Here is a 70,869-nt window from a genome sequence, read left to right as displayed (position 1 = left end):
CGTCTCACATGATGTGAACCATTTTCTTATTGTCTTCATAGGTGGATCCTATTGTGGGATAAACAGAGGTGGATAGTGTTTCTAATTTTTAAGGCCTTGATGGAATCGTTACTTATTAATCATTCAAGGTATATCAGTGCCATATATGCATTACATCATGAGGCTCTTGTGCTGTCCTCATTTGTTTAAAGGATCATGTGTGGAACTGTACCTTTAAGAGGCTCTGACGAGCCATTTGCAACTGGTTGTTATGCTATGCAGAAGGCCAACCATGCTAAGCAATGCCAGTCAGGTAGAATTCAAACACTGAATGAAGCAGGCCTTTGTCAGCCTTCTTGGCTCTGAGTGATTGCTGAACACCACCATAGATCAGATGTCCAGAGTGCTAACTGGTGGTGAGAGTTCTTAGAATGGATTAAACCAGAATCCCAAACCATTCTTGTGACTTTTCATATTTGGCAAGTACTTATACAGATAGGAGGGAGATAAAAAACTGCTTCCCCAGTTACCACAATGGGGGCCAACTACATGACTCTTAAGTTTTGGGTTTAGTCTCACAATTTTCAGAATGAAAGCTACTATATTGCATTGCAAGGTCACATCTAGGTTGCTGTCCACTATCACCTTTAGGTCTCTTAGAGCATTACTGCTTTCCAGGTTTCTTTCTCATGCATGAATATCTGTGTCTCACATTTATCCCGGAATTTCCAACAGCTTTTGGAAGTGGAGTCCTGGATGGCAGACAGGGGGTTCATCCTTGAGACATCTGACTGTGGGAAGAATGAAGAAACCACCCAGGTGTTGCTTCGCAAACTGGAGGCTACCAAGCTGGACGTGGAAGGGTTCAAGCCCCGAATTGAGAAGCTTCAGGAGACTGGCACCAATCTAGTAAACAGCGATAACCCAGAGAGGTAGGAAAATGGAACCGGATTGCTGTTCCACTTCTAACAGAAACCTGCTAGAGAGGTACAAACTGAAAAGAGGAGTAGCCCGTATTAACCATTCAGTGACTCTGTCAGAAACACTGTTGTCAGGAGACATTTTAAAGCTCTTCCTTCCCACTGCAACAAAAACATACCTTTCATTTTCCTGATTTCCTGTTATTCAGCGAATACAATAGAACCACATAACAAGCAACAAAAGGTTATAGATTTTAGCCTAGTTTCTCTGGCTCCTGCCTACTCCCAGCAGTTCTCATCCAGACCTCATTTGTTTAAAGGATCTGAGCTAACCATGTCTGGGAATTAAGCAAATCAGTATTCTTTATAATTCATTACCTTTCTCTTTCCAATATGTTTTTCTGTCGCAGGGGAGGGAGGGAGGAGATGGAAAAAGGATCATTCTCTGAAATAAGATATTTTAATTTCCTGAACCTATTGGTTCTCACACTTCTAACATAATTCACCCTATTACTAGATTCTTCCTTTTTCTTGTATTTGAGCTGCTGCTTTGATAGCACTAGAGGGCAAAAGAGACATTTACAAACATAGTAGCAGAAATAGTTTTTACTGGCTAAGTACTCTACCCAATGACATGGCTGCTGGTTGTTATTCTTTACAGTTCAGCCATGCTTCTGAAACTCCAGGCTGTCCTAGCAAACTACAAGTCTCTTCTACAGAGAGCCGAGACCCAGAGGAGACACCTGCAGGAACAATACCAATTGTACCAGTTTGAGAGAGAGATCCAGTTAGTGGATGCCTGGCTTTCCAGCAGACAGACTGTGGCAGAATCAGATGACTATGGGCAGGATTTGGAAGATGTTGAGGTAAAAAGCTTCCTGTCTGGTAGAACTGGGACGGTATTAGCTTTATTGTATATATAACTGGTGGCACTGAAGCACAATACACAGACAAAAATTAAGCAAAATCAGATTGTCTCTTTTACACACATTGGGTCTAATTTTTGCCTGGTTAACCCATTTGCAGGGCTCTCTGAGGCAGCATCAACCAGAGGAGAAAGTTGGGGCAAAAGAAAGCTGTCACATCCTCTTTTCCTTTGTGGCAGAGGGCTGTAGAAGACCAGCATAGCCCAAAAGGGGGCCCAGCACTGGCTAGAAAGGGGCTGGGAACTGGGGTTCTGGTTATAAATCTGTAGCACCCTCAGCGGAAAAGCCTGAGATGGAGCATCCATACCACTAATTGCTTACCCCAGGGTTAATTTCCTTTGAAGGCACAATGGTGCCAGGCTGGTGCAGAGAGGTGTAATTTATACTTGCTTCATTGAATGTATACTTTCAACAACTATTGCTTGTGGGAAGAGGCTGAATTGTTTGCATTTCCATTCCTGTTCTTGGCTTGTTGTTCTTGGTTTTCATATCAGGCCATCAAGGAGGTAGGTGATCTTCTTTGTGTGACATAAGATGTTGATTCCTCACAGCAAGAGGTGCTTTGTTCTGGGGATGAGTGGAGGAAATCTGACTTTTAAGTGATTTACGCTCCTGGAAAGTTCTGTAGGACATGGCAGAGAAGTGATCAGTTCCCTTTGCCTCCTTCATGGTTGGTGGCATGGGTTTGTAGAAGTTCTTCATATTTGAATCTGCCTCCCCATCCTTTTTCTGCAGGTGCTGGAAAAAAAGTTTGAAGATTTTATAAAGGAGGTGAAACCTCTGGGACATACTAAGGTTTTCTCGATAAATGAATTAGCATCTCACCTGGAGAAAGAGTGCCACAGCCAGATAGGAGATATCCAGAGGAGGACCCATCAGGTCAATGACACATGGGAGAGACTATGCCAAGCCATCCAGACAAGGACAGAGGTATGATGCACACAACTAAATAAAATGCACTTTGAGCACTAAAGCTCCTGAATGTTCCTACTTCCCTTTCTGACTCATCAGGCAGGTGCCACGGCTGTTCTCGGAATGCATTTGTTGTAATAGCAGAAAGGGTGTTGCAGACAGCTCTTTTTTTGTTCAAATATTGTCTTATAGCCTTTGCTGACCTGTGCATTATCCTTGACGAAAATGGATTAGTATTTACCGGTTATGACATATAAAACATCTTTCAGATGAGACTTAAAACTGAAAACTAATCACTTGTGGTCCTTAAAATCCTTTAACACTTTTTGTAAGAAGATAAGTTTCAGGTCCAATCTCCTAGCCAATTCCAATATATTCTGTCTCCCTACGCTTCCTGCAGCTTCAGATCAACACAGATGGTAACACAAAGAACAGGGCCCAGGATTTGACCCAATGTTTGTGTTTGGTATGTGCACAAAGTAAAATATATGATGTCCTTAACTATTAATTTCCTTGTTAAACACATGGGTTTAAATAAGGTGGCAGTTAAGTACATTATTATATCTTAGCGGCTTTAGCTGTTTGTTTAAAAACAGGTTTTTGATCTTGGAATAAAGGTAAATGTGTATTATAGTATTTTTAACCATGTGCCTCTGAACAGCTCAGCAGCTCCAGTGTTACCATACTTTGCATCAGAGTGTCACTTTAGGCTCCTTAGCATCAGAGCAGAGTGGCACCTTGCATAGTGGATGATGCCGCTAGTGAACCATTTCTTTGTTCAGAATCTGAGAGCAGCCCAGCAAGTTCACCAGTATGACCACGATGTGGATGAGCTAAAGGGTTGGATGCAGGAGAAAGAGGCAGTGGTGGACATAGACGATTATGGATATGACCTGCCGGGTGTGCAGACCCTCCTCAGCCAGCATGAAGGAGTGGAGGTAAGTCGGACAGCCTTGAAACACAGGTTGAAAAACATAAATGAATAAAACCAAGAGACCTGCACCTGACTCAGTAGCATCTCAGGCTGCTCTGTTTACAGAGCTATGGAAAACGTGTCTGATCCATTACTGCAGTGTCTATGGTGCCTCATGCAAGAGGCCTTTCATCCTGCTTTTAACATCATGAAACAATATTAGTAAGAACATAAGAACGGCCAAACTGGGTCAGACCAAATGTCCATCTGGCCCAGTAACCAACAGTGGCTAATGCCTGGTTCTGCAACATCTGAAGTGTTGGGGGAGAGGGATAAAACATACAATCAAATAAACAGTATTAACGAGCATTATCAGCTGGAATATTTGTGAAGGCAACCTAGTACGAATGGGTCTTGAGGAGGGATTTGCAGGAGGAGAGCATAGTAGCGTTGCAGATTAGTTCAGGGAAGGTGTCCCATGGATAAGGCATGGCATGGAGGAAAGCACGCAGTCTGTTGTAGGAAAAGTGAACAATTGATCAGGTGTTGCAACCTCTTTTTGCTACTTCAGTGAAGCCAGTAAAAGGTTAGGGCCAAGAGCCCATCTTTAGAACAGAGGCAGGAGGAGAGGTCATCTATGTGTGCAGGAATGATATAAGAACATAAGAACAGCCAGACAGGGTCAGATCAAAGGTCCATCTAGCCCAGTATCCTGTCTTCCAACAGCGGCCAATGCCAGGTGCCCCAGAGGGAATGAACAGAACAGGTTATCATCAAGTGATCCCTCCCCTGTTGCCCATTCCCAGCTTCTAGTAAACAGAGGCTAGGAACACCATCCCTGCCCATCCTGGCTAATAGCCATTGATGGACCTATCCTCTATGACAGTGGTTCCCAAACTTGTTCCGCCGCTTGTGCAGGGAAAGGCCCTGGCAGGCTGGGCCGGTTTGTTTACCTGCCACGTCCACAGGTTCAGCCGATTGCAGCTCCCAGGAGCTGCAGTTCGCTGCTTCAGGCCAATGGGAGCTGCTGGAAGCGGCGCGGGCCAAGGGACGTACTGGCTACCGATTCCCGCAGCTCCCATTGGCCTGGAGCAGCGAACCGCGGCCACTGGGAGCCGCGATCGGCCGAACCTGCAGACGTGGCACGTAAACAAACCAGGCCGGCCCGCCAGGGGTTTTCCCTGCACAAGCGGCGAAACAAGTTTGGGAACCACTGCTCTATGAATTTATGTAGTTCTTTTTTGATCCCTGTTATAGCCTTGACCTTCACAACATCCTCTGGCAAGGAGTTCCACAGTACTACTTACTGTATTTTTCACTTCACTTAATAGGCTTTGAAACTAAATTCCAACCCAAGCTCAAATAAGTTCAAAGCCTTAGTTTGAAGTGGATGTGGAGTCTCTAGCACTGCAATACCAGTGGCTCCTGGGACTGCCAGCCCATTGCTAGAAAAGAGGCCATCGGAGCCTGATATTTTGCCGCCATTCAAAAGGCCCATGTTGAATTCTGGGCTGTGACTTCTTGCTCCCTAGGCCAGCAGGAATTGCTAGTCCTGTGGAAGTAATACTTAGCCTCACAGAGCATGGCGAGCCTAGATTTTGCTGTACCTAAATTCCTTATTTTTCAACTTAAATGGTGTGTCAGGCTCTGGATTGGGAGCAGGCAATCCCTGTGGGCTGGCAGTAGGTGTTTATGATGTTTAGGCCAGATGAGGGAGAGGTGAAAAAAGGAGTTAGAGAGCAGGAGAATTGAGATGATCTCTAAGACTCCAGCTGGGGTGCTGCTGAGGCGGGGAAGGAATATTGGGTGTGTTTTGAACATGCCAGACTTCCTCTAGGTACTTTCTCAAAACAAAAATAAAAGATTAAATTTTGGAAAGCAGAGGTTCTGTTGGGAATTGCTGCACCCTTACTTTCCTGTCTTTTTCTCTCTCCTAATCCTCACCCGATTCCTTCCCACTTCCTTCAAAGCCAGCCCCAGTGTCACTGGTCTGCATTACAGGGTAGTACCTCCTCCCCCAGTTGATGCAGCTGACTCCTCCCTGATCTCCCCCCAAATACATCATTTATATTAGAAACACAGTTTTTGCTGGCTCAGGGAGTGAGACTCCCAAGGTATCGTCTACCTTACTGCAGTGTCCTTCATGACAACTCTGACAAGCTTGTTCAATGGTGAATGTAGATGAATCCCAGAAGGTAACTGGCAGCAGGCAAAGTAATGAGCTAATTTCTCACTCTGTGGGATCAACTGGGTGGAAGGAGCCTAAAGGTCAAGAACAGTCTGAGATCTGCTTTCAGGATTATTTCCCTGCAGTGTCAATGCTGAAGCAGAACCTAATGCTCTCAATTTCGTCTTGTGATCAATCGCTTCTGTGTTCCAGAGAGACCTTGCAGCCATCGCAAAAGAGCTGGAGCGAATCCAAGGGGAGGCTCGGCGTCTCAGTCAGCTCTACCCACAGGCCAGGGAGAACATAATGGAGAGACTCACAGAGGTGGATGAATGCTGGGAGAAACTGAACAAGAAGTCTGTGGAGAGGAAGGAGAGGCTGAGCCAGGCAGAACAGGTCCAGGTCTACTTCAACGACTGCAGGGAGCTGATGTATGTGTTGGGCCTTTTGTCTGGCAATGGGGCCTTATTTTTGTTTTCCTCAATGCAGTCTTCTAAATTAGACACTTGGCATAGGCCATCCCTGCCCCCATCTCTCTGCAGCTTGCTTACAGCTCCCTTTAAATGATAACGCAAAGCATCTTCTCAGCTGCAGTGGCCAGAGTTGACCCCACTGTAGAGAAGAACAGATACTTTGGTTCAAACTAATAGGGTTGTTTCTGGAGCCTGTCACATACTGGATGTGGGACCATACCACTCTATTTCAGCACAGTGTTACAGACCCGCCAAATTTTGGACAATTTAAATAATACCTCTAGTGTCTTGGAAAATCAAGCACTTTGGGTAGTTCAGTACTTTGGGGTTTGGTTTCCAAACATTGCTGATTCTACATGAGGGCATAGTCCTTTCCTCACATCTGAATACTCCAATCCCTGTGCAGCTGTACAGACACCATTGCTCCCATGTGTCAGCAGGGCCGGCTCTAGCGTTTTTGCCGCCCCAAGCAGCAAAAATAAATAAATAAATAAATAAATAAAAAGCTGCAGTCGCAAGCGGCGGCAGCTCTACTGCTGCTTCATTCTACGGCAGGTCCTTCGCTCCAAGACGGAGTGACGGCCCCGCAGCCGGACGTGCCGCCCCCTCTTCATTGGCCTGCTTGCTACGCTGGTGCCTGGAGCCGGCCCTGTGTGTAAGAGTCAGCACAACCATTTCACAGGCAATCCTAGCACAGCTATTTCAGGCATGTACAAAAGTTGAAGTATTTTGTGTGGGAGCAGGGAGAGAGATAATATTGCTTGCATGTGCCTGTTGCTGTTTCCCTTCTGCATAAATAAAAGATCTGTGTGGGTACCAGAATTTCTATTTTGCAGGAAATTCCATTATTTTGAAACTGGGTTTTGTTCCTAATCTTAACAAAACATTGAATTTTGAAATTTCCCATGAACTGACAACAATTCTGTTTTAGGTCACTGGCAACATTTCTTTCAGATTAAATCAAAACATTCCATTTTAATTTCAACTGTTTTAAATTTTTTATATCATAAAATAAATTTCAAAGTCAAAACACTCCATAGTGATTTTTTTTCCAACATCTACACGTTATAAATATATAGAGATATATACCTATCTCATAGAGCTGGAAGAGACCCTGAAAGGTCATCTAGTCCAGCTGCCTGTCTTTACTAGCAGGACCAAGTACTGATTTTTGCCCCAGATCCCTAAGTGGCCCCCTCAAGGATTGAGCTCACAACGCTGGGTTTAGCAGGCCAATGCTCAAACTACTGAGCTATCTCTCCCTCCCTCACTCCCCATTCCTGTAGAATGTTTCTATTTCAGTGAAACGGCATTTTCCATGAAAAAATGTTTCATCAGAAAATGTTTGACCAATTCTATTAAGTATTATGAGCATTGTCCCAGGAATACAAATGTGCTCTTGTTTTAGGAATATTGTCTGTCAGAGTGTGTAGGTGGGGATAGCCTACGGTGAGGTGGTTCCTCAGCTGCTGTAAATCAGCTCCATTGAAGTCAATGGAGCTACCTTGTTTTATACCAGTTGAGGCTGTGGCCTTGTAGGTACATGCTTTTGCCTAACTTTGTGAGTGAATATGATTTCATGTATGTGTGCCCTGTATGTGTGTTAAGTATTCTTGTGCATGACAGAATGTGAAACTTTAAGTATGCATATAAATGCCCAGTGCATAAAAGCACCATGAATATATACAGGAGATATTCTTCAATGCATGTGGTTTCATGATTCCCTTCTCTAACTATCTGAATGTGTATCATGTTTGTCCCATAAGTATAATATAATTATTGATGGGGTAAGGGTATGTCTGAGTGTATGTTTATGCACTGGAATGTGTCCCTTGAGTGTGTAAATGTGCATATGGATGTGGATATCTACCAGAGTGTGTGCATGTGTGTGTCCCTTGTATGTAAATAAGGGCTTGTAAATCTGTGGATGTATAAGCTTGTGGGTGTGTCTGAGTGTTTGTGAATCATTCCATTTTTATCCTCAGCAGCTTTCAGTGTTGACTGACGCCTTTTGATTCCTTTCCGTAGAGTTTGGGCCAATGAGATGCATGCACTGGTGATATCTGAGGAACTAGCAAGCGATGTTCTTGGTGCTGAGCTGCTAATCAAGCACCATGAAGAGTATAAGCGTGAAACAGAGAAGCAGTGGCTAAAATATGAAGATATGCAGCGGGCAGGGAACAACCTGGTGAAAAACGGACACTTCATGTCCATGGAGGTATGCTGATGGCGGGTTAAACATTTTAAAAAATCAGAGTCAGGTAAGGAAACAAACTTAGTGGGCAAACACCTTAATTACAATATTATGAAAGTCTGAGTGAAGCATCGCTGCCAGAAATACTACCGTCTATAACGGACATTTCGTAAGTGTTCAGGAGGGAACTAGACTTCAGCGCCCCCAGAGAGTTCTTTCAGGGGTTTTCACATAAATCTGTCCTTCAAAACAGAGACGCTAGATGGAAAAAACAGGTTTTTTTATATTAAATATGAAGACAAATTTTGCATAGAGACCTGAATAAGTGGAACGCCATTTAGAGTTGTTCCTATCTCCTTCAAAATTGACTCTGAAACTAACCTGTAAAATTACAACAATACCTAGATTGAAATATTGCTGGTGGTTGTTTATGCTGTGCTGTAGGCCTACGTCACACTATACAGTGGGGAATATGTGCCACAGAAATACCATTGTTAAATCTTATTGTCTAAATGCACAAGAAATAGGATAAATAGAATGCAATACAATATAGAACAAATACAGAGTGGGGTAATGTCTTTGCACACTTCAGAAAACGTGTGATTCTTCAGGAGTTTTACAAAGGAGAAAAGGGCGAGAAGTAACTTTGAAAAACTCTAAGATCCTGTTATCTAAGTAACTTCAGAATTTGACCATTACAATGACACCAGGTTTGGCTTGAGATTGTAATTGGATCTGGAGATCATGAAGTTAAAAGTCTTTGGAATTTGTGAAAGATCCCATTTCTGTTGCAAACTTTGCTGCAGAGAGGACTAGACAGTTTTCCATTGGTATTAAAAGATAAATCAGTGTTGTCATGCCATGGTCAGATGAATTTGTCTTGTTGTGTGGGTACCCATTAGTTCAGTATTATAAGTTACAAACTGCAACATCTGAGTTAAGTGTAGCCCTGGAAGAACATATAGCAAAGTACTGGTCCTGCCTACACGGAATATGCATACAGATATAGAATATAGTACGAGGCTAAATTAATTCAGGCAGGCAAAAGGCAGACTCAAACTTCCTTTCTAAGTTAGGTTGGGATCACAAAGTTCTCTGGAGGCCATGTACGGGTCACATGATCAAATTACAAGGCAGATAGCTGTCAAATGAAAGTCTAAGTGGATCTTTTATCTCCCTATATTGTAAATGTTGTTTTCCTAGATTGAGGAAAAACTGTCAGAGCTGTCAGAACTGATGAAGAAGGTGAAGGAGAGCTGGGATTTGAGGAAGGAGCTGTATGAGGAAAACTGGGAGATCCAATTACTAAGGCGAGAGCTGGATCAAGCAGAGGCATGGCTGGCTGCCAAGGAGGGCTTTCTCTCAGATCCTAGCTATGGGGTGAGTAAGGACAGTATAACACTATTAAAATGCACCATCTCAAGTAACCCGACCCCTGAGAGATTCTGTTTTACGTTAATCACAGTCAAAACATTGATGGCTGAGTAATGCAGCTTTGGGATTCTCAAAAGGTAGGTACTATGTCCTTTTAAAGGGTTTAGCCTGGGGCAGGAAAAGTAACTAATGGGGTAGTGACCTGCTGTGGCAAAAGATTGGGGAGAATTTCTACCCATTCCTTAGCCTAGTCAGGGATCTGGAAGAAGGTTCTTACCCCTTCATATGAGGGAGAGAGCCTGATTTGAAGAGAAGGGGTGATTTGGCCTCTCTTGGGGGGGTGGGGAGATTTGTGTACATGGCTTTTCCAGCTTGCCCTAGAAATCCTTGTTCTTGCACCAACTTCAACAGCTTTTTTCTGTTTGATGACCATATTATGGTGGCTGAGCGGGTGGCCACACACTTGGCTATGGAGGCCCAATGCAGGGGCAACAGAGGATCAGTTGTGAGATCCCTGCAGTGATCATTGGCAGGGGGAAAGACAGGAGTAAACCATGTGTCTGGCATAAACTTGAATCCAGGCATTTAACCTGTGTGCCATTGGTTATACTGTAGCAGCCAGGATACCACATGGAAATCACGATACCTTATGCAAGCCATGCTGGTGGTGATATTGCAGGGCCTTTATTCCACAGCAGAGAGGAGAAGGAGGGCGAGAAATTTCACATGAATCGCAACATTTTTAAATAATTAAAAAAAAATAATAATTAAAAAGTGACTCTTATAGAGGATCATCTCACTGTGAAAGATACTGCATTCTCGTAATGGCTGTACTGGTGGGTTCCAGTAAGGGTGCTGGTGGCTGACAAAGCCAGCAGCTGGGGAGAAAGAAGTCTTGTCAACTGAGCCTTTATTTTCATGTGCCACATTCAGCCCATGGACCACTTGTTTTAGAAGTGTAGGCTGAGATTTTGAAAGCCAGCTAGAGGATTTAGACGCAAATTCCCATTAATTTTAAAGGGAGTTATGTGGCTAAATGTACTCATTTGTTTTGAAAATCTCAGTCGTAGTCTTTTCAGGAACAGTTATTTTTGTCTCACTGGATTCCTGTATCTATTGTTGATTTTTTTCCACTCAGGATTCAGTGTCTGATGTAGAGGAACTGCTGAAGAAACACCGGGACTTTGAGACGATGCTTGCAGCCCAAGAGGAGAAGTTTGTACAGCTGAACAGGAAAACAAAGGTGAGGGGGAAGAAGGCTGATGGATTAGTACGTGAGACAGGGGTTTGTCATGGGGTGAGATGGCCTTTTTAGGAGGTTGGGGCTCTGCTGCTCCTGTGCTAAACTCAGCTCGCCTCCTGACGTGGTAAAGGATCAGGGGACTAAGAGGAGACCTGCTGGGAAAATAAGAGCAGACTCTAATTCAGAGAAGACTAGGTTGACTGAGGAAAACTCCAGGGAGAGCAGACCTGGGAGCTGGTGCTCTGCCGAGAGCAGGAGGGCAACAAGGAAGGCTGTGAGCATAGGAAGAGGCCTTGGGAACAAGATGACAATACAGTTTGGACTACAGATGCCCAAGCTGTTTAGAGTTCCCAGGGCTGGGAATCCATAGTAGAAGGTTGGGCCCTGTGCTGTCAGATACATTTTTATAAAGGCCAATACCATTTTTATAAAGGCCAATAGAAAATGCTTCTGAAGGTAATCCTAACTTCAATTTACATGTGCACTCATAGATTGTCATATATGTAACCTTTGTGTCTTGCAGAGGGAAATGAAGATACTGAAGCAGATTTATGCTGAGGAAAATGGGCAAAAGGAGAGAGGGAAAATCATTAGGGTCCCATCTCTGAGAAGGAAGCCCTCAGACAGAAGGATCCCACCCTCAAGACTGATAGAGATAAAGAGAACCAGACCGTTGGCATCTCTATCCTCCTCACCCAGCCTCGCCTTGAGGGGTCCCCTTGAAACTGTTGTCTCTCCAGTCCAAAAGTCCACCGAGGCATTCCAGCAATTTGGGTCTGGGGAAAATCCAGAGATGTTGCCCAGCACCAATGGAGAAACGAAAGCTGTGAAGAGGCTCAGTGAGATTAACGCTCAACCTACGCCAAAACTGATGGGCCTGCAAGTCACGTCCTTGGGAAGCCACATCTCTCCTCCCAGTCCAGTAAACAGACAAAGTGCCACCAGTTTGTCAGAACCATATTCCAAGGACCTCTTATCACCCTCTGAGAAAAACCTTAGCAGTTTCCCCGTCTCTAACGTGGAAATAAAAGTTGTGAAGACTTCACCTAGGTCTAGCCAAAGTTCATTAGATGTTTCTCCACATTCACCACAGTCCAGTTCCTCTCTTGAGAGGTCAGAAAATGACCTTTTGGTAAGTTCATCTACATTCACAGAACCTCTACAGCCACCCTATTGAAGCAATACCCAGATCTATATCTTACTAGCCAACATAAGGAGTGTGAGAAAACTACAAAGATTGACCATATACATATATATCCCTAGTGGACCCAAACAGCAAGAAACACTTAATGTGCCTTTACTATATACTTTCTAAATTATCCAGAAAGATAGTGATATGAAGCAGTTGTATGCCTGCAGTCTATGGAATCTTTTTAAATGCCTCATTTCTATAGACATTACTGCTACCTGATATGGCAATGAGTGCTATTCTCTCTCTCTCACTACGGGGAGTATGTTGCTCACAAAAACGTCTTTCCCCGAAGCCAAGAAGCATCTATTCTGACTTATATTTTCTTTATACATTCTTGGCATGATAGCTAATCTCCATGGTGAGACTGTTAGGTTAAATCTTGTCCAGCAATATTTTAATTGAATTTATGTCCCAGAAAATATATCTTGTCATATATCACTCTTCACTTTAATGAATAACAAATAGCATTCAAAATAGACCAACTTAATTGAAAAATGCAAATATTAATGAATAGGACCAGATTTTTGGCTGTTGAAAACACGTTTGCGCAGTTGCATCCATTAAACCTCTCATTTGCTTGTGCAAATAGTGAGTGCCAAACTAGATAATCTTATGCCTGCAGTAATTTATATTTTGCATGTAGCTACCTGATTCGACTGCACACAGGTGGGTTTTTTGTGTAAGACTGAAGGAGACTGATACACAAAAAGACTATTGATTTAATTATGCAGTCAGCTAGAACAAGTTTGAACAGTAAAGGTTTTATGTCCTATAGGGTGATCAGACAGCAAGTATGAAAAATCGGGACGGGGGTGGGGGACAAGGGCACCTATATAAGACACAGCCCCAAATATTAGGACTGTCCCTATAAAATCAGGACATCTGGTCACCCTAATGTCCTAATACATTAAAAAATACATTAAAGAACTTTACTAAGGTCTCAAACTAAGCATCCAGACGTTAATAAATGCTAGAATTAGAGCTGACTGGAAAATAGAATTTCCTTCCTTTGAGAAATTCTGAGATTTCTCAATCTTATTTCATCCCAGAATGATAAAGTTGAAATGAGTCATTTCAATAACTTTCCATAGAAATTTTTGACAAAATCAATGGACTCCTGCAATGTTTCAATTTTGTCTAATCAACATTTTCCAGGGGAAACCTGATTCATTGGAAATTTTTCAATTAGTTCTAGATCAGATAAAGGTTGTCTGTGCAACCTTAATCTGGCTTCTTTGTGCATATGCATTATTATTAGGCTTTGCAGAATCTGAGGGTTTTTTAAATAATTTAGATGGATAATATTGATGCTTATTTTTAAGCATTTGTTTTAGATTTTTATTCATATAAATTTTCAGTGGGAAGAAATTATGTGGGGGGGGTTAGACAATGGGGGGTGAGACAATAATTGTTTAATGACAGTAGACATTGAGATTCAAAAAGTTAAAGCTTTATAACTATTAAAATACAAATTGTCCACATCATATGTCAAAACATACAAAGTAAATATCCTTAGAACGAACTCTAGTAAGTTCTTAAGCATCATTTTTCTTACTTTGCCTATCTGTAAATTTTGATTATCAATAGAATTTTTTTTTTTTTTTTTTTTTTGGTTTGTGTGTGTATGGTGAAATCGACATTTACTGATAAAAATCCAGTCCTTTCAAGCCTAATTATGATAGTCTTTTTGATACAGCCCTAGTTTCTCTACCTGCCCCCTCCTCCCTTGGCTCCTTGTCCCAGTCTTTCCACTTGTGCCACCTTCTTCAACTTCTTCTCTAACTCCCAGTCTTTTTTTAAAATGAGCAAAACAATATATTTTTCATGTACCCCATTTTGAGAATTGCTGAACCAGTTTTACTGACATTTTTTCCAAAAGCTTCAGCCTCAGGCAGCCACCCAGAATCAAAAATTTCAGCCTGAATGATTAAAGTTTGGCAAAGTTATGAGCACATTAAAGCAGGTTAATATTATGAAAAATGTTGGGGAACCTGAACTGTAGGTGTTGCTACCTGTATCACCTAGAATATACTGGTTGTTTTTTTCTCTATTCTCAATCTCTGTGCAATTCAGCACCCTTTTCTGAATGCTAAATGATGATGTTATAACACAAATTACCATATAACAATCAAACAAAGGATTATTTTTTGCAACAGCAGTAAAAAAAGCTAGTAGAATATTGGCTTGATTTGTTTTAAGAGAGTTATAGCATGTAAATCAGTAAGCAGCTGCATAATAGAATCATAGAATCATAGAATATCAGGGTTGGAAGGGACCTCAGGAGGTCATCTAGTCCAACCCCCTGCTCAAAGCAGGACCAATTCCCAACTAAATAGTCATGGAAACACTGAGATTACATTTGGAATACAGTATCCTGGTTTTGTTACCTCATTGGAATGCAGAAATGTAACAATAGAAGGCAGAGAGTACAAAATAAGGCAGCAGGGATGATAAATAGAATGGAGGGACTCATGTATGAGAGGATATATTGACAAAACAGATTATTTAGAGAAGTACGTTAACTAGTTAAAGTTTATTATAAAATTACACTGATGATCTACAATAACTGGTCAGACCAGTACGAGCGGATATAGGTATACATTAAGAGGGACCATATGAGGATTTTTAAGGATCTCTTAATGGTATTTTATTGGTGAATAAGCGGAATGGTAGAGTTAATGACATTGATCCCCAGACATGCCAGAACAGTATAATAAATTGTTATCGAAATATATTAAAATAATGTATTGCATATGTATTATAAAATACTATGGTTGTTTAATTTTTAAATAATAATTTTAATTATAGTAGTGCAAACTAGCATCCAAAACCATAAAACAGTTATTTTTCTCCAGGAGTCTCTTCTACCACACAGTGCCAGAGTCAGATCCCCGGGCAGACCTTCGGGCAGGATCTAGATGACAGCAACCAAAGTAAAATATTTTGTGAAGGATTCAGATTCACTTCTAAGCATTGCATAAAAACATACCTGCTAAGATATTTTCATATAGTCACATTATATTACACCACAAAATGCAGTATCACTCCAAGTAAGCTGACCTTTGGTACACTATGGTGAAACTAATCATATGAGTAGATTGTCCAGTGTAGGTCTGAACATCTTCATTCAGGCACTAAATTAGATTTCTGTATGTGATCTACAGAGGGCTTCCAGGAGCATAGAAAAGACAAAGGCTAAAGGGAAAACAATGGCCTGTTTGGGATATATCTCACAATTGCTTCTGAAGTTTTGAAAAGACTTCTTCAAAGTGAAACTGTAATGTCCTTGTGTGTTTCAGGTTTCTGTAAATCACCAGAACATGGAGGGGTTACTAGAAAAAAGGGACCAGCTTCTTCCAGGACGTAAGCAGGTAGAATTAAATGCATTCACTTCATGTTCAGCCACCATTCCTTACATTATGACCAAATAGCTACAGAACCTGACTGGGAGGTGGGGGACGGGTGGTGAACCTTCACTGGGAAGGCTCTCAGAACCGAGGTCTTGATACAGTTCCCACAGAAGCCAGTGAAAGGACTCCCTTGACTTCAGTGGGTGTTAGATGAGGCCTAGAATGAACAAGATGTCTGAATTCACTTATCTGAGGGATGTTCCAGCTCAGGCTTAGTTCCCATTGATGAGGCACTTACTGGAACCTGGGACTAAATGAACATGTAGACTAAAATCCCCTTCAAAAAGAGTGAAGCCTTGATGGCAGAGAGAGCCTCTAATTTAATTAGCTTGGATATTAATTTCTGCTCATATTAGAAGAGGTGTTTCTTCCAGTTGATGGTTGGGTAGTAAATTGGTGAGATAGTTTCAGCATGGCCAAGGCTGAATGAAATTAAAGCTCGAATTCCCCTCTTACCCTAAAATATAAGTCCATTTCCAGGGCAAGGCTTGCATCAGTGAAGTAGTGGTGGTATATTTACCACAGCTGGGAAATTTCTGTGCAGGTTTTCTCAGTCACTATCTACCAGTACATAGATTTTTGTTAACAGAGTCTTTGTGGGCCTTGGACATAGACAGGACTCTTAGACTGTTTGTTCCCTGGGAATAATTCTTTATCTGAAACTTTTAACCGGACCTAAGCAAATCCACACTGGTCTTTATTTCCTATGCAAAATAGAATCTACTGTCACCCTGTTAAGGATACACAAGTGAAACCCCAAGTTACATTAACTGTTAGTGAATTCTCATCTCACCCACCCACCCACAAAAAAAGAAATAGAATAAATTCATAACATAAATTCTCCTCACATCTTCCTTAACAATTCCCCCTTCCTCTCTCATTCACCAGACAACTCTTGGCACAATAAAATAATATCATCTTACATTTAGACAGCACCTTCCATCCAGAAGGATCCCATAACACTTCACAAATGTGTCGCCGGTTGCAGACATACAACCACCTTCTGGGGTGGAAAGTAGCAGCTGCTTTTAAAACAGTGCCCAGTAAGTGGGGAAGAATTCGATATCCACACTACATTGAAACTTTAGGCAGATTATAATGGCCAAAATTGGAATATGGATAGCGCACTAGAGCCAACTCCAATTAGATCAAATGAAATGGTGTCTTCAACAAGCAGAAATAAAATGCTGGGTTTATATCCTTCCTAAAAGATAGAAGGAACCAACTGTTTAGTGCCTGCTTCCACCAGGCTGTGTCATTAGTTCAGCACTGACTTATGTGGCTCCACTGATGGAATCACTAAAACCAATCCCTACAGTGCATTGGGTTTCCTTAGAAATAGCCTAGGCTGACCATTCTTGGCTCGTGAGAGCTGATGAGGTCCCAGCCCCAAGTTGCATGGCTAGAAACCGCATATAGAAATGGATGTCATTGATGTAACTATAGATACCATTGTGATTACATTTTATTATCCTCTTTATTCATGTAGCCACAGTCAAGGACTTGGAACTCCTATTATGTAAAACTCAACAAACAAAAACTTGACTTCTACAATGATGAAACGGAAGCGTCCAAGGTAATTTGTTTCTTGAATCTGTCAGGTAATCTCCAAAGGTGGTTTAAGATTTGTTCCCTGTTTTTCCATTCTAATCTCCCAATTTCTTTAAAAAGAAAACATAGGATTAGAAGGGGATTAATTTCTTTCATGCATCAGTTGGTCGAAATTTAGTCTGATTGGTGCAGCTTCCAGCTATAAGGTTGAGAAAAGGGCTTTTGAGATTTATTGAACATTCTCTTGTTTGATTAATGCCTTCAAGACACAATGAAGTACCAGTTCTTCAAACTGTATGAAGGATGGATCTTGTATAGTTCTTCCTACCAGGGGATCTAGTGACAGTGTTACGAATAATATGAATGATGGTATCAGTGTGTGCTCACAGTGTGTGGATGAGATTGAATCCTAAAAGGAAGGGCAATTAGGACATTCATTGTAATCTCTTCCTCCTTCAGACCGTAACCACAATCCCATCAATCAGTGTTGCTGGTGCCAAGTGTGAGAGGCTGACTGACTATGCCAGGAAAGAGAACACCTTTCATTTACGGTAAATCATACGCATAGACCTGCTAGCAAAACAGGTCTGGCTGCTCTGCAATGTTGCAACTACTCGCAGCCATACTCATCCAAGCCTATCTCAGAAAACGTTGTGGTATGGCAAAGCTGAAGAGTGCTGTCTGTGCAGGAATTTGCAGATACTGCAGTTCCTGCCTTTCTCAATAGGACAATAATGTAGACATTTAGACTAATTTGAATGCCCTTCTTCCTATCCCTGCTGTTTACAGGTTGAGTGATGGGGCAGAATACTACTTTGCAGCACCTTCTCAGAAGTTGATGGATGAATGGATACAAGCACTTAGGAGTACTATAGGTAGATCATCATTCATTTTTAAGGGGTAATTGTTTAGTTTAGTGATGATGACAGGAGGGGTGAGGAAATAAAGGATGTTGAAATCACAAGCTGTCCCTTGTGTGGTGCTCTTCCTTTAAACGTGTTTGAGTGTCTCATCTGTGGGGAGCCTAGTTTTCTGTGATTAAAAAAAAAAGTCTGTGACTTAAAAAAACCCCATAAGAGTCCGTGTTTTTCCACAATTAAAATGAAACACTGAACTTCCCGAGCCACAATATATATAGGTATCAGTTGAACACAATGTTTTATTGACATATTTCCAATTTTTAAGCAAGTTCAAAGCCTACCAGTGCCATCAATCATTATTACAAAGTAAAATTAACAGAATGATCCAGTCACAGTGCATTGTTTCTTTACTGTTGTCGATGGCCATGCTGTTTCAGCCTCTTGTTTTCATTTCTTTGCATTCAGTTTAAGTTTAATGCTTTCCATGTATTCTACAATTGTTTGCTTTTGAATGTACTCTACGGCCTTGCTGCATACAGTACAGAACAGCACATTACCAGCAACATGAAATTTGTCCTTGCCAAGTGTCACGGTCTTTAGCAGTGATTTTTACAATTTTTGGCATCTTTTCATAACTTTAATTACTCATGTCTGGAGGCTGACATGTAATCTAAGATGCATTAAAACATGAACCCTGCTATGCCGGTGAGTAACTAACCTCTGTATGCTGGAAGCAGTTGATTGGGGTATGTTTAGCTATACAAATTTAAAGTGCATTCAAAAATCAACCACAAGAGTGTGAGGTTGCATGCATTGAATAAGTGACACTGGTACTTTCAGTAAAATGTAGTTAATATATGTTTTTATTTTTTCACAAAATATAAAAACTAAAGATTCTCTGTAAAAATGTAAATTCCGTGGGTTTTTTGCATTTTTTCCATGGCAAAGGTTTCTAGGATCCCTGCTCATGTGTGTGTTACCCATAGAGAACAGTACACACCGAGGCACTTGATAGCTGACGTGACGGGTACGTCTACACTGCAATAGGACACCCGTGTCTGTCCCGTGCCAGCTGACTTGGGCTCATGGGGCTCGGGCTAAGGGGCTGTTTAATTGTGGTGTAGACATTCTGGCTCAGGCTGCAGCCTGAGCTCTGGGACCCTCCCACCTCTCAGGGTCCAAGGCTGCAGCCTGAGCCTGATCACCTGCATTGCGATTAAATAGCCCCTTAGCCCAAGCCCTGCGAGCCTGAGTCAGCTGGCACAGGCCAGCCATGGGTTTTTAATTGCAATGTAGACATACCCTTGGGCACCTCACAGTATAGTGTCCCCAGAGTGACATAGAAAGCAGCCTCTTGGTTGTAGTGCGGCTTGAGTCAAGATACTGGCTGGGGAGAAATGCGCAATGGCTTCTTGCATTTTTTCCAGCCTTCATGTAGACAGGGCCCTTGGCTCTTGGTTGCTCCCTTGTGCATCCAATCCTTATTCTGAAAACCTCAGTAAGCAGTGATGGCTTCTGTGGCATAATGAAAAAGGACAGGAATGCAGTGATACCGGCAGCTCAAAGAAGTATGCAGTGGATATAGGAATGACTGACTCTGCTTCTGTCTCTGATTCAAACATGTTTCCTGTATTTTCTTTGACCCTGCAGGCCACAGTAACAGTCATGGTTCTAAGCTGATGGCACAACCAGTCGCTCTAAATACAGAGAGTCCTCAGACCAGACCTTGGAACGTCCCAGGTGGAGGGCCCGCTGAAAGACAAACCAGCAGAGGCTTCCTACCCAGGTGGGAACTGTATACTGCTGAGCTGGTCTGATTTCATTCTTGCTAGTAGCTAGGCAGTGCTCGAATACAGGATGATGCCAGATAGACAGGCTTGGTATTAAAAAGACCAGCTCAGTTTTCAGTATTTCAGCAGCACACAGCCCCAGGACTATATTATGCAGTAACTTCTCTGATTCAGTCCATTTTGACAGTTACGACATGCTAAATGCAATTTTCCAATAGGGGTCCTTAACAAGGTCATCCAAATCCTCCCCTTGGGTGATGAACTAAAACTAGACACACAATGGCCTCTTTACATATTCAAGTGTAAATCTGAGAAAGGTAGCATTTGAACATATTGTTTGTGTCTCTGTGGTAGAAAATCTGTAAATCCATTTCTGCTGCAAATGGAGTGTGCAGAAATCCTACAAGTTATGACGTGAAAACAGCCCCTGTTGTCTAGTCTATTGTACTGGCAGGATCCAGGCGTCTAAACTTCATGAGCTGTGTGAGCCATAGACCTGTGCAAACCCATAGGCTCCTGGAATGCTATAGCACACACGGTATCGTGGAAACCAAAAAGACCAGTTTGATTGTCCCAGCCGACTCCTTGTGTTTTGCAGGAGAACTCACCACCTCATGCCTGTTAATGTGATTAGAACTGCAACGTTATAATTGCTAGAGATTTCACGGAGTTTACCAGAGAATTGCAGAGAGTGTCCTTACCATCACGAGAGTAACTCAACAAATATTTAGGAATTTATTCTTGCAAATCCCCCATGGGGTAAGGTAGAATTATTCTCCTCATTTTGACTAGTGAGGCACAGAGAGATTTGACTTACCCTAGGTCACACAGGAAGTCTACTGCAGAGCTAGGAAATGAATGCAGGTCTCCTGAATCCCGTCCAGTGCCTGAAGCACAAGACCATCCTTCTTCTCTGTATAGATTGTCAATGAGTACCAGCTGTGATTGCTGTACAAACACAGATTTACTCCTGTTGTTCCCACTCAGATAAATGGGAAACTGACTGTTTGACCAAAAGACGTAACACAAACCTAGTGACTAGTATCAGACTTGCAAAATTGTCAAGAATATTTCCAGCCCAGTCACAAAATCTGTTTACCCCCGTTATTCCATTGTGATGAACAATGATAAAATAATTACTGATGTGACGGGTTGGATCACAGAAACCCCCTTGGGAGCTGCCACCCGATGTGCAAAGACTACCCCTGCTTCTGTTTTCCCTGCCAGCTCAGGACTCCAGCACCCTGTCTTGCTGAGCCAGACACTCCCGTCTGGCTCCAGACACAGACCCAGAGTCTGAATCACTTGTCCCAACGCTGCAAGTTTACCTGAAAACAGCTCGCAGTAGCGTGCTTGTCTTTAGCACTCAGATGCCCCACTCCCAATGGGGTCTAAACCCAGATAAATCCGTTTTACCCTGCATAAAGTTTAAAGTTTATGCAGGGCAAACTTATAAATTGTTCGCCCTCTATAACACTGATAGAGAGATATGCACAGTTGTTTGCTCCCCCAGGTATTAATACATACTCTGAGTAAATTACTAAATAAAAAGCGATTTTATTAAATACAGACAGTAGGATTTAAGTGGTTCAAGGTAGTAACAGACAGAACAAAGTAAGTCACCAAGCAAAATAAAATAAAATGCGCAAATCTATGCCTAATCAAACTAAATACAGATAATCTCACCCTCAGAGATGTTTCAGTAAGTTTTTCTCAGACTGGACGCCTTCCAGGCCTGGGCACAATTCTTTCCCCTGGTACAGCTCTTGTTGCAGCTCAGGTGGTAGCTAGGGGATTCTTCATGATGGCTTCTCCCCCTCTCTCTTCTCTTCCCCCCTTTATATATCTTTTGCATAAGGCGGGAACTCTTTGTCTCTCTGGGTTTCCACCCCCCCTCACTGGAAAAGCACCAGGTTAAAGATGGATTCCAGTTCAGGTGACATGATCACATGTCACTGCAAGACTTCATTACTCACTTGCCAGCACACACATATACAGGAAGACTCACAGGTAAATACAGCCATCTGCAGACAATGGGAGTCATCAAGATTCCAAACCATCATTAATGGTCCACACTTTACACAATTACAATAGGCCCTCAGAGTTACATTTTATATTTCTAGTTTTAGATACAAGAGTGGTACATTTATACAAATCAGATGATCATACTCAGTAGATTATAAGCTTTGTAATGATACCTTACAAGAGACCTTTTGCATGAGGCATATCCCAGTTACTTACATTCACTTATTACCGTATTTTCTCTAAAACTATCTCAGTTACATTATATTGACTTATTATCAAGTTTTTATAAAACCATATAGACTGCACAACGTCACAACTGATATTTTATTTGTCCTTCAAATGAAGTAATTCACCAGAGGTGAGTGGGTAGGTGCATTTTGCAAAGTTACTCCTATTCTATATTGCAGATTGGTTATATTAATGCACATATGTATATACAACACATCTCTTCTGTCCGGTGGTTATTTTGCTTTTGAAATGGTTGCATGACTGAATTGTTCCTGAATACTTACTTTTACTTACTGATTTAATTCATGTCTGAAATGTCACTGAGTTTCTGTGGTGCTATTTGTTGACAGGAGAACTCCTTCCTTCAAACTCAGGCAAGAGAAAGAATCTGCAAACATTCCCAGGGAATCTGAGGGAGACACACATGGGATTATGAGGACACCAAGCTCCACCTCTGTCCAGAACCCTGCAGACATGGGTAATAAGAAACTCTGCCTTGATCTGTGTGAGAAGCACAGTACTGAGATTGAGAAATCATGTTTCAAAATGTAGAAAGAGGAAAATGCTGTATCACCCAATATACGCCACACCCTTCCCTGCTATGTCTTAATCCCTCTGCTTTTTCACTTCCTCTGGAAATTTACTGATACATTTTGACTTAGTGACTTTCCCCAAGAGCTTATTTTAGTTGATCATTATACTTCACGTGCCGTAGATCTGCCTGTCTTCTGGTTTCACTCCTACAGTAGTTTTCTCTTTATTGGGATTATGAAATACAGGGTGCTTGTTCTCAGGCTCTCTCTCAGTCTCTCATGATATATCTGTATCTATATATAGATTAAACACACATAAATCTATGTCAAAAGAAGGTGAGGCTTTCAGTGTCCAGTACTCAAAAATTAGGAAATGCCAGAATTCAGGTTTCATGTGCAACCTTAATTCAGCTGTCTGGTGCGTATGCGTCATGACAACCTTTAATTACATGATGACATACTATTTTTTCCACAGGACCCCTGCTTCATTCAGTGGACAGTGCTCATGTTTGACCATAGTGGCTCCGTGCCTCAGTTTCCCATCTGTAAAAACAGGAATGATAATCCCTCACCTCCGAGGGCTGTTGTGAAAATAAATTCATTCATGTTTGTTTCTGGTAACGTTAATGTTTACGAGGCACTCAGATACTGTAGTGATGAGCCTCACAGAAAAGCCTATATGAAAAGTGATGGTTCTGTGTCCAGAGCTGGGTTTGAATAGGGTGCAGTATATAAGACCTGATGGCACACACTGAACAAAGAGGGGAAAACAAAGTATCAAATAGGTGTTCATTATCTGAGCGCTGTCCATCCTGGGCACCAAATGAGGCAGAGGTCCAGTGGGAAAAAAAAGATGTGATTATGTAATTAAATAGTGTATCATAATGCGTACACATCGGGGGTCAAATTGAGGTTGTGTGGTGTTACCATGCATTGTTTTAAAGCAGCTGCTATTTTCCAGTTCAAAGAGAATAGCTGAAATGTTAGTGAAGTGCTGCGGTATCCTTCTGGAGGAAAGGTGTTATCTAAATGTAAGAGCGTATTTTATCATGCCAGTAAATAGTGTTGACCTGTTTGGTGAATGAGGAAGAGAACAAGGGAATCCATAAGGAAGACGTGAGAAGGGTTTATTCTGTCCATTTATTCTTTTTCTTCTTCTTCAGTATTGGTTTGGACACACAAATGCCACGTGCTTTTCAGTTTTATCTGAACACCTAGTCCCCTCTGCCAAATGAATGGGTTTGGGTGGTCAGGTGTGAACTGTGGGCAACCCCATGGAGCAGTTGTGCATATTCACATAGAGGAGTGTGACCTAATAAACCTCACACTTTACACATTCATATTAAATAAAATCTCTTTTCTAATAAGAGTTACTTACTGCCTTAAAACAGTTTCCCAAGCTATAGGAGGGATCCAGCATTCAGAGACCGCCTCCCACCTTGAGACTGTCCCCCAAGTTCTGAATGGTCTTCAGTTCAACCCTTTCCATTTTAAAAGGGTTTCCTGTTTTTTTCCCTTCAGTCACTATAAATACTCAAAGTGGGAAAAACTACTGTCTTTCTAGTTTTCTAAAGATGGAGGTTTTCTTTTCAGTCTCAAGTTGTCTCTATGTCTTTCCATTCACTTTAATGGGCCTCCGGTGTCCCTTCCTGGTCTGGAAAATGAATAGTTACTTGAAGCTGGTTTCATGTAGACACTTTGAGAGGTGTTCCTACCTTCCTGACTACTCACTGCCCTGCTTTGAAGTGGAGCTGAAGTTGCAGCGTAGTTTTCTATATATACAAATACATAAATTCATAATCATAGCCTGCATACGTATCTCATAATGATTGAGTTTAGAACATTGCAAGCTTTCATAAAAGGCTATGCTTGATATATTTTATAATACAACACCATTGCATGCAATCAATTGGTTTAACTGTTTATTTTTGGGTTTTAAACCTGTTCTCACACTGGAGTATCTAGACCCTTATTGTTACAGAGATAACCTAGTTAAAATATGCCATATAGTCCCTGCAGCTAGTCTCATGCAACTGTCACTATCAGCAAAAGTTGCAGAGTGTCCCCAATCTTTAATGTTTACAACATATCAAAACTAGCTTTTTGTTTCCTAGCTCCTTACTGTCTCTGCTCTCTGACTAAGATTACACAGAAAACTTACATATAGCAAACTTCCCCCTAGATAGTTTGAGACACCACTAAAAAAAAGACTGTCATTGTAAACACTGAGAGCAGGAGCTCAAAAAGGAAATCCAGGTGCCTGAAATCTCCCCTGGGAAAGTTTACAAAGCTGGAGTGATTCTACATTCACATCATCCTGGTGAGAACCTAGATTGACTAGGAAACATACTGGGAGTCCTTCGGGGTGATGAGAGCTGAGAAAGTCACCTCCAATAATAGTGTCTGTACAAAGTCCTTTCATGTTCTCATTGTTTGTTGGTCTTTCTCACAGTTCTTACATTTCTACAGCTGAGAAGTGTGTCAAACATACACAAATTGTTAGCTTTTCTTCCACGTGCTCCACAGTGCACCCAGCAAAGCAGCTACATGATACTAAAGCAATACCATAAAAAGCCTGCAACCATATTAAGAGGCGCCAGCTCTTTTTAACAGAGGGCACTGCAATGGGAAAGCTTTATCCTTTCCAGAACTGTGAATAAAAGTTAAATATGCTGCTTCTTGGGCTAATGGCACAAGCCATTGTCCAAGGAGGAGTTTTACCTATGGCATCTGGCACTGTGAAGTATCATGAAGAGGATGCTAGACTTTTGGGTAGTGGTATGTGTACCATGCTAGCATCACCTCCCCCTCCCAGAGCCCTCTGGAATTCAAAGTTACATCACCGTAGCTTCTACCAATCAATAGCAGAGAAGAAGGGATATAACAATTGAGAATTAAGGTGTGGATGCTAATGCTATGAAATGGCTTGGATTAGTCTGTTGTAGGGAGACCTAGCGAGAGCCTCCTTGACATGCACATCTGAGGGGGAGCCCATATTTCGGTGTTCCCTATCCCAAGAAAATGAATACATCACTAATTCTTTTTCAGGAACCAAGGCTGAGGATCAGAGTGTGCAGACCAAGCGCTTAGCAAATCCACAGACCCAGATGAAAGAAGATCTAGCGATTGAGGGCAGGAAGGAGAAATGCAAGAAAGATAAGAATGTCTTTCAAAAGTTTTTTTCCAAAAAGTAAGAGCAGCAGCACAAGAGAGCGCGCACTCTTCAGTTTTCTGGATGAGACAGACTCTTCCCCTTCATAGCACCCTATTGCCTTGGAGTCCAGATGGATAGTGAGCAAGTGAAATGTGTATGGGAGAAGGGAATGCTCAAGCATTGGGAAAAGAGACAGCACTTTGAAAAGAATAGAACTGTCACTGTTTTAACAAATTGAACTTGGGTGGATCAATGTACCTGGTTGTACCAGGCCTATAGAAGGCTTTTGTTTAAATTGAATGCTCATGAATGTGAGGAAATAATAGTGCTGGCTAATGTCTGGTATACTCCTTATCCCCACCCATCATGGCAAATTGTGTGATGATGACTAATGTCTACCAGGGACTAAGATAAGATACAACTGAATTCGTATCTACTTATTGCATAAGCTGCACTTTGATCCCAAATCTCTATAGATGAACCACTAGTGTATTCACCCCGTCCCCCCCACAATGTGTCCATGCAATGTCTTAAATTAAAATTAGGATATCTCCATTAATTTATCTCCTAGAATTGGAAGAGACCTTGAAAGGTCATTGAGTCCAGCCCCCTGCCTTCACTAGCAGGACCAAGTACTGATTTTGCCCCAGATCCCTAAGTGGTCCCCTCAAGGATTGAACTCACAACCCTGCGTTTAGTAGGCCAATGCTCAAACCACTGAGCTATCCCTCTCCCCCTTATTTTGCCTCTAAGTTCTAAAAGAAAGGTGCTGTTGATTCCATTGTGTACAGTTGTGACAGCTTAAATGCACACAGCTTGCCATTACTGTTGTGAGTGGCACTCTGTATGGATCATTCCATGAAGTGACAAGAATCGTTTCTGCAATGCTTTCAGCTGTCACTATGGAACGAGAGAGAGGAATATTTCCTACTCATATTAAACTTTCAGGTGTTGCTAGATTCTTGCAGAGCTCCCCATCAACTGCCAAAAACAATTCAGTCAAGAACCTCAAAATGCTGTGGGATTCAATTTAGTGTCTACAGCTCTGTCTATACCCTCAGTTTCAGGATTCTTTATTTATTATGCAAATAATTTTAAACAATAAAAGGGAGGGGGGCACCAGATTTGAATGGAATGTAAATAACTGTGGAACTAAAATGAATGACCTCCCTAAAAATGATGTATAGTTGTGTGTGATGCTAGCCAAATAATCATGTAAAGTTAGAAACTTTAGCAGCTGTGTTTAGATGGCAATTTCTGAGGCTGTTTGAGGGGAGATGCATTCACCCCTTTGCAACAGGCAAATAATGTATAAAAATGAAGTGCACCTGTCTTAGGTTTTTATATGGCAACTATGGGATGAAAGCCCAGGAAAGGGAGCATATGGTAGGGAAAATCTGAATGCCATCTGGTAAACCATTACTGCAGCTATATGCTAATATGCTAATAATTCAAATTTATCAGCACCCAGGCTCAAAGGGTTCTGTGTGCTTTAATAATAAAATACAGATACAAAACTAGGGTCAATCTAGCAAAGGAAATTAATGGAAATTCTGTCTTCCTTTCATTGTTAATAACTGCAAACTGTGTTCTCAGATTTTTTTTAATCGATTCATTTTGAACTTCTTGTTCAGTCGCTAGTAAAAAGTTTAAATCAAAATATTTTTCCTGCTTCTATTTAAATAAAGTCACCGAGTGGTAAAATTATGGCATCTTTCAATTGACTGAATTCTTAATAGCCTCCTTCAAGAACCTGTTTTGTGCTTTTGACTGCTAGCCCACTGGGAAAGACTGAAGTAAAAGTAGATTTTTCACTTTTCTTCCACTCCAACGCCAATTGAGATACAGAATTTCATTCCTTCCCATTCTTAAAATCAGGTATTGTAACAAATACTTTAAAGAGTGCTCATAGCAAATGTAAGTAGAGCCAATATAAAACACTAAATGCTGTTCAATGTTTGTTTATGCATTAAGTTTTTCACTAGGCTATTGCACTTTATTCAGTTCTTTACTTCAAAAGACTCTTATTCAGCAGGTAAAAAGTACTAACATTTTCCCCAAGCAGTGACTTAAAATAAAAAGTATGGCAAATGGCCAGGGGTGAGGGGCACAGAACGAAAACTCTATCTATTCCTGGCCTCTCCCTGTCCATCTATGAGGGGAGGAGGAATAGGAGGAGCTCTAAGTGGGTGTGCAGCATCCTTTACCTCTGAGGACCTGGATCCAAATTAGGGAGCCTGCACTGGGCCATGCAGATGTGCAAACAGATTGTGAGCCGTGTTTATATGGACAACGTGGACACATGGCTTTGACATGTTGTCCCCACTCTCACTTCAAGTGGGGGTGGGGGGTTGGCTAGTGACTTATTTTAGTTCCTATTCTGCTAAGGTTTGAATTATTATTAGTGCTAGTGCACATAGTGATGTAAAGCATCTTAAGTGCACAACTCCATACATCATTGGTTCTCAACCTATTTATCAATATGTTACCTGGGCAGCAGGTTGAGAACCACAGCACGCCCCCTTCCCAACCCCCCTCCACAGACCCCTATGCCCAGCACCTCACGCCCACAGACCCCTCTATGGAGTGGAGCCCCGGGCGGGGGGCGGCAGGAACCATGGATCCCGCTGGGTGGGGCCATGTGGCAGGGCAGTTGGGTGGCAGTCCTGTGGGGCTGGGCGGCAGGCCCAGACCAGGCGGGCCCAGCTGGCATCCGAGGACCCCGGATCCCAGGGGGCCGGCCTGCAGCCCCAGACCTTGTGGGGCCCGGTAGCCCTGACCCCTACCCCATGGGGCAGATCCCAGACCCTGCTGGGCCAGCCGGGGGCCCTGGACCAGAATACCAGGTCGAAAAGGGATTGTGGTTGCTCCAGTCAGCACCGCTGACCAGGTCATTGACTGTCCAGTTGGCGGACCACGCAGCGTGGCTGGCATGCTCCCTGCTAGCCCACGCAGCTCCCAGGAAGCAGCTGGCATGTCCTCCTTCCATTGTAGGGGCAGCCAGGGGGCTCCACAAGCTGCCCCCACAGCTCCCATTGGCTGGGAACCACGGCCAATGGGAGCTGTGGCGGTGGTGCCTGCGGATGTGGCAGCGTGCGGAGCCCCCTGGCTGCACTTCCACATAGGAGCTAGAGGGGGAACATGCCACTGCTTCCTGGAGCTGTTTGAGGTAAGCGCCACCCAGAACCTGCACCCCTGAGCTGCCCCACCCCATGCCCAACCCCCCTGCCCTCCCTCCTGCCCTCGGTCCCAGCCCAGAGCACACTCCTGCACCCCAAACCCCTCATCCCCAGCCAGAGCCCTCTTCCCCCCTGCACCCTGAACCCCTGAGTCAGCCCAGTGAAAATGAGCAAGTGAGTGAGGGGGGAGAGTGAGTGAGAGAGGGAGGGGGATGGAGTGAATAGAGGGCAGGGCCTCGGAGAAGGGGTGGGTCAAGGGTGTTCGGTTTTGTGCAAGTAGAAAGTTGGCAACCCTAACCCTGAGAGACTGGCCAGTATCCCTAGACCTTGTGGGGCTGGACGGCAACGCCAACGCCGACCCTGGGCTCTGCGAAGCCAGCCACCTGGCATCACCCAATCCTGGACCCCGGATCCTGAGGGGCAGGGCGGCAGCCTTGCAGGAGGGACCACTGGACCCGGGAACCAACTGAAGACGGGGGACAACTAATGAATAACAGGGTCAGGAGTGAAGGTTACAGGTCCAAAACTAGGGATCCAGAGGGGGACACTGAGCAGAGAACCCCAGACAGCCCCCACTGCTCCTCAAAGCCATCTAGGGAGCCAGCGGACACCACCCAAAGGAACTCTGCCCAGATGCGTGAGACCGGGGAGGAGCAGAAATAGGCCCCACAGTCGCAGAGCACCCCCTTCTCTAACATCCTCTTCACAGTGTTGAAGATGGCCACTTTGGCCAGGGCCAGGAGGAGGTTGATGAGGAGGTCTCACGACTTGGTGGGGCCGTGGACAGGGTGTGCAGATATAAACAGGTGTGGGGAAAAGTGCAGCCAGAACCTCAACAGGGCCAGCCGAATGCTGGAGGAGTGGGCTCATGCCAGATGGAAGTGTGATTAAATCAACGCAGTCCAACCAGGTGTGGCGCGATCGATCACCTTCCACCTGGCCATAGGTGAAGGTGGTATTGTCATCGGGGTGGTGGTCGTGCCAGACGTTCACCAGGGAGTGATGGTCGACGATCTCCCTGAGGACGCCTGCGGCAGCCTGGCTGCTTTCAAGCCCTGAGCGATCTCGGTCCTAAAGGGTGATATTGAAATCCCCGCCCAGGACCAGGCACTCGCGAGGATCCAAGATGCCAAGGAAGGCAGACGCCTGCTGGTAAAAACGCACCCACTCCGGGCCTGTGTTCGGGGCACAGATGTTGACTAGATTCAACGTTGGCCCCTCCACACAGGCCCAGATGTGCAGCAGGTGACCTGGCACGACCTCAGCAACCCCCAGCACCTCAGGCTGTAGGTTGGGGGAGAACAGGGTGGCCACCCCAGCCAAATGGGCGCTGAGGTGACTAAAGTACACCCCGTCCCCACACTGCAGCCTCCACCTAGCCTCGGTGACTGGAGCCGTGTGGGTCTCCTACAGGAAAATCACAGAGTACCCCCTCTCCCAAAGACCCATCCTACAGCCCCGGGTGTTCAAGGTAGCAGACGGTTGGTTTTATGGTGAGGATTGGGGAGGATCCTTGTGGGCAGGGGTGTCGGCAGCCCCCAGCAGGCCTTGAAACAATCCACAGAAGTTGCAGGCCCGCCCATAGGCCATGATGTCCTGCCTCTCGGTCCCCCTCCCTCCTGCAAAACAGCCCTCACGGCCTGGAGGATGAGATGGAAGTCCCCTCAGCACTGGAAAGCGAGTTTACCCTTACCCTTGAAGCCACGGGTTTCCAATAGGAAGTGGTGCAGCTCGTCCCGCAGCACAGCGGGGGATGGGGTCACAGACCTGTTGCCGTCTTCTGATTGGGCCCCCGTGGCAGTCCCGCGGCCTACGGAGATGGGCAAACAGGGGGCAGACACCCCCCCCCAGCATGGCGCCTGTAGTGGTGGCACTGTGTGACCCGTCTCCAGCTCTGGTGGGGGAGGGGGCAGCGGAGGGGAGAGAGCAGCCCCTAGAGGGTCAGGGATGGGGGACACGAAAACTGCCCCCTGAGGGTTGTCTGAGGATAGGGGAAACAAAACAACCCCAGGAGCGGCAGCAATATGGGGAGTGGAGGGGAAGGAGGTGGGCAACGCATCACCAGGGGTCGGGAGCAGGGCTGGGATCAGCACCAGGAATGGAGGCGGAGGCAAAGGTGGGAGAAGGGTCCCCAGCAGGCATGCCACCAGAGTGCAGCACCTCTCAACCGGATTCAGGGGCCGAAGTGGCAGGGACGGGAAGGGGGACCTCACCGAGGCCGGGCCCTGGCGCTTCAACAAGCACAGCACCCTCAACCGCGGCCTCAGGTATGGTGGCATCAGCAGCAGGTTCCCCCCACCGGGCGGGGAGGTGGCCTCCCTGCCTCAGAAAGGGGTGCACCCAAGGGCTCGGGCCCCGGCCATCGCCACCAGGGGCTCGGCAACCACGAGCACGATGCCATCTGAGGCCGGGCAGTTGCATGAACCCAAGGGCGCCCCGTGCTCGAGACCAGGGGTGGCAGCCTGGGGCAAGGGGGAAAGAGCAGGAGGGGGCAGCGTGACCAAACGGCTGCTCAGACTCAGGCCTACTGGCAAAGGGTCGTTCTCCCCCTGGGTGATTGGGGTCAGACTCGATCTCCTCAAAGGTGAAGTCTCCCCCCACTGCCCCAGAGTCCTGCCTGCCTGCAACCGAGGCAGCAATCGCCTCAGTGCCAACGCGGGGCACAGGTGACAAAAGGGCTGGGCCCCCCCCCCCCCCCCACTGCCATGGCATTCCCGGCCGGCTCCACTGGGTGGGCTCTATCAGGGGGCGTGGCAGAAGGCTTGGGGGCAGCCCCCCCATTGTCAAGGGGGAGGTTCTGAGCTGGAACCTCCCTTTTGCTGCATGAGTACCCAGCCCTCCCTCTCCTGTGCCCGGCAACGGCCCTGCTGCCCTCTCCTCGATGGGCCCTGCCCATCACGGAGGCGGGGCCCACCAATTCATCTGGGTGCGCTGTGGGGGCTACCCCTGGGGCCTGAGTGGGAGTGATGGCAGAAGGAGGAGGGACAACTATGGGAGCTGGGTAACCATGGCAGGTCCCGTCGCCCAGCAGAGGTAACACCGGGCCTCCCCCAAGGAGTAGTGCACCTGGTAGTGGGCCTCCTGGTTCTGTTGGGATCCAGGAAGGACCCACTACCAGGTGCACTACTTATATGTCTACACTACGGGATTAATCCGCATTTATCTAATTCGAAATTGGGAAACAGATTGTATAAAGTCGAATGTATGCGGCCACACTAAGCACATTAATGCGGCGGTGTGTGTCCATGTACCGGGGCTAGCGTCGATTTCTGGAGCGTTGCACTGTGGGTAGCTATCCCATAGTTCCCGCAGTCTCCCCCGCCCATTGGAATTCTGGGTTGAGATCCCAGTGCCTGATGGGACAAAAAACATTGTCGCAGGTGGTTCTGGGTACAGCTTCACCCCTTCCTCCCTCTCTGCATGAAAAAAAGCAATGGACAGCAGACAACCATTTCGCGCCTTTTTTCCTGGGTGAACACTGCGGACTCCATACCACGGCAAGCATGGAGCCCACTCAGCTCAAGACAGCAGTCATGAACATTGTAAACACCTCGCGCGTTCTCGTGGAGTTTATGCTGAGCCAGGACCAGAAAAATGAGGTGAGGAGGCGGCGGCGGCAGCGCAGCAACAAGCGTGATGAGGACATGGACACGGACACAGAATTCTCTCAAACCGCGGGCCCCAGTGCTTTGGAGATCATGTTGTTAATGGGGCAGGTTCTATCCATGGAATGCCGATCCTGGGCAAGGGAAACAAGCACAGACTCGTGGGACCGCACAGTGTTGCAGGTGTGGGATGATTCCCAGTGGCTGCGGAACTTTCACATGCGTAAGGGCACTTTCATGGAACTTTGTGACTTGCTTTCCCCTGCCCTGAAACGCCAGAATACCAAGATGAGAGCAGCCCTCACAGTTGAGAAGCGCGTGGCGATAGCCCTGTGGAAGCTTGCAACACCAGACAGCTACCGGTCAGTCGGGAATCAATTTGGAGTGGGCAAATCTACTGTGGGGGCTGCTGTGATGCAAGTAGCCAGAGCAATCACTCAGGTGCTGCTACGAAAGGTAGTGACTCTGGGAAATGTGCAGGTCATAGTGGATGGCTTTGCTGCAATGGGATTCCCTAACTGTGGTGGAGCGATAGATGGAACCCATATCCCTATCTTGGCACCAGAGCACCAGGGTACCCAGTACATAAACCGCAAGGGGTACTTTTCAATGGTGCTGCAAGCACTTGTGGATCACAAGGGACGTTTCACCAACATCAACGTGGGCTGGCCGGGAAGGGTTCATGACGCTCGCGTCTTCAGGAACACTACTCTGTTTAAAGGGCTGCAGCAAGGGACTTACTTTCCGGACCAGAAAATAACCGTTGGGGATGTTGAAATGCCAATATCAGAGGGGTAGCCGTGTTAGTCTGAATCTGTAAAAAGCAACAGAGGTCCTGTGGCACCTTTGAGACTAACAGAAGTATTGGGAGCATAAGCTTTCGTGGGTAAGAACCTCACTTGCATCTGAAGAAGTGAGGTTCTTACCCACGAAAGCTTATGCTCCCAATACTTCTGAAATGCCAATAGTTATTCTTAGGGACCCAGCCTACCCCTTAATGCCATGGCTCATGAAGCCATACACAGGCAGCCTGGACAGGAGTCAGGAGCTGTTCAACTACAGGCTGAGCAAGTGCAAAATGGTGGTAGAATGTGCATTTGGCCGTTTAAAAGGTCGCTGGTGATTGTTACTGACTCGCTCAGACCTCAGCCAAACCAATCTCCCCATTGTTATTTCTGCTTGCTGTGTGCTCCACAATCTCTGTGAAAGTAAGGGGGAGACCTTTATGGCGGGGTGGGAGGCTGACGCAAATTGCCTGGCTGCTGATTACGCGCAGCCAGACACCAGAGCAATTAGAAGAGCACACCAGGAAGCGCTGTGCATCAGAGAAGCTTTGAAAACCAGTTTCATGACTGGCCAGGCTACAGTGTGAAATATCTGTTTGTTTCTCCTTCATGAAAACCTGCCCCCTTTATTGACTCATTCTCTGTAAGGAACTCACCCTCCCCCTTCCCTCAGCTTGCTTTCAAACCAAATAAAGTCACTATAATTTAAAAATCATTTATTCTTTATTAATAGATTATAAAGAGAGGGAGGGAACCCGGGTGGGGTTTGGGAGGAGGATCGGTGGGAAGGAAAAGGCCACTAAAAAAGGTTAAAAAAATGACAGCCTTTTGCTTGGGCTGTCCACTGGGGTGGAATGGGAAGGTGTACGGAGCCTCCCCACCCCCGCGTTCTTACACGTCTGGGTAAGGAGGCTATGGAACATGGGGATGGGGGAGGAGGGTTATACAGGGGCTGTAGCGGCACTCTGTTATCCTGCTGCCGTTCCTGAAGCTCCACCAGACGCCGGAGCATGTCTGTTTGCTCACACAGCAGCCCCACCGTTGCATCCTGCCTCCTCTGATCTTCCTGCCGCCACCTCTCATCTCAAGCGTCTCTCCTCTCCTCACGTTGGTCCCTCCTGTCCTCATGTTGGTCCCTCATGTCCTCACGTTCACCGGCTTCTTTCCTATACTTTGAAACCGTGTCCTTCCACTCACTCAGATGAGCTCTGTCACTGCAGGTGGATTCCATGATTTCTGCGAACATATCGTCTCGCGTCTTCTTTTTCCGATGCCTTATCTGTGATAGCCTTTGGGACGGAAGAGGGAGGCTTGAAGAATTTGCAGCTGCTGGAGGGAGGGAAAAAAGGAGAGAATTTTTTAAAAAGATACATTTTGCAGAACAATGCTTATACTCTTTCACAGTGACCAACACTATTCACATTACATAGCACATGTGATTTCTGTGCAAGGTCGCATTTTGCCTCTTAATATTGAGTGCCTGTGGCTTTGCTGCTAGAGATCACAGACGCAGGTCCGGGCAACAGAATTCGGCTTGCATGCGGCCATAGTAAGCCATTGTCTTTCGGCTTTTGCGCCTTCCTTTCCCACATACCAAGCAAAGCCCGTTGAGTGCTGTGGTTTTCCTGTTAACATTCAGCAGCAGAAAACAAACTAATCCCCCCCCCATCCAATTCTCTGGATGATCGCTTTATCCCTCCCCCCACCGCGTGGCTGGTGTCAGGGAAGATCCCTGCTAGCCAAACGCGAAAAGCTCTGGTCCAATTCTCGCCCCCCTGCGCTTGGCTAACTGCAGGGAAAAATTTCTTTTCAGCCACAGGCAAACATCCCAGTAGGAACGGCCACCTCTGTCCCCTTAATTAAATTCCCGTATTTCAACCAGGTTACCATGAGCGATATCACTCTCCTGAGGATTACACAGCAAGATAAAGAACGGATGTTGCTTGAATGCCAGCAAACACTGGGACCATACGCTGCCAGGCTTTGTCATGCAATGATACCAGATTACTTGCTGCAAGCATGGCGCGGTCAAGTGTCCTACCATGGAGGACGGAATAAGGCTGCACTACCCAGAAACCTTGTGGCAAGGCTTTTGGAGTACCTCCAGGAGAGCTTCATGGAGATGTACCTGGAGGATTTCCGCTCCATCCCCAGACACGTTAACAGACTTTTCCAGTAGCTGTACTGGCTGCGAATGCATCCCTCAGGGCAAAGTAATCATTAAAAACCCTTGCTTTTAAAACAAGTTTTATATTTTAAAAGGTAAACTCACCTGAGGTCCCTTCCATGGGGTTGTGGTCTTGGATACTGGCTTGGGAGGGTACTTCAGTCAGGCTGAGAAAAAGATCCTGGCTGTTGGGGCGAACGGAGTGCTGGGTGCTCTCTGCAAGCTCGTCCTCCTCCTCCTCCTCTTCCCCGTCCGCAGAATCCTCAGCTGTAGCTGATGAGATTATCCCCGCTCGTTGTAGAAGCGGCATGTCCGCGGCTCTGACCCGGAGCGACCATTTGCCTCCTTTGTTTTTTGATAGGCTTGTCTGAGCTCCTTGACTTTCACGCGGCACTGATCTGAGTCCCTATTGTGGCCTCTCTCCATCATGCCCTTGGAGATTTTTTTCAAAAGTTTTGGCATTTCGTCTTTTTGAACAAAGTTCTGCTAGCACTGAATCCTCTCCCCATATAGTGATCAGATCCAGTACCTCCCGTACAGTCCATACTGGTGCTCTTTTTCGATTATTGGCCTGCATATCACCTGTGCTGATGAGCTATCTGTGGTCACCTGTGCTCTCCACACTGGGCAAACAGGAAATGAAATTCAAATGTTCACGGGGCTTTTCCTGTCTACCTGGCCAGTGCATCTGAGTTCAGATTGCTGTCCAGAGCGGTCACAATGGTGCACTGTGGGATAGCTCCCGGAGGCCAATACCATCGAATTGTGGCCACACTAACCCTAATTCGAAATGACAAAATCAATTTTGGCGCTACTCCGCTTGTCGGGGTGGAGTACAGAAATTGATTTAAAGAGCCCTTTATTTTGAATTAAATGGCTTCGTTGTGTGGACGGGTGCAGGGTTAATTCGATTTAACGCTGCTAAAGCCAAATTAAAGTCATAGTGTAGACCAGGCCTAAAGGACCTCCCCCTAGCCTAAGGGGAGGCTCCACAGGTCCAGGATTCCAAATGATTGCGGAGGACAACTAAAGATATAACAGGAACGGGAGTGAGGTCACAGGGCTAAACGAAGGGAACCGGATGGGGACACTGAGCAGAAAGCCCGGACAGTGCCCACTGCTCCTCAAAGGTCTCAAGGGAGCTCACAGGAACTCTGCCCAGGGCCAGGGTGGAATGTAGGCTGGCCCACCAGGGCTTCTCACTTGCCAGAGGTGGCAGGAGGTCCTGCCACTTTGTGTCGGGGCGGGACGCGAGGGTGAGGACATGAAGTGTGTACATATGTTTTCTTGGTGCGGTCCAGAATCGAACCGGCTGCAATTTGTGCAGCCGACTCGCGGTAAAGGGGTGGGATGGCCAGGTAGGTCCATGGGGCAGGGGCCCGATGAAAAGGGCCGGAGGCCCTGGGGGTGTAGGGTGGGCGGGGCATGCCTTCTCACAGGATCCAGTCAAGGAAAACCCAAGCAGTGGGTGGTAAAGCGGCTCTCACCTCCTGAAGTACGTGCCGGGAGTACAAGACCTAGAGAGCCCCATGCGCAGAGCGAGCGTCAGGGGATCCAGCCAGTCTCCCTGGTCATAGTCGAGGAGGTCTCCAACTCTGGCGACTTCTGCCAGGCTCAACGTCTGGCGCACCGAGGGGGACTCCACCACCTGCACGCGGAGCTGGGGGTTGTGTAGCAGGGGCTCCATGAGGAGATCTGCCCCCACGGTGGCCACCATGGACCTGGTCACTGAGAGCAGTTTCCAGGTCTGGAGGAGGTCCTGGTAGAAGACCAGCAGCCCAGAGAGGTCTCGCAGAAGACCTCTCGGATGGAGCTAAACGAGCTGCCGGTCATATCGGAGCCCTCAGAAGCGGTGCAGGAAGGCGTGCGCAAGTACGCTCCATGCCGGACTACCTGCACCATAAAGGAGCCTCTGCAGGGCCTGGAGGTGGATGACATGGACCTGAGTGCGCAGGCACTTCAGACTCTGTCCTCCCTCCTCCAGGGGCAGGTGGAGGACCCTGTAGAGACCCAGTGCAGTTCTGGCCAGAAGAGCTTCGGGGCAGAGCAACGAAGGGGAAAAGGAGGGGTGCAAATACTGCACAGGGTGGGGATACCGGCTCCTCTGGCTGCACTGGGAAGGGGAGGGACTGCACCATCATCGGGAGGGCTGTGAACAATGGGGGGGGGTAACTGAAAGGGGGCACAAGCGCTTAGGGAGGGGTGCATGGGCACAAGGGTGAGATGTGGTGGGCAAGGGAAGGTAAGGGAAGAAGGGGAGCCGGCTGGGAATGGGGCAGGGCAGAAAAATCACAGGAGGGCACTGAAAATGTGAGGGTGGGACAGGCAACCAACGGGACGCCCAAAGTTTCGGACGGGGTAGGCGCAATAGCAAACACTGAAGGGCCAGGGTGGGGCAGACAAATTTACAAAGGCTAGAGTGGGCAGGCAAACTAACAGACAGGAAAATTCCCAGAGGGTCAAGATGAAAATCGGGAGGGAGGACAAATGGGCAGCAAGGGGCAGGTGGGGGAAGGGGCAAACTAATGCAGAGAGGCTGGGGGGCACTGGGGAAGGGTGGGTCTGTCCGAGGCAGGGTGGTGGCAGGTGCACCTGTAAAACTCAGTCCCAAACAGTCCCAGATGGATACAGGGCGAAGCAGATGGCCGCATCCAGGGGCAAAGAGCAGGTCCAAGTATGTTGTTGGAAGTGGGGGAGGGGAGCAGATGGGTGAGGGGGAGAGCTCCATGCCTTGCCCCCTTGCTCCCCACAACAGCAGCAGGAGTCACCACCACCCCAGGAACAGAGATGTTAGAAATCACTCAGTTAGTGAACAAACCCCCTCCCCTCCTCCTCGAGGGTAGCAGCAGCCAGCCAGCGGAGACCTAGGGATGGTGATGGTGGTGGTGTCAGGTGATCTGCTCCGGAGGGCAGGCAGAGCCCCCCACACACACACACAGCAGCAGTAGCCCAGGTGAGAGCTCCAGCTAGCAGGGCAGCCTGAGCAGAATGACCAGTGGGGGCTCCCAGGGACCCAGAAGGGGAGGTACTCTCACTGAGCCCTCGTGGGCCAAAAGTAACATCAAGGAAGACTCTAAAGACAGCTTTTTAAGATCTTAGTGACTAGTTCATTACCTGCCCAGGGCCTTGAACCCTGGACCTTTAGATTAAAAGTCTGAGAGTTTACCAACTGAGCTGGGCAGGCTCACACCCATACAGCAGCCTGGGTCTGGGACCTTGTGGGGTCTGCCAGCAGTCCTGGTCGCCCCCCAGAGCTGGGTAGCTGCCCCCACATCCCAGACTCCTTGGGGCCAGCCTGCAGCCCCAGATCCTGGACCCCACTGAGCTGTTCAGCTGCCCCTACATCCCAGACCCCATGGGGCTGGCCAAGAGCACCAATCCTGGACCTCGTGGGGCCAGCCTACAGCCCTGATGCTGCACCTCAGAACCGGACCTCATGTTCTATAACCAAAAGTTCATTTTCTGTGCCTCTCTCTGCTCCCTCACCATACCCCATGCATAATGGTTGTCCTTGGTCAGAGACAACCCAGGGTTCAGAGGCACATATGTGTGCGTTCACCTCCCACCCAGGGCCGGTGCTACCATTAAGGCAAACTAGGAGGTTGCCTAGGGCGCCAAGATTTGGGGGCGCCAAAAAGTGGTGCCCCTAATTTTTTTTTACAGCGTTCTTACGCCCCCTCCCCGAGCACGCAGTTGCCGCTCCACTTCTCTCGCCTCCCAGGCTTGCAGCGCCAATCAGCTGTTTGGCGCTGCAAGCCTGGGAGGAGAGGAGAATTAGAGCGGAGGTGGCGTGCTCGGGGAGGAGGCAGAGCAGAGGTGAACTGGGGTGGGAGCTGCCGCCGTGGGGGTGGGACACAAGGTGGCAGTTTTGCCTAGGGCGCGAAACTTTCTTGCACCGGCCCTGCTCCCACCCCAGGAAGAAGGCACCTTGCTTGCTCCGCCATCTGAGCACTTGAGTTGACTGGTCACTGCTCCTCGCCACCTGCCACCCCCCCGCTAACATCAGCCAAAGTTGATTCCTTTGAGCAACCCCACGCTATCTGCTGGATATCTATAGGTGTGTTCATGTAAATACAGCTTGCTCCTAAAGTCTCTCCCCCTCCCTGCTAGCTGTCAGGGGAGAATTAATTCAGTTAATTTAGACCCTGCTTATATCTACAATACATAGGAATGTACGTTTTTCTTGGCGGACCAAGGATAAATATGGATTGAAAAAACTCTTAGATAGTATGAACCAGATCCTAAGTCACTGTAACTCCTTTGACTTCTGTGGCGCTATGCTGATTTGCCCCAGCTGAAGATCTGGTTTGTAAATGCATTGTGTTCTATTCAGAAAAGTTTCAACATCCTTTTAATGTACCGAAAGGTTACGAAGTCTGTCCCCGGTAGTTCCAAGTCACATTCTTGAGTGTATTCATAATTAAATGAAAACCAGACTCAATTTTCTTTGTTTTTCTTTCAGCAAAGCGGTATGAAGCATTTTCCCTTTTTTATTTTGGCTAAACGTTAAATATTTCTCCATCCCACCTATTAAAATATACTTTGCATAAGACGATATAGGCGATGGTTTTGTAAAGGACAAATTTCCTGTGTAAAAAATGCCATAGCTGTTTACTCTGACTTTATTCTGTATTAACTTTGCCCCGAGCTCAGTTTGTACAAATGAATAAGACCATCTCGACTTATGTCTTCTTGGCCTAGTAAAAGTGACTCAGACATGTCTCCATTACAGCCACTTATTTCAGGGCTGAATTTGGCCCATGATATTCTTTAAAAGCACCACACACAAAGTAGTTAATAAAAATCATTTACACTGTAGCATGTTTCCACCAGCAGGATCTCAGAATCATTTTACTAACTCTCTAAAGCTTATTTCACACACCACTGAAACGTATCTGACCTTGGATGGTAGAATATGACACCATTTCTGTGCCCATTTGTTTGAGGCAATGGAAGGAAAATATTTTTTCCCACTAAGCCACAAGGGGAAGGTAGGTAGAATGGAATTCTCCCATTAGAATTTGGCCACGTACACTAACTCTTTTCACTCTTGTATGGCCTGGTCTCCAGTGCTGAGCCCACATGGATCCCTTTAATTTCAATGGGAGTTTAAGTGCTCCATACCTCTGAAAATCAGGCCTTTCATGACCGCCAGTGGTCAGGGCTTTTGTTTGTAATGTATCATCCCAAACTCCGCACCTCCGACAACATTCCCGCAACACCATGAGGGGATGGGGGAGAGGGGACATCGGCTCAGTACTGAGAGAAGAGTTTCAGAGTGGTAGCCGTGTTAGTCTGTATCAGTAAGAACAACAAGGAGTCCTTGTGGCACCTTAGAGACTAACAAATTTATTTGGGCATAAGCTTTTGTGGGCTAAAGCCCACTTCATCAGATGCATGGAGTGAAAAAAAGTAGACAGGTATAAATATCCAGCACATGAAAAGATGGGAGTTGCCTTACCAAGTGGGGGAGGAGGGGTCAATGCTAACGAGGCCAATTCAATTAGGGTGGATGTGGCCCATTCCCAACAGTTGACAAGAAGGGGTGAATATCAACAGAGGGAAAATTATTTTTTTGTAGTGACCCAGCCACTGAGAGAAGACTGTAACTCACTGAACTACCACCGGGATTTCCTGGGAGGTCTCCTATCAACCACTAACCAGGCCCCACCCTCGGAGCTTATAAGAACACAGCCTGAGGTTGGTATGGCTGCAAAAACTGGATTTTTTTTAATAAAACTTGTTTACAGCTAAGACAATTTGAAATGGACAAGATGAGAAATACACAGATGCCGTATCACTTCATACAATGTAATAGGTAACCAGCAGTGCCTCTGGTAAAATATTGGCAGAACACTGTAACCTACAGCAGGTAGATGATGCAGAAATACTGCCTAGGCAGACTGAACTTCAGAACCGGTGGGTAAACGTCCACTCATGCTGGTTCTCCTCCATGCCATAGCCCTCTGGATGGACTGTAGAATCAGGTCTTTGTTATTGAGGATGTTGTAGCTACTCAAATTTACCAGTTTGTCAAAGTCTTCAGCAGAGTACACCAGTTTTGTAAAATAATATGGTGAGTTTTTGTTAGTCAAATTTATATCACCATCCTTCATCTCCAAGGGACTGCGCTTCACCCCTGCAGAGGAAGAGAAAAGCCACCACTGTGAGCTAAATCTTGAATACGAAAGACAGGAAAATGTGGGTCTGGCGCACATAACATTCTCAATAGCAATAGCAGTGACCATTTTCTGTTAAGTTCTACTGGTCATTAGATGAGGGCTAGTATAAATGGAGCAGTCTGATTGGTCAAAAGGGGATTCTAACTCTGTGGGTATCCTGTGGGCATAAATAGGTGGTTTTCGATGAAGCTAAGTATAATACGTCTGCGTTTCAAACTCTGACTTTAAACCTGATGACAAATCAAGGTCAAAAGCAGAGAAGGAACAAAAATACATCGGAGGCAGTGGGCCAATTTTTTCCCCTCTCAGTTAAACTGGCATAAATACGAAGTAATTCCATTAATTTCAATGCGTTGGCTTGACATCACACTGAGTGCAGAATTAGGCCTATAGGCTTTTTCTGAACACTACTGGCCTGATTTTCAAGTGTCCCTTTCTTGCACACAATTCTTGCTCAAATTAGCAGGAGCTGCTGGTGCTCGATACTTCTGAAATTCAGGCCATATGGGTCAAATTCTGCCAGCAGGTAAATCCATGCAGTGCTACAGGAGGCAGAAAAGAATAAATCAACAGAGTCCAAGCCTGTCACACACGGAAGAGTGGAAGGGGGCGGGGAGTCTTCTGCATATCAATCTGCCTTCCTCCAGCCATCAGGTATCACATCTTCATTCTCCAGTTTAACACCATACCCCAAATGTGCCAGTATCCAACAGTCCAATGCTCCTGGTAAGTTTTATTATTTATTTAGCACTTCATATCAGGAAATCCTGTTTACTGCATCCCAGGACTACAGAAACCAAATATTTATGCTTTTGAGTTTGGAGTTACGCTTCCTTCCTCCCATTTTGCAAGAGAATCTAATTTATTTGCAGTCTGAAAGCAACCTGCCCAGATCAATCTAATTTTGTACGATCTCTGCTAGGGCTCTAAACAGGCCATATGTGAGATAGGGTGACCAGACAGCAAGTGTGAAAAATCGGGACAGGTGGTGAGGGGTAATAGGAGCCTATATAAGAAAAAGACCCAAAAATCGGGACTGTCCCTATAAAATCGGGACATCTGGTCACCCTATATGTGAGATGTTATCTGCAATATCCACCTGACCCTACGTTATGCTCATGAAGCATCAGCTGACTTCCATACTCTAACTTGGATTGTCAGTTTTTCCTGTAAGTTTGATTTCCAGGCTAGGGATACTGAATAATACTATGTAGAATTTCTGGTGATGTGCTAACACTTTGCCTCAAATGAATCTTTTAGTGCTCTAACATCATGAGCCACATTTTCTATGCCAATCACCTACATTGTAGATGCCACTGCTTTTTTTTAACATACAAATGCAGGATTTTCATTTTAAAGGGCCAACTTTTCAAAACTGGCCACCTAGCCAAAATCAAATGATTAAATAAAAAGCTCTCTGGGGTGTCTCCCACTCAGCCAGAAATGAAAATTACCACCTTTAAAGTTGAAATCACTAGACCTGCCATTCCCCAAATGCACACTTTTACAGTTGACCTGACAGCTTGAAGCCCAGATCTATGAATAAATTACTCTTTGGAGGCAAACCGGTATGACTCATAACTCACAGGTTTGGGCCTTGGGCACTGAGAAGCTAAACTCCTGCATTCCTTCCACACACTCTCAGCTGCTTTTCATTAAGTGAACTGTGAAAGCCTCTGTTTGACCTGCTCTGCTGTCTTCAACAGCTTTGCCTGAACGTGCATTACTCTGTGAAGCTTTCTCTGTCCCTAGGGACCAGCTCCAGCCTTCTTCCTAATATGTTGATTATTAACCTGTAAAGTTTCTAAACCAGATTTAGTCACAGCGTATCTGTTTATCCTGTGTTTAACACTAGTATTAGTGTTCCATGGGAAATGATAGTAACAGTGGAGACATTTTTCTTAACCGCTTATTTTTTAGTTGCTCATTACTTTCTCCAAACATTCCTTCTGGGGAAAAGTTTTCCATGCAGTTGTCCCAGAGCAAATGAATTTTTCTGCAAAGCTTGAACAGAATCGATTTAACAATTAGAGTATTTTTCTTTGCGAACTCATCTAAAAAACCCAGTTTGCTTCAGGTCGGATTTGAAATTTTGCACTGAGAGCTCAAAAGGGCTGCAGCTAGAAACCTCAAGCCTGGCTGGCTTCACCATCCTCACTGGGAAAGGCAGATCATTCCAAGGTTGAATAAAACCAATTCATTATTTTAAAAGGTCAGAGTGTTTACAATTGGAATGTCTGCACAGGCATAGATAGAACATTGCCTGTTGCTTTTTTTCAGGGTGTCCCACAGCTGTTTAGAAAACTGGGTACCTACTGAATCCTTCTAGCTTTAAAGTGTCCTTTGCGGCTTAAGGCATCAATTTCAAGGCACCTTCTGAGGGAACAGTCTGCTGCTAAATATCTACAGAGATTTAAGCACAATCTTGGTGCAGAGAATGAGCAGTGCTAGAGCTGGTGCTTGCCTCCCCGTAGGTCATGGGAGCGTCAGGTAGAGAGCAGAGCTGGCCCAGCGCGGATGTACCCATTTACAAGGGGGGGAGCTGCTACTCTAATATGTTCTTCCCCCCCGGAGTCCAGGAAGAATTCTAGCTGAGTCAGCCAAAAATTCTCTTATCCCATCCCCCATTACAACCCAGCCCCCTCCACGCTTTTCACATGCAAAAGCCACAGAGCATCATTTATTCTGACATTGTTTGCTAGTCTGCATCAATCTCCACGTGTCTGCTCAAACTTGGCTCTGCCAAAGCTTTTGCTGTTATATGTTAGGTCACTGGAGAGTGCAGTCAAAAAAACAGGCACTCAGCCCAGGGAGGACAGAACAGAGGTGAACAGGACAAATGGGAAATCAGACGTGGGAAGACGGGTCACACAAAGTGTAGTAAAATGATTGTTTCCTGTTGACAATGAACTTACCAGGTTCCTTGTAGTCCTTGAAAGTGTTGTTCACCAATGGGAAGTGGATCACTGTGGGAGCTCTGGGGTTCTCTGCCTCTGAAAACACGTAACATTCCTTGGGATTCTTCTTGTCTTCCTCACTCAGCTCAATTTTGGGGAATGGGATTCCTTGTGTTTTGCAATATCTGTATGTCATCTCTAATTGCTGGTTAGACACAGAATAAGACCACATTAGAACCCCCACAAAAGACTAGACTCAGGTTTTCCTGTAACAAGTGACACTGAATTATTCTGAAACCACACAAGGCACAATACTGAATGATACAAACACCCTATACGGTTGCCTGACCAAAAGCCTCCGTTTTATTAAAGCTCAGAGGGTGGGAATTTCCAGCACTGGCTTAACTCTGTTTCCATTGAAGTTGGTGGCAGTTTTAGCCTAGATTTTAGTGGGGGCAGAATTAGGCCAACTCTGAGTGTTTTGAAAATCCCATCCATACTTTATAAACAAACCCCACACCGAGTAATGAAAGGGGCTTGTGGCAAGAGGGAAAGGGGGTTACAATTTTTCTCTATTAGACATAGGGCACATCTGAATTTTCCGAAAGTATGGAAATGTCTGAGCCGAGGTGTTTGTTCAGTCCATTATCAAGAGAGGGATGTTCAATGCCAAGGTTTTGTTTCAAGCTCACCTGTACTATCCATCCATGGTAGGAACTGTTATAGTAGCTGAAAAGAATCAAGCACTGGCATGTTCCCCTGTGTGTACTTTGTACTTTATCCCATTAGTAAAATGTCCCTGTCCATCTGCTTCTAGGTGCCTTTACAATACTCAGTAAAGCATCATTCTTCATAAACCAATCCAAGGTAAGCAAAATATGGCTCGGGGGTGCAGGCTTCAAGCGGCGCTTACCTCAAGCGGCTCCCAGAAGCAGCGGCATGTCCCTTCTCTGGCTCCTATGTGGAGGTGCGGCCAGGAGGCTCTGCACACTGCCCCATCCACAGGCACCACCCCTGCAGCTCCCATTGGAGCGCCACAATGCAGCTTCCGGGAGTGGTGCTGCCCCCAACCCAGTGCCCCGGCTGGAGTGCCGGAGCGGAGCCAAGCCACGTGGTGCGGCCCCCAACCCAGTGCCCCAACTGGAATGCCAGAGCGGGACAAGCCCCACAACCCTGCTCCCCAGCAGGAGCTCTCAGGCTGGCTTAAAACGGCTCGCGGGCCAGATCGGGCCCGCGGGCCGTAGTTTGCCCACCCCTGAACTAGAACCTAGTGCAGTCTGTGAAGCAAAGATTTACTACACTTCTTGCAAGGAACACTAAATATCTGAGCTACTACGCTCTGGAATGACTGAATTTTCCAGCGGTCTATGTATGTAACTCTAAGCAATCCATTGTGCACTAATCCAACATGAAAATGATTGTGCCATACATATGGAGCCACTCACTGTCAAAATGGAAGGAAAAATCAGGCTAATTCTCCTCACATTCCTATTAAAGATGTAAAACATAATAGATAACCTCATTTTTTCATGAAACCATGTATGAAGGGGAGGATCTTGATGTAAACTGGAGATAGGCTTTGTTGGAACATTGTACCTTTTCTGTGCATTTTTACTGGTGTTTTGGCCATTCTGACTAGTTTGCTCTCCCATGAAGGGGAAAATAATGGGAGCCTCTTGGTGGTAATTAACTAAACACTGTTTAGTTTGGTGCCAAAAGATATTGGACCTAATTCAGCAACTGCTTATAACAGTTCTACATGGGTATTAATTTTCTGACATCAGGAGTTACTCCTCTTTTGTACCACTGTGATAGTGGACTTCAGACTACTGAGTCCAAATCCTATTATAACTGTACTGTTAAAAACAAAATAAAAATGGCAGGCAAGCCTTGTAGGAAAGGTGCCATCAGTGCTACAAGCAATAGTGAATTTGAATCGTCTCACCTGGAACATATTGCCCATCGAGTAATCAAGTGAGATGATGACATCCACGTTCCTCTCTGGCTTGAGAAGCGGTGGGCAACTGGTGTTAATGAAATAGCCAACATCTATTAGGCAAAGATGTTTCTCCCGTGGAGTCAGTTTGTTAGGGGATATATCCAGCACAGTGTCTGAAAGATAACTGCATTTTAATCACTGTATCACTAGGAACAATGGACTATTTTCTAAGAACAAGAAAAAACAAAAAGACATTCCCCCACACACACACCTGCTGCCACCCCAGCCCTGGGCTCTCTTCCCTCCCCCCCCCACCTGCACCCTCCTTCCGCCGCAGCCCTGGGTCACTGGTAACTCGCTCCCACGGCAGGTCATTCAGCAGGAATTTTAGATGTGCACAGAACACAGACAGGATTGGTTCCCATATGGTTACAAAACTGCAGTAAAGTGGAACAATTTTCAGTTTGTGTGACTGGAGGATATCTGGATGCATATTATAAGACTGTCCTACAGAAATGAAGAAAAGTTGAGGTGCCTTTATTATTCTTTTGTTCCACTCCTTCTTTCTATGGAGAATTTGCCAATGCAATATCACTGTCTTCCTTTTAAACAAACAAACAAACAAACAAACAAACAAACAAAAAGGCAATGGCTGTTGAAAATAGCAATTCCAGTCCTAATAACCACTGGGAAGCATTTCTTGCTCAATTTTATCTTACTTTTTCTACAGCAAGTTACAGTGGATCAGGATATTTGATTTGGGAGAAATGAAGTAACAGCTGCCCAAACTGAGCTTGAGCACTCCTGAATTTTGAGGTGTTCAAATCTGGAAGGCAGGTGCTGGAGGGGGAGGGGGCTGTGGTTCTGCGGGGCAGCACGGCAGCACGTATGCAGCAGCGTGTTTGGCGCTGTGCGGAGCCAGACACGCTGGTCTGAGTGGCACGGTAAGGGGGCTGGGGGGTTGGATAGGGTGGAGGTTCGGGGGGGGCAGTCAGGGGCAGGGAGAAGGGGGGGTTAGATGGGTCAGGGGTTGGGGGGGGCAGTCAGGGGACAGGCAGTGGTTGGATAGGCATGGGAGTCCTGGGGGTTTATCAGGGGACAGGTAGGGGGTGGGGTCCTAGGGGGGAAGTTGAGGGGAGCGTCTCAGGAGGGGGCAGTTGGGGACAAGGAGAAGGAGGCTTAGATAGGGGGTGGGGTCCTGGGGGGCAGTTAGGGGCAGGGGTCCCGGGAGGGGGTGATCAGGGGACAGGGAGCAGGAGGGGTTGGATGGGTTGGGGTTTCTGTGGGGGGGCAGTCGGAGGAAGTGGATGGGGTCAGGGTGGGGCTACCCTCCCTCCCTGTGGAGTGTCCTCTTTTTTGAATGTTAAAATATGGTATCCCTACCTTCACAGTGCAGCTCTTCATTCACTGCAGCATGAGGTCTCATCTACCTCACTCCCTCCCCCTCTTTCCTGTTGGTAGTGGCCAAGGGAATGCTGGGAAATGTAGTTCTTTCCCTGCTCCAGGGCTGGCTCTATAGGCAGGGAGCTAACCAAGGAACTACAGCTCCCAGGGCCCCCTGTTGGTTCTCAGCTCCCATGCTGGATCCCTGCCGCCCCTGCAAATCGGCTGCCCCAAGCACATGCTTGCTTTGCTGGTGTCTAGAGCCGCCCCTGGGTCCCAGAGTGGCTGGTTCACCAGATTCATATTTTCAGCCGACCCATTCACTCATCTCTAACACATAATGGCTTGTTAAGTTTTTGTTATTGCCATTAGTCGTATCCCTTGACCTGAGATGATACCTCAAAAGTGCAGCTAATGTTTAGTTGCAGTTACCTTTCCATTCAATAAATCCTCTCTGTTGGAGATAATCCTTGTAAAATTCTAGGCCTCTCAAGAAGTTATGAGTCTCTTCCAGTAGTGGGCGGGTGGTTAGAATGTCGTTAAAGATTTCGCAAAGGTTCCCTGATATGGAACATGGAGACTTGATGACAATGGAAGAGTCATCAGAAGCATTATTTTCTCTACCTGGGAAATAGAAAAAGGAGGGTAAGAGAGAACTTTGACAAAGAATATGGAATGTTCCTTTCTTGGGCTCATCATCCTCTCTGTCTACTTCGTGGGTCAACGCTCATAGACTCATAGACTTTAAGGTCAGAAGGGACCATTATGATCATCTGGTCTGACCCCCTGCATGCTGCAGGCCATAAAACCGTCCCTACCCCTTCCCTGGACTCTGCTGTTGAAGTCCCCAATCCTGTTTTAGGTGACTTCAATCGGCAGAAACCCTCCTGCTAGAGATCCCTGCCCCATGCTGCGGAGGAAGGCGAAAAACCTCCAGAGGCTCAGCCAATCTGCCCTGGAGGAAAATTCCTTCCCGACCCCAAATATGGCGATCAGTAAGACCCCGAGCATATAGGCAAGAGTCTCCAGCCTGACCCCTGTCAGCCATTATACAATTTACCTACCATTGCTTGGTTTTCCTTGACTACTATGTTTTACCATTAAACCATTCCCTCCATAAATTTATCTAACTTAATCTTAAAACCAGACAGGTCCGTCGCCCCCACCGTTTCCCTCGGAAGGCCGTTCCAATATTTCACCCCTCTGACGGTCAGAAACCTTCGTCTAATTTCAAGCCTGAACTTCCCCACGGCCAGTTTATATCCATTCGTTCTCGTATCCACATTAGTACTAAGCTGGAATAATTCTTCTCCCTCCCTCGTATTAATCCCTCTAATATATTTAAAGATAGCAATCATATCCCCCCTCAGCCTTCGCTTTGTCAGACTAAACAACCCAAGCTCCTCTAGTCTCTTTTCATACGACAGGTTTTCCATTCCTCTGATCATCCTAGTGGCCCTTCTCTGCACCCGTTCCAGTTTGAGTTCATCTTTTTTAAACATGGGAGACCAGAACTGCACACAGTACTCCAAATGAGGTCTCACCAGCGCCTTGTACAACGGAAGCAGGACCTCCTTATCCCTACTAGATATACCTCGCCTAATGCATCCCAAGACAGCATTGGCTTTTTTCACTGCCACGTCGCATTGTCGACTCATAGTCATCCTGTGGTCTACGAGGACCCCTAGGTCCTTCTCCTCTTCCGTTACTTCTAACCAATGTGTCCCCATCTTGTAACTAAAATTTTTATTAGTCTTCCCCAAATGCATCACCTTACACTTTTTACTATTAAATTTCATCCTATTTCTGATACTCCAATTCACAAGCTCATTCAAGTCTCCCTGCAGGATATCCCTATCCTCCTCCGAATTTACAACGCCTCCCACCTTCGTATCATCCGCAAACTTTATCAGCCCACTCTTGCAATCGGTTCCGAGGTCAGTTATAAATAGATTAAATAAAATGGGTCCCAAAACCGAACCTTGAGGCACTCCACTAGTAACCTCCCTCCAACCTGACAGTTCACCCTTTAATACGACCCGCTGCATTCTCCCCATTAACCAATTCCTTATCCACCTCTGGATTTTCATATCGATCCCCATGTTTTTCAGTTTAACCAATAATTCCTCATGGGGTACAGTATCAAATGCTTTACTGAAATCCAGGTATATTAGGTCCACCGCATTTCCCTTATCTAATAAATCCGTTACTTTCTCAAAGAAGGAGATCAGATTCGTTTGGCACGATCTGCCCTTCGTAAAACCATGTTGTAATTCATCGCAATTGCCACTAACCTCCAGGTCCTCAACTAGTTTCTCTTTCAGAATTTTCTCTAACACCTTGCACACTACAGATGTTAAACTAACAGGCCTGTAGTTACCCGGATCACTTTTTTTCCCTTTCTTGAAAATAGGAACCACATTAGCTATTCTCCAGTCTAACGGGACCACCCCCGAGTTTACAGATTCATTAAATATTATCGCTAATGGGCCTGCTATTTCCCGCGCCAATTCCTTCAATATTCTCGGATGAAGATCGTCCGGTCCTCCCGACTTAGCCCCATTAAGGCATTCAAGTTTTGTTTCTACCTCGGATACGGTAATCCCCCATCCTGAATGCCCCTCTGTAGTGGTGCTAGTATCCCTAATACCTTCATTGGCCTCATTAAACACCGATGCAAAATATTCATTGAGATATTGCGCCATGCCTAGATTGTCTTTAATCTCCTCTCCGGCAATAGTCTTCAGCGGTCCCACTTCTTCTTTCTTTGCTTTCTTCCTATTTATGTGGCTGTAAAACCTCTTACTATTGCTTTTAATTCCCCTCGCTAGGTCCAACTCTACACGGCCTTTGGCCTTTCTCACTCTATCTCTACATTCTCTGACTTCGCTAAGGTAAGTTTCTTTACTAATCCCTCCCCTCTTCCACTCTTTGTACGCTTTCTGTTTTTTCCTAATCGCCCCTATGAGTCGGTCGCTCATCCAGCTCGGTCTAAATCTCCTGCTTTGTAATCTTTTTCCCTTTTTTGGAATGCAGGCCTCCGCCAGCTCATGCATCTTTTACCTGAAGTAATCCCAGGCTTCTTCTGCCTTTAGATCCATTAATACGTTTGCCCAATCCACTTCCCTTACCAGTCCCCTTAATTTGTTAAAATTGGCCTTTTTAAAATTATAAACCCTAGTCTTTGACTTAATTCTGTTACTCCTCCCATGTATTTTAAACCGAATTAGCTCATGATCACTGGAGCCCAAATTGTCCCCCACTACCACTTCCTCAACGAGGTCCTCACTACTTACCAGAATCAAATCTAAAATGGCCTCCCCCCTCGTCGGTTCAGCTACCACTTGATGGTTTCTTACCTCTCACTCTCTTTCACACACACACTTTAATCAAACAGTTGATCGTATTTGATTCTTTTTTATTTAAAGAACAATTTCCAACTTCTAGTCTTTCAAATGACATGCTTGCTTCGTAGCCCTGCTGACAGCCTGACATCACCAATTGCCCCACCCTTTGCATAGTCACAGTTGAAGTGAACTAGTGGTTTGAGAGCAAAATTAAAACTAATCAAAACATTTTAAATTAGCACTTAAATATGGCAGGGTTCAACAGGATGAGATTGGCAGGGTCACCAGGTGAATGGAAAGGTGAGTGATAAGTTGTTTTTGGCCAGTAGGATGATACTAGCACTTTAGGATTCTTGGTCCTATTTGATTTTGGTCCTATTTTGATCTTTACAAGAGTTTCCATTTCAATTGTTCAAAAGACACAAAAATCAGGCAAGGGCAGTGCTACTGACCCAGCACCATTACCGAATATGAAACAATGGCAACACAATATTGATCAGCTGAGGAAGAGGCAGACAAAAGGTTACACTGTAATATACTGGTATCAGAGTCCTACATGGGCTCCGTGCAGAATGAACCCATTTCTGTCACAAGGGGAAGACTCCCATACTATCACAATGCTATCGGAGTAAATCTGATATAAGTGAAAATCATACTGGGGGATCCACTGGTAACCACAGTGGAATAACAGAACACAGGTAATGCACTGGTGTTTAGAGAGTTTGTGAGGGTTCATTAGCAGAAGTAGGAGAAATGTATCTTCTCCTAATCCTCTCCTTGATAATGGGAACTATGCGGTCAGTTAAGGCAAGAATATATGTTGCTCTTAAAACGCTTTAAACTCTTACCTATATCTACCATGTCTTTGGCCCAGTGGTCCCAGAATTCATCTGAATTTGAGGACCAGTATAAGCAATCCAGCAAATTCCGAGTAAAAACATTAGTCCAGATACCTGCAAGTCCAACCACATGAGAGAAACACCATATCAGCTCAAGTTAACCAGTGGTTTATCTCATCTGGATAAAAATGTCATGAATTTTTACTTACAAGAACCCATGTTGAGTATAATTCAGTAGTCTGAGTTGATTGTGCTGTAACATAGTGCCCTAGATAAAATAGCAAATCTGGGACTTTGGCTACAAAGATTGGTAGAGCTCAGACAAGAAAAGCTCCTCCTCAGATGCTGGTGAACATTGCATTCTCTCACTCTACTGGAGGGCAGCAAAGTACAGACTTCACCCACCCAAAAGAGCTCCTCTAATGTCCATGTGTATTAGTGGAGATAGAGGGTATAATATTGACAAAAAGGTGTGATGAAGCAGAATGAACCTAAGATCCTTCTGTGAACTGGTCTTTGGGTCAGTAATAGACCAGCAGAGCACAATGTAGTGAATCTATTATTAGTAACATCTGCTAAGGGTGTAGCTGTTGTTGCTCTTTCCATCAGGCTGAACAGAGTGAGAGGGCACCAGCGGGGGAAGATTTGGGGGTGGATGCTAGGATGGCAGTTGGGAGGCATGGGGCACAGAAGCAAGGTGTCTGGGACTGTGGGAGCAGCCTGGTGTTGAAGGCAGTTGAGGAACAGCATTGAGCTCCACCAGGTGTGAGGGCTAATAAGGCCTTAGCAACAGAAGCACATACGGAGCTTGCCTCAGCCGTGGCACACCTAGCATGGTTCCAGGTACTGTTTCAAGAGAGATGGCTACCACAGCACTGCAGAGACCCCACAGGGGCAGCATTTACTATGTAAATGAGACCCAGAGACATCTGCTGCTCCCCAACAGCACGCTTTTCTCTTGCATGAAATCACCAGCACCCAAGAGGGGGTTATCTAATCAAGTGTTATTACTTCTATTTATAAATGAAGGCATGTATCTGTTCAATGGGAATTTGACAGCTACAGGATCAGATTGTGAGGACCTGTGTAGGTGTATTGGGGTGCAAGGAGTTCCCACTTCTTGTGCCCTCAATGCAGGGTTTGTTCCCTCCATGCACACACATAAGAGGCCAAACTCAATCATGGTGCGACTGCCAGTGTTGCCATCTCTTGCAATGAGAGTAAGACAGTTTTAGCCCCTAGTGGAGCCAGTTAGTGATGCCAGAAGCTCCTGCCCTTGCATGGATTTCAGCCCTGCTTAAAGGGGGGGAACCCATTCTGATTGGCTGCCTTCCCCACATGCCTGCCTCCTGGGGAAGAGCAACCAATGATGGCTCTCTCCCCTCAAGAGTCAAGAGGAGTTTGGGGGTAGGGCAGGGGAAAGTTGACACCATTGTCACAGGAGAAGAGGGAGCAGAAAGACCCCAGCAGCTCAGGGTGACGCTGCTTCCTCCTCCCTTCCCATGAAAAATGGATTGGCTCTGTTGGCTGCTCCTCCCCCTCCATCCCTGTGCCACCAGGTCTGGGAAGGGGGTGAAGAATCCCTGGAGCTGCAGGAGGACCAGAGGTAGACAGATGGGCAAGGGGCAGATGTAGGAATGATGGGACAGAAGTGATGAGGGGCTGGGAATGCATCACTAATTGGTGGTCTATGGGATGGGCAGGTGTGGGGGCTGGTAGGGGAGAATGGACGTGGGGGCTGGTAAGTACATAATTCATTTCTGGCCTGGGAGGTGGGTAGATGTGGGGCTGCAGGGCACAGAATTAATTATTTAGAAATTTGGGGTTTGAGGAAAAGCTGGAATCTCTGCGAGAGCCAAAACCAGCCAACTCTGTATTTGGAAGAGTTGGCAACTCTGATCTGTCAGTGGGGGAGGGGGCAGGGGGAGTTCAAAAATCAAAAGATAGATCAAAAACACAATATAATTTTTTTAAACTCATTATTTTAGGGAGACCGAATCATGATTTTTGAACTTTTGAAGTTGGCAGTACTCGACTCCATTGGATCTGGGTAAATTTGACCCTAGGAGTCTGGCTGTTTAGGACTGCAATATATAGGTCTGTAGCTAGCCAGTGCCACATTTATGTTCTCTATGGTGTTTTCATTAGGCTATATTCCATGAATAATAGGTCACCTTCCAGAAAGCAGATCCGAGACTCTGGGAGTTTCTTCACCAACCTCCCCATGAAGAACTCACTGTCAAAATTTTCTGATCGAATGAAGGCTCCGTATTTCTGGAATCCCACCTCGTAAGGTGAGAACTCCACCCATTCTACAAAAGGATTGACACACAAGGTTTTTATTATAATGCTAAGAGAGTAGGAAAAGAAAATGAGACTTACGCAGATGGATAAAGCAATTCACAAATCAAACAATTTTGCTCCTCCCAGCTCCTCTGTGCTGACAGTAGCTTGTATATGATAAGCCCTACCCTCTTCATTAACATTTGGAGCTGATGTACATGGAGACTAAATTGGTTTCTCATCTCAGGAGAATATTGTCTCTCCAGATAAGAGTTGAGAGACCCATTGATGAAGCCCTGGGTGGAAGCCCAGGATTGAATGAATCTGGATACTCTGACATAGAGGTCAATTGGTGCCAACTGGCAACGGGTTCACTGTTGTGTAACAGCAATTCCTAACAGGCCTGACAAACTCATTACCCCAACACACCGCTTTCATGGTATTTATCCATAAACCACGTCATGTAAGATCTTACATGAAAGCCAGGATCATGCTGATCATTAATATTATTGTGAAATGTCTGTGTGGCTATTATGTAAAAGGTTGCGTATGCATAATGAAAACATGCTCCTAACGTTTGAATCAAAGTATGGTTGACAAATGGATTTTTTTCCAGACAAAGGGCATATATCCACCTACCTATCTTGGTTCACGTGTAGCATTGTAAGTCAACACAATTGAAGCCCTATTTACATATAAAGTCAACAGGGAGATGGAAAGTCAATAGGGAGGCAAGACATCAGAGACTGAACCACAGGGAGTTGTCCTGACTCTGGGGACAAACAATGAACTTTGGGGATATAAGGAGAAGGCAAAAGGACACCCCTTGATCCTGCACTTGCGGAAGGCAGCGCAATTACATTTGTGAAAATGGGATCCCAACCTGCCCGGGTTGGAAACACGGTAAAGAACATTTAGGTGACATAAGACTGCTTTTAGACTGATGGTTACTCTGTTAAAGTTAAGTTTAGTCTCTAGAAAGCAGGTATTGATTTTGTTTTATATGTAACCTTTCTGTTTCCATTATCCTTACTCACTATCTCTTAAATCTTAACCTTTGATAATAAACTTAAGATAGATTGTTTTCACTATAAATCTCAGTGCTGTGATGTTATACAAGAACTGGTCCTGGGTTGAATCAGACAAGCTGCTGTGCACATGGTTCCCTTGGGGACAGAATACCTAGTATTTCTGTGAGTGTTCAGTGGATAAGGGCTGGACTCTACAATGAAATGATTCAAATGGGGGGTCAGGGACTGGGGTGAACCTAATGTTAAGCTGCAAGACAAAGTAAGTGCTGGCATAGCCCACCAGAGACTGTTTTGGCACTTAACAAGGTGACTCACATTCCTGAGCATGCTGAGAACCATCACAGATGCTAAGGCCAAGATTTTCAAAATATGTGCGCCTAACATTGGACTTCAAAGCCCAGGTTCAGGCTTCTAAATAAGATCAGATCATTGCCTGTTTAGATATTTATATGGCCGTCCTCACAGTAGTATCCAAGGGCAGTAGAGAAGTACTCTCCGGATTTTACAGATGGGGAACTAAAACACAAGGTACATTAAGTGATTTGCCCAAGGTTACACAAAGTCTGTGGCTCAGCTGGAAACTACACTCCAGTCTCCTGAGTCTACATCCAAGTTCCCTGTTCATGTCCAAGTGCCCTAGCCACTAAATCATCTCCTCTCATCTTCAAAAGTAATGAGCACCCAGCAGTTCCCAGGTAAGGACAAATTCCTTTCTCACTCCAGTAAAAGGTGAACCTTCCAGAACTGGTGCTGAGCCGGAGGGGATTTTTTTCCCTTCTGAAAATCTCTTTAGCCTCTCTGACCCTTAAGAAACTGAATTCAGAAACACGGGTAAAGCTTGGAACACTTACCTCTAAATTTAAAAGTGCTGATTTGTTCCGCTTTGACATTGAGGATTGCATAGAGAGGCAAGGGGTTCTGACCCTGATCCAAGGCCTTGCGCTGGTCTGAGAGTTTACTCTCCTCTGGCTAATGAAGGAAACACAAAATATCACAAAGAGCATAAGGAAAATTGAAACAAACAATCTGAAATGCAATAAGAAGAAGCTGCCAACAGAGTCTACCTGGGCAGCATAAATAGATGTGTTAATACCAAATGTATGAATCTATTGGACATATTTTCAGAAGTGGCCTCCAAATCTCTGCCTGGATTTTTTTTGACACCAGGTAACATTTTCAAAAGCATCTGAGTGATTTAGGCACCTAACTCCTATTGACCTTCAATGAGGCAGAGGCAAATTTGCAGAAGTTATTAGTGATTTTGGTGACTCAGCTTTTGAGTGCCCAACTGCAGACACCTGTAAAGGCAGCTGATTTTCAGAGGATGGTTGCTCAGCACCTTTCGAAAATCAGTTGGGCACTCAAAAACTGAGGCACTCAAAATCACTAGATGCTTTGGAAAATCTTAAGTCACCTTTAAACATAGGACTTAGGCACTTTGGTGAACTTTATCCACCTCTATTTCTTAACAATTATATTTTAGGAGACTATACGTTTGCACTCACCCACATTGTCATTAAAGGCTCAAAAAAACAGAGAAATCATTTTCCTTAGCTATGGCATAGCAGGGACATGCTCCAGGAAGCACTGTACGCACCTCATCATGTAAAAACGCTTCCTGAACAAGTGACCACAGCCCTGTAAAAGATGAGATGTGTCCTCCTTTTGCCCTCTTAATCATCTCTTCGTGATAATATTTAAGATGCTCCATGGAAATAACATTCATCTTGCACTTCATCACCTGTTTCTTTGCTAGACTGATTGGCCCTTCCAGAGTTTTCTGTGACCAGTTGGCATTTTTGTACAGGTTGGTCATGGTCCTGAAGCAAAGAGGTGATGTTAACAAAACAAGAATCGGTTTAATAATAAAAACACATTACATTTACCTAGTGTCTTCCACTCAAGGACATCAAGGCACTTTACAAACTTTGATGAATTAAACCTCACCACACTCCTATGAAGCAGGTGAGAATTATTTATGGATGTTCTTGGTTTACAGTATTCAGATCCAGATCCAGTGTTCCTCGAAGAGCTTGGGGGTGTTTGGATCTGAGGGCTTGGATTGGGCCCCGTGTTCAGAATTGCAATTCCTATTTTGCCAATGGAGAAACCCGGAGAGTTGTTAAGCATTTGCTCCTAACCCCTTGGACTCAGTGCAGGGTTTATACTGACTGCACTGGGAGCAGGATTCCTGTCCTAAATACATCTGGTTGGAACATTTATGAAAAAATGAAATTTTCACTGCAATATGCTGTTTCAGCAAAGCCAAAACCTTTCATGAAGCCATATCAGTTTTTCTGGTTTTCATCAGGAAGGAGAAGGAAGAAAGTGAGACAAAGAGTGTGCTTTCTTATAGCCTATAGCCTGGTTAGGGCACTGGCCTGCACTGTGGGAGACCCCGGTTCAAAGTCCCTGCCTGATTCAGTGTGATCTGGGAGGAAAAACTGTTCTAACTTAGGCAGAACTGGGACTTGAACCTGGGTCTCCCAAGCCAATGACCTAAACACTCCACCGCCTAAAAAAAAAAAAAAAAAAAATCAGGTTTCAATCCAAAAACAGACATTTCAATATAATTCCATTTTCACAAAAATCATCAAAAAGTTTTGCTTTGTTCCAGCACAGAATGACACCAAATTTCAAAACCTGAAAAGTTTCTGCAAAACAGAACTGTCATCCTGTGGTCAGCTCCAATCCTAAGTGACTTCCCCAAATTCACCAAAGAGTCAGTGGCAGAGCCAGGATTGGAAGCCTCTGTTTATATACATGACTTAGGCAATGTCTACGCTATCGTGGTAAGTCGACCTCAGTTACACAACTCCAGATACGAGAATAACATAGCTGGAGTCAATTTAGTTTAGGCTGATTTACTGCAGTGTCTACACTACACTGGGTCGATGGGAGACACTCTCTCGTCGACTTAACTTACTCTTCTCGTTCCAGGTGTAGTACCAGGGTTGACCAGAGAGCGATCTGCAGTCGATTTAGCGGGTCTTCACTAGACCCACTAAATTGACCCCCAGTGCATCAACCGTTGGTGCATCAATCTGGCCGTAGTGTAACCATAGCCTTAGGCTGGGAATATACAAAAGTGATGGGGAAAAGCAGAGAGTATCTCTATGTGAGGGCAAGTAGAACCTCCTAAGGCTTTCTACAATGATTTGTGTTCTTTTAGAAGAGAGGGGGGAAAAGAGACAAAACTTGGAGAGATTTAGCAGTCCTAAACTGAAATTGTTTTAAAAGCCAACTCCAAGTTTTAGCAATGGACTAGGAGCATTCAAGAACACGAAGGATCTAAACAAGTTACAAGCATTTGTCACTGCACTGAAATGTCAGAGTCACAGCCATTCTGGAGCTGTAATTAAAAATAAAGCCCCTCTCTTGTCCTCACCATGTTGAGCCAGAAGTACCAGTGAGATAGGTAGCACAGTCCAAGAGATTCAGCTTCTGGAGACCTAAGAGGTGGCCATACATTGCTGACATTGCCCTGACACTTCCTCCTGTTGCCATGACAGCAATCACTGGGATCTGTTGAAAACAAACATTAACCTTAACATTTAGCTACCTGCCTACCCAGAAAAGACAACTGAAGATCTGGGGTTGGAGTCAGCGGATATTCTCGGAGAAAGCTTAAATAGAGCCAATGTTTAGTCAGTCCTCAGGAGAGTCATCTTATTCATTGATGTTAGTGAGGAGTGAACCTCAAAAGGTATGTGGGTTCCATTAGTCTCAACTGAACCCTAGAAAAGTTTAAAATTTTGAATAAACATGCAAAGTCTCCTCCTTCTCCTCACCCATTATCAGTGGCACTGTGATGATTTATACTAGATAAGAAGTTGTCCCTTAGCATCAAGAACATTTTTAAAAGATCTAATAATGAAAGAATTCAAGGAAATCATGGTCTGCTTAGTGAGGTAAGAGCAAGAGGTGCGGAGGAGGGAGGGAAACAATACATTCATCAAATGAAATAATTCTTTATTAATTATTTACTTAACTCTAACAAAAACACATCTAGAAAGGGAAGTGTTAAATTCAAAATTCATCCTGGTTCTTAGCAGCAAAGCAGATACTGTGGAATAACAAGATTTTTTTATGAAAAATCAAAACCAGAAAAATTTCAATTCAGAAGTGCAGGCAGGATGTCTTATGGGAGTTGAATTTCTGGGGCCTCATGCCCCCATTCTCCTCTATGGACCAGGGTCCCTGGCTGGACTACACTTCCCATTTTCGGCCAGCTCTAATATTAAAGCTGGACATACAAGGCAGCATTTTTAAATACTACTCAGTGTGCATAATTCCAAGATCCTTAATCATTTTTAAATACGGCACTTTGGGGTTCTGTTCCAGCTCCATTAAAATCAATGGATTTGCCTGCAACATAGAAGGGCTGAAGATGAAATTCCCTGGGAACCGCACAGATTCAGACTCACCATATCTGAAATATATTTTCCTCTCCCATAACCTCACCCCAGTCACAGGACTGACTGACTCACAAACCTCATGCTCATGCAGATCTCTCCTCAGCTGAAGAACCTTTTTCAAGGCACTAGCAACCACCTTCTTCCTTTTCTGTAAGAAATCTTGCTCCTCTTCACACAGATTGTACCCTAAACGCACATCTAGACTTTCTGGGCTGGAACATACATAATGATATGTAATCACACAGGCCCAGATCAGCTTCTTAAAATTTAAACATACATTTTCAGCAACTAAGTTCTATAAAGAATCATGATTCATCATTCAGATTTACAGACACACAAACCAGTCCCACAGCCTCAGAGCAAACACCTGACATTAGCCTCTTCACGCTTTTGCATTGTCTTGAAAACCTTTCTATGTTTTTCACTAGAAAGTCCAGTGAGATGAATGGAATTTCAGCACATATCTGGCAGGACCAGCCTGACAACAAGCTTATTCTCCAAGCATATCTGGTATTTCAGTCATTGAAAGATAGCTAAGCTGGAGAGAAATCTCTTCATGCCTCTAATTAGCTTTGACACCGGCACCCCTGCTATATCTGCTATGCATCTTTTCTGAGTTATGGTGACCGGAACCAAACACAGGATTCCATGCGAGGCTGCATGATTGATTGATGGTATTGTAATATACTATGTTCTGTATTTTCTGTTCTTCGTGCATCCTAACATTTTATTTTCCCTAGTTAGTGCTCCTTTCTATTGACTTCACTTGGGCTGGATTTCTTTTTTTGGAAGATAGCTATTTGCCTTGAATAACCTCTTGAACCTTGCTTTTTAAATGCTATCCGTTTTTTCTAGTGCTTTCCTGCTTCTCTGACTCTGCTGTGGTATGTTTAAGAAGGCTCCATGCTGAGACTAAGGATTTTAATTTTCTCATTCACTTTAGGGCCTTTGCAACTAGGTTCCTCAGTTTTCAAATTCGCCTTTCTCACTTAATGTCATGGTGTTCATTTATGTTGTGATTTTCCCCAAGGATGTTTACTATATTGTGGTCCCTCTTCCAGTGGCTCTACTACAGTGACTTATTGAACTGACTTGTGTGTGTTACTTAGGATTAAGTCAAGAATTGCCTCTCAAGTGCTTTAGAATTAGCTGCCCCAAGAAGCAATAAGAACATTATGGAGAAAGAGGATTTCTTACCAATCATTTACTTGGACCTGCAGCTCCAACTTTGTACCCTAAAAGCAAAGAATTACAATATTAAAAAGACGGGTAAGATTTCAATAAATGAACAATGGTGGTTTAGTGAGAGGGATGGTTTTTAACTCCCCAATCTCCGTGTCTTCGGAGATGAATGGCTTCCCACCCTCCTCCTCTGTTATCCTTGGGAAGGAGAAGGGGAGTAAATAAGCCTATTGCCCCCAACAGATGTTCTAGGCAGCCTAAAGTTTCAGCAGCAGTGGAAATGACAGCATTGTTTCTGGTTCCACTGCTGAATGAGTGGGATAGGCCACCCGCCTCCCTGTGGATGCCCAAATGGAGTGGTGGATCAGCACGCCAGCCTGAGCAGCAGTACCAGGCTTCCCCTCCCACCAAGACAAATGTTGGAGGAAGGGGGCCAGCCAGTCCACTGAAGACCAGGCAGAGGGAGAAGGGATATAAATCACTAGGTCCCATCAAAAGGCTGCTAACGGTAAGAAAGGAGAAGTCAGGGCCTGCTGAAGAAGGGAACACTGAGACTTCTAGGGATGGGGGATCCAGAGTGAGTCAGAAAGATTTTCATTTTCCCTTCTCCCTGGGAGAAAGGCTCCTGAGGGATTGATTTCTTCACTCCGTAGCCTCACCCCAAGCTTGCCATGAGGTTTGGAAGAGGAAGCACAGTCCCCACTGGCAGAGTAAGAGCAGGAGTGCCGCCAGCTTTTCTGACGCCCTAGGCGGCGGAAGGTCCCGCCCCAAAATGCCGCCTGGGTCGCCTAATGGGTTGCGCCGGCCTTGAGTAAGAGGAGATGGTTGGATTGGCGCTCCTCTAGCTCTGCCTCGTCTATTAGAACTGGAGGAGCAGTTAGCCAGCTCCAGGGATGATGTCCACAAATGTCAATCAGCCAAACATTTTTAGATTAAGATTAAAAAATATCCAGCTGGCCGGAGAGCACTGCTACTCTTGCTGTTCAGGAAACTTAGTTTTGGGCACACCCACCCACCCATATTCATCATCTTCATAAAGGGATGTCCCAACAGTGCTCAGACCAATAAAACGTCACTACTCTAAAGACAGTGAACTCTCCAAGACAGCATAGAATCTATGAAGCCTCAATAACCTGCTAGTTTTATCCCAGCTTCCTGTCCACCCCACTAGTTTATTGATAAATTAAACAGATTACCAATTGCTATAATGCTTAACAGTTATTTTCCTTTATTCATTCAACCGACCTTTATCTTTGCTCCCTTCAGCAAAAGTCAATGTAAATGACGACGCACTCACCTTTTCTACAGGAAGGCCTACTTTCACTTTCTGTCCCACAGCAAGTAATGTCAAGGGTATTGTTAAGGAGTCATCTGAATTGTCTTTATTCTCTTCTGTATCTGAAACACACTGGGGGAAGGGGAACTTAACTGTTTTATCTGGAAGCAGGAAACATTTCAAATCTGTTGAACAACTGAGCAGCTCTGATCCACTGTAAATGGGTGGGAGAGTTGTAACAAAGGATAACGAAGAGAGGATATTACCTGCAGCCTGGCTTTTAGTATTGGCTCCCAACTCTTTATGCAGTGAAAGCGGAAAATATCCGAGTCCGTAGTGGTTTTCTGTGTTCCTTCATATGATGCATCCACCGTAAGCACAACATTTTTATTCTCTAGAGAAAATAGATTTATACAGGGAACATGACTGACTCCGGAGTACAACAACCAACAAAGGTGGCACACTTCCTTCTGTGCAGTTTACATCTTTCACACAACCCTTCAGCAGCCAACCAAAAATGGCCAGTAGCCAGTATTCTCATTCAACAAAAGGAAATTTGAGATATATTGGCCTTCCCACTGTTGACTTGGGGGGATCCCCTCCCCCTTTTTCCCACCCATAAAAGCATGTGCCACCTTGGTAACTCTATCCCTTTTCCTTAAAGTTAACAGTTAAAATTGAAAGAGGATCGAGGCTGAGAAAGGCAGCTCAGAGATTTTCATTGCACCATATTTTATTGTCATTCAAAGGGCTATTTAGAAACAGTCCTCACTGTGATGTAATGTGTCTGCAGCTGGAAATAGCAGGTTACTAAAAGGGTAGATTTTGTTGCCTGCTACCCTACCCAAGAAATGGACTCACCTTTCAAATACTTTTTATTTTCCTCCTTGTCCACCTGAACTTCTAAGCAGCAAACTTCACGAGACTGTGAGTGACAATCAGTGAAAGAATGGATGATAAAGAAATCTACTAATGGGGGTGAAGACATGGACAGCTGATGGGTTCTTGTGCAGTTTGTATCATAATCAGAGCATGTATGTCAGCTTCCCACTGTTCCTGATCGAGGTTACTTCAACTATCTTCCCTATAATTTATTCCAATTGATCTCTAATGCATTGTTAATGCTACTGTAGCTCCTTGGGACATTTCAAGGACAACTTATACTAAATCATTAACAAAAGCACATTCAGACAGCATGGCTGGAAAATTTATGGCCAGAAGTCTTACTCCTTATTCAGGAAATGGAGGGGAAAGGGATAAAACATTACTTCAAAAGACAACCCGGGATTGGTAGTTGTAAGGAGAGGTTCCTGAGGAGTGTACGCTGCCAGCAGCTCTTCCACTACTTGGTAGGGTGCGGTTTGTGCTCCCTAGGCACTGGGCCAGCCAAGGGCATACCTTTCAGCAGTCCAAAGTAGCGAAAGTGGGACGCAGTGCCACTCAGGTTTGGCCCATCCACCTCTCGTAGATGGACACGGAGAGGCAAACGGGCCAACCCTGACTGGTGCTGTGAGCCAGTGCACCATGTCACATGCCATCAAATGAAGGGATTGGGGCAAAGTGGCCTTCAAGCAAGAGGGGCTTTGAGGGTCAAAGTGAGATCCCTGCGAAATCCAAGACTGTTGGGAGGCATGGCCCAGGAGGATTGGCAATGTTTCATGTAACACCTGCTGAGTAATAACATGAGAGACTCCAAGCTTGTAAAACTAAATTGGCCGTTTATTAAGAGAGGCTGCAACTGCGGCTAGCATTCCAAACACGTGCATGCCGAGAGTCTTCCAGGTGCCTCCTCCAAACTCTTCCCTCCTGCAACCTGTGCTCCTCCCTCCAAGTTCCATGCAGGTTGCTACAGGAAACAGCCTCACCTTCACTCCACCCCACTTAAGGCTATTGCCAATGCACAGTACCTACATGCCTCAGTCACATTGTGGGTGGCCTTTGAAGAGGGCAAGAAAAAATATTTGCACCCTCCCTACCCTTGTGATGCTACACATGACCCAAAGTAAACAGAATAAAGGCTCTCATGGTGAAGACTTTCTAGCAGATCTAGAAAGAAACACTGTCTAGGAAACCCTGCTGATCTGGGTCACTGCTGCCTTTACAAACCATATATGGGACAAAATCCTAAATTAATTTAAGTCAATGATAGTTTTCCCATCAACTTGCCAGGATGTCATACATGTTTTGGAATATTTATTTGTGCATGGAGAATGCAATGCTGAAAACACACCGGATGGGAATCCCTACTTCATTTCTTTTTTTCTTTCAAACCCATGCTACTACCTATCATTTTGACTTATTTCCTCTGTATAAAGTACAAAAAAGGATTTTCTGGCACAGGGAAAAGAAACAATGAAGGGAAGACACAAAGGGAAGGAACAAAGGAAAAGTCAAATTTAAACTTACTACTAGGACACCGTTTGTAATGAGCTTCTCAGGAGGACCAGGACTGAAAAAACAGAACCAAAAAATCAAACCAATTTTATTGAGTTGAAGGATTTTTTTCAAATGAGCACTTGTCACTGTACAGTTAAGAACAAATGGCTTCCCTGCTTAAAAATTACTGCAAAACACTAATGTATTCTGAAAGCCCTAACATATGGAACAGAAATATGGGCACTCACTAAGCAGATTAAGCAAAACTTTACAAAGTTAGACAATAGAGAGACACAACTGCTATCACATTGAGAAACCAAAAATAAAAAAAAACCTAATACAAAAACTAACAACTGAAGTTTAAAACTTCCTCTTGGGATAAATAATTAATAATTATAATAATTATAATAATTAATGGAGCTATCCCATCTCCTAGAACTGGAAGGGACCTTGAAAGGTCATCGAGTCCAGCCCCCTGCCTTCACTAGCAGGACCAAGACAGTCCATAACAGAGCAGACCACCTAGACTGGTGCCCAGGTCAATGTTCCCTCTACCTTTTTTATTTATTTAGAGTATATATACTACAGGGGCTACAGACTACACTGAGCACATATTTGTCCTTGGGTAAGCTTACATTTTTATTTAAGTGAGGATTGTGTGCAGGGTGTGAGGAGGAGTGTACAGGGGGTATGTGTGAGTGTGTGAGAGACAGAAAGACAGATGAGGTCATTGTGTGCGCACCGGGGATGTAGGGATGTGTAAGGTGATTGTGTGTGCATGGGGTAGGGGATGTAGAGGTGTGTGTGCACATATGTGGTGGGGGAGGGGGTTGTACAGGGGACACTGCCCCAGGGTGGCTACTCCCAGTATCACAAACTAGTCCCTGCAGCCATCCACTCTGCATCAGCAGTAGCCCAGCCAGGGGTCTGTGCAGGATATGGGATGTGTCAGACTGCACCTGTCCCAGGCTGAGGTTTTGAGGCCCCCCCGCTGGGCAATCCCAGGAAGGCGCCTGGCCACAACTCCTTCCCCTGTTGCCTCTCTACAGCAGCAACCACTGCAGCACTGGAAACCAACTGCCAGGCAAGGAGAACCGGGGACAATGCCTTGGCCGCATCAGGCCACACCTCCGGAGCTGCCAGTGCCCTGAGCCAGGGCCGCCCGGGGCGGGGGAGGTGGGGCAAGTGGGGCAATTTGCCCCAGGCCCCAGGCCCTGCAGGGGCCCCCACAAGAATTTAGTATTCTATAGTATTGCAACTTTTTTTATGGAAGGGGCCCCTGAAATTACTTTGCCCTGGGCCCCCTGAATCCTCTGGGCAGCCCTGCCCTGCGCTGGCACCACAGAGCCCAGCCAGGCCCCTCACTGAGCTCCTGCACAAGGGGCATCCCAGCACCGCCACCTCCTTCCGGCCAGGGGAGCATGGAGACCAGGAGCACTTCCACCACTCTGCAGTGGGGAGGTGGGACTGCACACACCCTGTCCTGGGGGTGAGCGGAGCAGGTTATTAAGGGGCCATACCACATCCTGCTGGGCCACACAGAGGAGACATGAGTTGCATGGTTTCTGACCTGTGCAACTTATACAAGATTACCACACAGCTGCACATGTGTGCAGTTTACAGGGAACATTGGTCCTGGTCCATCTAGATTCATATCCTGCCTGTAGCATGATATGGTGGGAGAGGTATTCATCTGAGCAGCTTTGGCATTGGACTGGTTGCTCAGCTGTTCTGCCATATCTCACCAGTTGGCAGCCTAACGACCTACGCTCAGTGCAACATACAGGCTCACTCCAATCTCATGGGAGCAGGTGGAGCCCACCCCAGGGTTCTCGTGTTCTCCTGTGGCACTCAGGCCTAGGGTCAGATGAGCTATAATGAACCGTCCCAACTTGAAACCAAGTGCTATGGAAGCCACAAATGTCTTTGCCTCAGATCAACCTGATTTGTGATTAACTGTACTGGAAGCCATCACATGATCCATAAGAGGAAAGCAAAAACCACTATAAATACAAATTATGCAATGCTTTAAAATGGGAGGAAATATCCCGTCTGACTACTCCAGATTATTTACATCATGGTCATCTAGGAATCCTGAACAAGGATCAGGATCCCATTGTGCTAGGCACTATACAGACAAGCAATAATAAAAGACAATCTTTGCCCCAGAGAGCTTACAGTCTAAGGCCTCGATCCTGCAAACACTTATGCATGTGTTTGTTTATTACTGTGAGTAAATCAATGAGACTACACTTCGTAGTAAAGTCAGTGAGACCACTGAAATCAATGGGATTGCTCATGGCAGTTGTAATAAAGCAAGTTTGCTGTGTTGGTCCCAGGATTTGAGAGAGACAAGGTGGGTGAGGTAATAGCTTTTATTGGACCAACTTCTGTTGGTGACACACACAAGCTTTTGAGCTACACAGAGTTCTTCTTTAGGTCTGGGGAAGGAAATCTCAGACACTCTGATTTCACAGTAAAGTAAGCACAGGCATAAGTGTTTTCATAGATACATAGATTTTTAGGCCAGAAGAGATCATTATAATGATTTAGTCTGACCTCCTACATAACAAAGGTCATAGAATTTCACCTAATGATTCCTGCAGCAAGCCTACAACTTCTGTTTGAGTTATAGCATATCTCTGGGGAAAACATACAATCTGAATTTAAAGACTGCATGATGGAGAAATTGTTCCAATGGTCAGTTACTCTCATTGTCAAAAAAATTTATCTTATTTCTAGTCTGAATTTGTCTAGCTTCAGCTTTCTCGTTATGTTTTTTTCTGCTGGATTATAGAGCCATATATTATCAGAGATCTCTTCCTTATGTAGGTACTTGCAGAAGATGCTTATGTCACCTCTTAACTTTCTCATAGATAAAACTAAATAGTTCTTAAAGTCTCTTATCATAAGGCATGTTTTCCATTCTTTTTCATTCCATTCTTTTCTAATCACTCTTGTAGCTGTTTTCTAAACCATTTCCAATTTTTCAACATTCTCTTTGCAATGTGGTCACCAGAACTGGATGCATTATTCCACCAGTGGTCTCACTAATGCATACCACCACCTCCCTACTTGATATTCTCCTTATTTTATACATCCAAATATCTCATAATCCCATTTTAGCTACAACATCGCACTGGGAGCTCATGGTAGTTATACCATTACTCCTAAATCTTTTTCAGTGCCACTGCAATCCAGGATACCCTCTCTCATCTTGTAAGTGTGATCTACATTCTTTACTCTAGACCTTGCCTCTGGCTGTATTAAAATACATCTTGTTCAAAAGAGTCCACCTTACCATGCAATGCAAATTGGTTTCTATAAACTGACTTATCCCGATGTTATTTACCATTCAACCTATTTTTGTGTCCTCTGCAAATCTTATCAGCAATAATTTTCTGTTTTCACCTAGATCATTGATAAAAATACTGAATAGTACTGGACTGAGGACAGACCTCTGTCCACTAGAAACACCTGCAATAGGTGTACAAAACAGATAAATGGAGTCAATGTGTGTTGGAATAATGAGGTAAAAATAAAACAAAGTTAAGCAGTAAAACTGTAATCTCAACTCTCCTCTTCTTTTGTTTTTAAATGGAGGAGGAGGAGGATACATTTCCAATATTACATTCATGTTGATCCTTGTTGTGAATTTGTTATTAGCACCTTACCAGTCTACACATACCACTCAAGGGCCTACAACTTTGGACTTTTTACTCACATTTTCTCCATCTTGAATTCTACTTCCAGAGACTCCTGTTTCTGAAAAGAAAAAGGAACAATAAGCATCTGTGGTATCAACCCATTCAGACCAGAACTATCCTAGCTTTACTTTCTGGACAAATCTCTTCAACCAGACCCTTGGACTATCAGAGATGTTATCAGATTATGCTTCCCTTTACTGCTGGCCAATGAAAATGAGAATCAAATGAAAGGAAACCCACAGAACCTGGCAAAACAAATCCCTCTCCCCCTGAAATAATTGTGTCATTTAGGAAATGTATGAGTTTTCCTCAGTTTTTTTCACCAATTTTTCACATTTTTAGAGAAGCATTTGAGCATGGGGAGAGTAAAATTAAGTCAAAGGGTAGAAAGCTATTGATTTGGACCACATAAGATAAATAGCACTTTGGACAGGCCTAAATGATAACAAGTTGTCAACATTTTTTAGCCTCTCACAAAGATGATGGCATAACAGAGAATAAATGTTTTTTTCTGGATCTATGAAAAGAGATTTTTGCTGCCATTGCTAACAAACATTTAATGAAACAGGACAACGGTATCAGCTCGTGTAAAGCCAAAGCCAGGTCAGTACGAGAAGCAGATGAGACAGCAACATCAGGATCTGCTCTCCTCAAATTTCAGTTCTTACCTCTGATTTCAAAGAGAATATCTCATAGGCTACCTCTCCAGGCCTGACTTTAGCAACATCAAACATAACAGTGAATTGTGCGTCATCTTTGGTGAGTGAATCATCATCATACACTGTCAATTCTAGGATATTCTGGAAGCAGAAGGGAAGATGTGTAAGAATTCTATACCCTACTTAAAAGAGACAAAAATTTAAGTAATCTTTGTTACATTATCTTTCAGCTGAGAGAAGAGAAGAACAAAGGAGGCAGTGCATTCCTTCACGAGCCTAGCAATGTGGAACTCAGTCATTAACTAAATTCCAAGAAACTGGTGCATAATGATTCAGTCAATGTCTTTTCAATCATCTATTGTATCCTGTGATGGGGGAAATGGTTCCTCTCTGGAGAGCCTTTGCTGTCACCCAATTCAAGGACCAATGATTTCAGCTTCTCCATAACCAAGATTGTCTCAAATAAATCACCTGATGTCTATTTTACTCTGCACAATCAGCTCTTTGGAATTCGGTCTCAAGAGCATTTCCCTAATTTGTCTACTCTGTTTGATCAGCAGGATTTAAAGTGAAGCCTCTGGACTCTTCATAAGGATGAATTCTCATTGTCTTAACTACCTTGACCTCATTCTGGATCCTGAAGTAAAAGGTCTCATTCCAGACAGGGTCCTCAGTTTTCTTGATGGTTTTGGTCTTGACCTTTTTATTTGAAGCTGTTGGCAGCCACAGGCTCACGTAGCAATCAGATACAGTGACTGCAAAAGAAAAAGAAATGACATGCCAGTATTTTATATCAAATATTTAAAACTTGTTTCAGTCTTAGAAGCAGACATGAATGACATTACCTAGCAGGCTTTGGGGAGAAAAGAGAAATTGTCTATTCTAGAGAAGGGGAGAGAGAGAGATGGATGGATGGATGGATGGATGGATGGATGGATGGATGGATGGATGGATGATACCACAGAGCTGTGCTCCATCCAATATCTGTCTCTGACACTGGCTAGTACCTGATGCTTCAGAGGAAGGTACAAAAAACCCTACAGTACACAGTTATTAAATAACCTGCCCACACAGAAATTATCTTTCTAGCCCCATTAGAAGTTAGCTTATGTCCTGGAGCACAAGAGCCACTTATTTCCCTTCAGAAGCTCTAGGCTATTTTTTAATCTTTATTATTATTATACATCCAGATATTCTTATTAACCACACACACTTATTTGAATCATTGTGGAAGCTCACTCAACTGCCTTTTTGCTCAGGGACTTGGTTGTAACATTCTATCTGAAAAACTCCAAGACACAAAAGGCCACTCGAAGATACATAGTATCAGGTCTGTCTTAAAGCCAGGACTGAGCCAATATTCTGCATGGCTTTGTGAAGTGAGAGGTGTGGGGTCTCAGACATATTTCCATAACTCGCATAACACATCTTGGAGTGGGATGGTTTAACTGGACAGATCAAGGATGCTTTAGCTTAGGGGAAAGTGCAGGAGAGGACAGTTAAACAACTGGAGGAGGAGGGTCAGAGTGCCTGTCTTTACTGGGGATATTCAAAAGGATTTCTCATCAACTATGGAGGACCTCTGCAAATGGGAGGTGAGAGGTCCCAGAGTACATCTGTGATGGGTTGGACTCCCCTTCCAGGGTGCCACCTGATGTGCCCCAACCCTCATCCCTGACCCCCCTCCTCAGAGCCAGCACCCCGAACCCCACTTCTGCACTCCAAACCCCCTCTAGTGCCCCAAGCCCCAGCCCTGACCCCCCTCTCAGA

The 70,869-nt window shown here is 45.1% G+C and overlaps 2 protein-coding genes across 4 annotated transcripts in view; one reads left to right on the top strand and one right to left on the bottom strand.

Moving 5' to 3' along the window:
• SPTBN5 (spectrin beta, non-erythrocytic 5) overlaps positions 1 to 26,482 on the top strand; it is a 134,995-nt gene extending 108,513 nt beyond the window's left edge. The window contains exons 49-64 of the mRNA XM_034769645.1: positions 715 to 911; positions 1,561 to 1,765; positions 2,561 to 2,755; positions 3,520 to 3,675; positions 6,031 to 6,248; positions 8,319 to 8,508; positions 9,688 to 9,864; positions 10,997 to 11,101; positions 11,625 to 12,233; positions 15,593 to 15,664; positions 17,193 to 17,279; positions 17,714 to 17,805; positions 18,044 to 18,129; positions 19,765 to 19,900; positions 22,508 to 22,635; positions 25,739 to 26,482. Of these exons, the coding sequence (XP_034625536.1) occupies positions 715 to 911; positions 1,561 to 1,765; positions 2,561 to 2,755; positions 3,520 to 3,675; positions 6,031 to 6,248; positions 8,319 to 8,508; positions 9,688 to 9,864; positions 10,997 to 11,101; positions 11,625 to 12,233; positions 15,593 to 15,664; positions 17,193 to 17,279; positions 17,714 to 17,805; positions 18,044 to 18,129; positions 19,765 to 19,900; positions 22,508 to 22,635; positions 25,739 to 25,884 (2,799 nt within the window). The 3' untranslated portion in view covers positions 25,885 to 26,482. The remainder of the gene's footprint in view (positions 1 to 714; positions 912 to 1,560; positions 1,766 to 2,560; positions 2,756 to 3,519; positions 3,676 to 6,030; positions 6,249 to 8,318; positions 8,509 to 9,687; positions 9,865 to 10,996; positions 11,102 to 11,624; positions 12,234 to 15,592; positions 15,665 to 17,192; positions 17,280 to 17,713; positions 17,806 to 18,043; positions 18,130 to 19,764; positions 19,901 to 22,507; positions 22,636 to 25,738) is intronic.
• A 14,803-nt stretch (positions 26,483 to 41,285) lies between these two features.
• LOC117876773 (cytosolic phospholipase A2 beta-like) lies at positions 41,286 to 69,800 on the bottom strand. 3 transcript variants are annotated; one of them, XM_034769139.1, is made up of 17 exons: positions 69,718 to 69,800; positions 69,109 to 69,240; positions 68,458 to 68,498; positions 64,764 to 64,806; positions 63,219 to 63,282; positions 62,624 to 62,751; positions 62,379 to 62,489; positions 61,097 to 61,134; positions 59,976 to 60,111; positions 58,870 to 59,006; positions 57,079 to 57,301; positions 56,333 to 56,450; positions 54,342 to 54,479; positions 52,177 to 52,281; positions 48,414 to 48,605; positions 46,605 to 46,771; positions 44,455 to 44,864 (listed from the first exon to the last, which is right to left on the bottom strand). In XM_034769139.1, exons 2-17 carry the CDS (start codon positions 69,172 to 69,174, stop codon positions 44,610 to 44,612), a joined length of 1,962 nt encoding a protein of 653 aa, XP_034625030.1. In that variant the 5' UTR covers positions 69,175 to 69,240; positions 69,718 to 69,800; the 3' UTR covers positions 44,455 to 44,609. The 3 variants fall into 3 exon arrangements, with proteins under 3 accessions (XP_034625031.1, XP_034625029.1, XP_034625030.1); XM_034769140.1 differs by lacking the exons at positions 64,764 to 64,806; positions 69,109 to 69,240; positions 69,718 to 69,800 and adding an exon at positions 41,286 to 41,719 and having other exon boundaries at positions 44,678 to 44,864; positions 68,458 to 68,476; XM_034769138.1 differs by lacking the exons at positions 64,764 to 64,806; positions 68,458 to 68,498; positions 69,109 to 69,240; positions 69,718 to 69,800 and adding an exon at positions 41,286 to 41,719 and having other exon boundaries at positions 44,678 to 44,864; positions 63,219 to 64,735.
• Positions 69,801 to 70,869: the final 1,069 nt, after the last annotated feature.

The sequence above is a fragment of the Trachemys scripta genome, chromosome 4 (genome assembly GCF_013100865.1).
Source record: "Trachemys scripta elegans isolate TJP31775 chromosome 4, CAS_Tse_1.0, whole genome shotgun sequence".
Taxonomy (NCBI): Eukaryota; Metazoa; Chordata; order Testudines; family Emydidae; genus Trachemys; species Trachemys scripta.
Note: the sequence above shows the minus strand (reverse complement) of the source record. Positions and strands in the feature narration are given on the sequence as shown.

Excerpts from the sequence above, each read along its gene's own strand:
- LOC117876773 (XM_034769138.1), bottom strand. The coding sequence starts at position 63,345 with ATGTCTTCACCCCCATTAGTAGATTTCTTTATCATCCATTCTTTCACT. Across the intron at positions 61,135-62,378 it reads TAGGCCTTCCTGTAGAAAAG|GGTACAAAGTTGGAGCTGCA; the intron begins GTGAGTGCGTCG and ends CTTTGCTTTTAG. Across the intron at positions 41,720-44,677 it reads CAAGGACTACAAGGAACCTG|GGGTGAAGCGCAGTCCCTTG; the intron begins GTAAGTTCATTG and ends CTTCCTCTGCAG.